General features: G+C 42.7%; 3 protein-coding genes across 5 annotated transcripts; all 3 read right to left on the bottom strand.

Annotated features, from left to right (window-relative positions):
• Positions 1–727: 727 nt before the first annotated feature.
• ston1 (stonin 1) lies at positions 728–10570 on the bottom strand. Its single transcript, XM_080036599.1, has 4 exons — positions 10438–10570; positions 3123–5058; positions 2305–2507; positions 728–2190 (listed from the first exon to the last, which is right to left on the bottom strand). Exons 2-4 carry the CDS (start codon positions 4972–4974, stop codon positions 2125–2127), a joined length of 2121 nt encoding a protein of 706 aa, XP_079892725.1. The 5' UTR covers positions 4975–5058; positions 10438–10570; the 3' UTR covers positions 728–2124.
• A 954-nt stretch (positions 10571–11524) lies between these two features.
• ppp1r21 (protein phosphatase 1, regulatory subunit 21) lies at positions 11525–24590 on the bottom strand. Its single transcript, XM_080037082.1, has 22 exons — positions 23948–24590; positions 22768–22836; positions 22179–22325; positions 21677–21778; positions 21387–21551; positions 21207–21265; positions 20778–20872; positions 20576–20628; positions 19704–19853; positions 19442–19543; positions 19261–19349; positions 19011–19147; positions 17744–17836; positions 16946–17073; positions 16464–16613; positions 16039–16131; positions 15307–15564; positions 14835–14870; positions 14578–14694; positions 13838–13936; positions 13609–13737; positions 11525–13024 (listed from the first exon to the last, which is right to left on the bottom strand). Exons 1-22 carry the CDS (start codon positions 24005–24007, stop codon positions 12995–12997), a joined length of 2361 nt encoding a protein of 786 aa, XP_079893208.1. The 5' UTR covers positions 24008–24590; the 3' UTR covers positions 11525–12994.
• Positions 24591–29268: 4678 nt separating this feature from the next.
• On the bottom strand, positions 29269–47430 carry foxn2a (forkhead box N2a). Of its 3 annotated transcripts, XM_080036446.1 has the most exons (7): positions 47311–47430; positions 45825–45869; positions 35039–35616; positions 32122–32246; positions 31809–31858; positions 31098–31166; positions 29269–29961 (listed from the first exon to the last, which is right to left on the bottom strand). In XM_080036446.1, exons 2-7 carry the CDS (start codon positions 45844–45846, stop codon positions 29531–29533), a joined length of 1275 nt encoding a protein of 424 aa, XP_079892572.1. In that variant the 5' UTR covers positions 45847–45869; positions 47311–47430; the 3' UTR covers positions 29269–29530. The 3 variants fall into 3 exon arrangements, with proteins under 3 accessions (XP_079892572.1, XP_079892573.1, XP_079892574.1); XM_080036447.1 differs by lacking the exon at positions 45825–45869 and having other exon boundaries at positions 47311–47423; XM_080036448.1 differs by lacking the exons at positions 45825–45869; positions 47311–47430 and adding an exon at positions 38692–39182.
• Between the last annotated feature and the right edge of the window lie 16306 nt (positions 47431–63736).

A 63736-nucleotide genomic window follows, 5' to 3' on the forward strand; every position in this document is an offset into this window, starting at 1 on the left:
AAGCCAGTGCAGGTCATATGGTGTGCTGCTCTCTGCCCTTTTGTCGCCACCTTTAACAACTCGCACTTGTGTGCATGCGCAGTGGCGCAGGAAATACTAATATTAAATACTAAATAATCAGAAAATCGATTATTTTTCCCACCCCTAAGTGACAGCTGTAAAGTTGAAGGCTTACGGGGGTAGCTGCTAGCTGGACTAGAGAAACTGAAGAAGAGAGGCAGCACACTGGTGTAAACATCCCTCTACAGGCGTTCACATTTGCATTATTATTATCGATTATTAACTTTTATGAATCGATTCGGAAACGTTCAAGAGAGAATCGCGATAAATCGGAAAATCGATAATTTTTCCCACCCCTACTACACACCCGTCATTTTAAACTCCGTGTTCAATAGACTTGTAGCAGGGGGTGCAGGAGCAGTGACCCCTGCTTCATCTGAGCCTTCGGTTTGGCGATGCTGGCACTCTTTCTTTCAACACTGTTGGTTGACTCCTCTGATAGAAGAGGAGAGCAATGTGGCTGGACAGCAGTAGCATGGTAAAGCCCTGTGGACAAAAGTATGAATACCCTAAGGCTATCAATATACTTAGAAGACATACTATTTATAACAATCAACAAGATCTACAGAGCAGAGTTAGAAATTAATTTTATAAAAGGTATAACCTCAAAAGTGTTTTTCTCCTTTGAAAGATACCCCAAATATTTTAAAGAATCTGTGAAAAAGTACCTTAAGTCATCCAGGTTTATTTCCATTTTTACTTGATGTACATACTATCCAGCGTTAGCCAGGTACCACATACATAAAAGTCATCACAGAAGGCTTTTGTCGTTCACTATAAAGCTTCACCATTGTTCTCCCTCCAACCTATTCACAACCCAGAGGCAGAAAGATCACATAATAAAGATTTGATTTGTTTAAATAAAAAGTACAGTCCTCCAGAATACAACCTTGGTATAAAGTCAAAGGTCAGCTTGAGGTAAGCGACAACAGTAATGAGTTGCATTCCATGTGGAGAAGAAAAGAACCACTTTAATTCCTCACATTACATATAATGTGAGAGCCCTACGTTGCAAAGTAGATGTCAGACCTTGCCACTTTGTGTATAGCCACACACTGTAATTGGTAAAGGCAAGATCATTTACATGCTAAAATCTTTGCAGCTTTTTTGGGCCAATGCTTATTTGTCATTTTGGGGGAAATAGTTTAATTGTCTGGTTGTCTTATGTTGTGTTGATCCTTAGTTCAGCGTTTCATTGCTGAGAATGGCTGCTAATTGGCATTGCACAACAAAATTGTCATAAAAATGTGTAATTAAGTCACTTCAGACAAAATGCTGCTCTGTGGGACTCAGCATGGGACCCACCTTCCAACCCATGTTTTCATTCTGCTTATATCATTACTACATTGATTTGGAAAAAGTTGATTTGGCTGGCATTTACATATTAGTTCAAACCCTTACTGACACAAAGAGTTACCTAATATTTGAAATATTGAGATTTTTAGAGCATACAATTAAAAATAATCGTACTGCTGCCACTGAATTTAGTCAAACGTTGAAACATTTAGAAATGTGAAAAATTCATACCTAAATCAATCAATTGGGAAGTTTGTGAACAATAAGGAATGCTGGACAATAAAAGGACTTGACCCTATTTACATAGTGATAATGAGCTTTTCTCAACACAGTGAATTTTGCTCATTACCTCGGCTGTTCATCTCAAACAGACTGATCGGCGTTTCATTTAATAAGGCATTCATTAACGATAGCAATCATTCTGGAGGGCAGTGCAGATGATGCAAATGCAAGCTTATATACAGTACTCTTATAAACTGTAATCTTACAGATAATAACTTTATTAGGCTACATGTAAAGTGCTAGGCAAAAGGACCATGTTAAATTGCTTATTATGTCTAGAGACTAATTCAGTCGGGATACAAAAACGGTTAACCTCCATGAGAAAAGCTACTGTGCTATGTGTAATTAGATGAATTTGAAACCGGCTATAAGCAGAAAGTCCCTCATTTCCCCTCGTTTCAGTCATCCCTTTTCGTCAGTATATTGAGAGTTTGGCAAATGTTTTGGATCAAAGGGATAAAGTCTTCTTCAGAGCGTCTTGAACCATCACTGTGACATACAGCCAGATTGCTTCTGTGACTCTGTTTCAATCCATTTCTTCTCCACTTCCACCTAAAAAAACCAAAAACACAACATTGGGTGAGTTGCACTCATGAATAAAGATGTTTTATTAAAAGATGTGCATGCATCAAGCCACATGTTATTCAATGGTTGAAGCAATCTCACCTGACAGTGATAGCGAGTCCAACTGGTCACATGTTTCTGTGGCTGGATGTCATCTGTGGTGCCCAGTGACTTCACTCTGGTCTGTGACACGACTGCGCCCATAATTTCACATTCCATCGTGACAAAGGGGTACCAGTCGCTCGGGATCTCCTGGTCAGATCCCAGCTCTAGCTTGCAGGAAAAGGAATGGGGATGGTCCACTGCTGCAAAAAAGAAAACAAGTAGTTAGAGCATCTGGTAACCTGCTCTAATATAAAACAAATCAAAATATGATGTTAAAGTTGGGTGAAAATAAGTGTACATAAATATTATAAAACTAAGATAACATTGTTTTTTTACTGCCTAGACCGTTTCACAAGACTGTGTGGGCATGGCCCTCTCAAACGGTCTCCATGGCAACAGTCATCGTTTTTATAGTTAATATAATGTTTAGAACTGCCGTAATTTATAAGAAATACTTCTTGAGTCATAGAACCAGATCATAGCCCAACTATCTTTTGTGGATTTGGGTTTACAGGGGCTTTAAGAGTGTAACAGTGCTGCAAGCTAATGAGAAAATTATATATTTTGCTGTGTGCAGTGCTAGATTATTATTATTTTTTTTAAAGATATTTTTTGGGCATTTTTATGCTTTATTGATAGTGCAGAGAGACAGAGGTGAAATGGGGCAGAGAGGGGAGTGACATGCAAAGAACGACCGCGGGCGGGAATCGAACCCGGATCTGCTGCTGGGCCTGGCCCGGGGGGACGACGCCCTACCAACTGAGCTAAGGGCGCCCCCTGCAGTGCTAGATTTTAATCTCTGAGAATTTAGTTACCAGTATTTTTCGCAGGCAGCCTGTCGATCCTCCACACGATGGCTGAATATACATTCTCATACTTGACGGTACCGACTGTCACCTGCATGACTGGCTGAGAGTTTGCTGCGCTGATGGAGCCCAAGCAGGCGCTTCTGTTCCTTCGGGTCCTCAGTGACCTCTGTCGCAGTAAGGCCACCGTCTGTTTCACTTTGACCCAGTCGCCCGGCACTGGAACACGGATCACTACATTCTCACACAGTGGTTGTGTTTCAGAAGCCCCCATGGAGGAAAGGTAGCTCGCCGACATGTTAAGAAAGGCCTGGAGCTCCACGTAGGCACCTTGAACCGTGACCACAGCTTTGATCGAGAAGGGGATTTCCGTGCAACCCAAAAGCATCGTCTTGTATCGCATCAGCTCCACCCTGCAGGCGTCGGGAGGTGAGAACTTAATCAGTCGTGACCTCCGAAACTCCGTCTCGTTCACACATTTGTGAAAATGGCAGTCTGTCATCTCCATCCAGAGTTCGCCGCCCTCCTCGGAGCCGTAGCTGGAGTCGTGGCGCAGCAGGCCGAGATCGTTGAGGGCGAGAAAACAATCCCCTAGTCCGTTGAGAAAAGCCAGACAGTGAATCTGGGTGAAGGCCGTCCGCTCCGTGACTCCTCCACACTTGTCCAGTTGTACCCAGATGTGATCTGTGATCTGCAACGACAGCTCCTGTTCCTCGTAGTGCCGCCTCTGCTGGTGTTGCACGCCCAGTTTGAAGAGTTCCTCCTCCATAGAGACTACCAGGTCTTCCATGTCGTTGTGCACCGTGGAGCCAAACTTGAGCAGCTGCTCCACCTCTGCCTCATGACTGATCTCCAACTTGGGGTGGAAGCGCTTCTTTTCTGTGTACGTGAAATGTTCCACCTTCAGCGCGAGGACCTTGCGGGGCTCGCCGTAGCTCTCTAGTTTGAGATCCGAGAGCCTACACTGAGGGAGAAGCTGGAACTCCTTGTATGGCTTTTCCAGGCCCTTCTCATAGTACATCTGCAGCACGCCTCCCGGCAACAGTCGGAGATAGATCGGCCCCCACTGTCGCGAGGACATGCGGTTCTTTTTTTCGGGGATCCTGAGCATGACAGACCAGCCATCTCTCTTTTGGCTTCGAAACAGACCGCGGGGAGCAAACTGAACTGACGAACCCTCGGCCAACACCTCATCTTTGCAACTTAGCCGCCTCTCCCCATTGTTCTCCGACTCTGTGTCATGGTCTGTTACCGCGCGTAGGCCTTCCAGTTTGTGGCAAACGTAGGAGAAGGAGTTCTGCAGTTGCGGAGGCTCGCTGCCGTCTTTGGTCCGAATAAAGAAACGCGGTAGGCTTTTGTCGCATTCCGAGTCGGAGGAGGAGCTGCTGCTTTCCACATCCGCGCTGATCTTTCTGGATCCATCCCAGAAGGGATTATAGTGTCCTGAGTTCCCCTGGAAAGAAGGGAAAGGGCTTGGTCCATCCGAGGTCTGATTCAGGGTCTCTGGTGCAGGAGAGGAAACAGGCGGGCTGGAGAAACTCCGGAAGAAGTCGTTCCTCTCCCATGAATTGGAGTGAAATGGAGACACACTGTTAGGAACCCCACTCACAGGAGTGCAAAAGGGCGTGTTACATGGTACACAGGAACTTCCACCAAGACTAGAGTTACTTTGAGGGGATTCCAGCGAACTACTGAAGCTCCAGGAAGTATCTCTGATCGGAGGAAGCACTAATTTCAGACCATTGGGACGCGGCACCGATGCTTTGATAGTCCCCTGTGACTGTATGGGCTTTTGAGGGGATGACAGGGGCGTGTTGTCATCTTCAAATGTGACCCAGTTTGAGTGATTTGTGGAACACATGGCTGAAGAGGACTGATGGGTGGTTCAAAACAAGAATTCCTTCCTTGTTGGGTCGAGGGTCCCCCACTTCAGAGGCCTTCTCTTCTGCAAAGAAAAAGAAAAAAGAATAAGGATACAATGGAAAACACTTCTTTTAAGGGAATATCTCAAGAGGTAAAACAAACGCTCTTGAAAAGAGTCAATTTTTACAGTCCATTTATCTTGTGGGAAAAAAGTGAGAATGAGCTCCAGGAGATATAAATAAAAAATGTATGTGAGGTACTCTATTAAAACTTAATGAGAGACTGACCTTGAAAACCTGGAATTGTTTATAATATGTTAACACTACATTTAACTGAGGCTCATTTAAGCCTCAACCATCACTCAAGTACACTACCAGAATAGAATTATCGAACGTTTTGCATCCATCATGTGTAATGATGAATAGATTTTCCTCTTTTTCTTTAATTGGATAATTTTTGTATTAGAAACCAAAAAGAAATACAGCACTGCAGCATTTATTACCCTTGAATTAACTTCACGAAATAGCAATTTGTATTTTGTACTTTCAGAAAGTTGTCTTGATACCATTTATACACTGGCAAGGCCATGACATATGTACTGTGATTCTACGCCTGCTGTAATATAATAATACATCCAGATTTTGTACAACAAATCCCTGCTGTTTTTGAATATATTTTGGTTCCATTCATTATTAACAAACTGATGTTGGGGTTATTCAAAATATTTTCATGTATTGGGATATTGCCGTGACGATCACCTCTTCCGTCCAGAATTAAAAAACTCCACTTGTTAAATGTTTTAATTGACAGACATTCATGCTCCTCTATCACCTGGTCAGATTTTGAATCTATTTAATTATGACCATGATGATACCATGCTAAACACGTGTTGAACATTCTCAACATTATACCTCCTAAACATCAGCATGTTAATACTGTCATACTCTACATAATAGCATGCTGATGTTAGCATTTAGTTTGTACAGTAGGCATGAAGCAAAAAGTAACACTCTTGGTATCTCAATCTATGGGTGTAAGCCAATAATACAGTGACTGAGATTTGTATTGTAATTCTAAACAAGATATTAAGATATGCGTCTCAAAATCTACTCTCCCATTCAAACTTTTTAAAAACAAAGATTAATCTAAAGGACAGTAAGCTAAAATATTTGTATCCTTAATTTCTGACAAATTGAAAATCTGATTCTCAAAAGGAGCATAAGGGGTATTACAAAACATTTTTTTTTTTGTTTTCTAACTCAGTTATCCTTGAAATATTTGGAGATTCATATTTTTTTATATCAAATTTATAAGGTAAAATGTTGTATTTTGCTTTGAAATTAGCATAGTCTAAATCAGGGGTGTCCAAACTTTTTTCACTGAGGGCCACATACAGAAAAATCTACGAAGGGCCGGGCCACTTTGCAAAAATTATACATTTATCAGGACATAGCTGCTCTGATGTTTAGTTTCATAGTGTCTTCGTAAATTGTAATCCTTCTTCACGGCAACACGGATTTTTTAACGTTTTTAAAGTTAAATGCATGAATCTGGTGCACTTTGAGAGGGAAATTAAGAGGCTAAAGCTGAAGAATTTTGTATGAAAAAAAATGGAGACACTGTCAAATGAATTAGAAGCTATTGGAGAAGGAAACATGGATTTTCCATAATAATATTAATTTAAAATAAAATATTATGCAGGGTCCTCTGGGATGGGCTTGGTGCTCTTTTTCTTTTATGGGACATATTTCTCTGTAATATAATGAGTGCATTTAAATTATTTAAAAATTAAAAGGGCCATAATACATTACATTTTCAAAATGTGCCACGGGCCAACCAATCAGTTGACACCCCTGCACTATTGGGTTAACTAAGAAATGCAAAAAAAAAAAAATTCAAAAGGGCCATATTATATTTTTTAAATCGGCCGCGGGCCAATAAAAAGCGGGCCGCAGTTGGCCCGCGGGCCGTAGTTTGGACACCCCTGGTCTAAATGTTTCATTTCAGGCCTGTTCCAAATATCCTGACTCATTAACCAGCATGAAGTCAACTGTGAGAACATGATAACATTTGGCACAGCAGCTGGTGCTGAATTATCTCTGGAATATGAATGTTTGATCCTCTCTGGTATTAAATCTGCAGAACATCCTTAAATATAGGTTAGCAAGCGTTGAAAGTGTGTAGCTTAACAACACTGGTATTCAGGCTCATTAGCCAATGGGTAGAGTATTACTGTTGTTATCTCTATACAAACTTGCATATCATTTTCCTGTCAGTCAATCACAATTTTGGGTGTTTGATCTGCTGGCAGCTTTGCTCTCGCCAGCATCCACATTTCAAAATTATGCATCTTCGTCTCATCTTGTAAAGATCTTGAAAGCAATAATTGAAAGCAGAAAGCCTCAATTACAGCCTTCCTCCTCCCTCCAAGATCACAGCCACAACTTGCATGAAGAAGACATCCAGTGGCAAGTTCCACAGCTATAAATAAAACGGGCAAGTGGGGGCTCTGATTCGGGGTATAGTCAGTGGATTGACATGTCTGTCTTCAGTCAAACAACAGTGCAGAACATCTTTCTAATGAGATGGATGTTTGCGATGGCACGCGGGCATTTACAGCGAGTTCATGCCTCCTCTGCGACTTAACGGATCTTTCAGCTTTGCTTCATAGAGACGGGCGTGGTGGAGAAGGAGGATGAGTTCTCTGCGGAGGCCACTGACAGTCTCTCAGACTCATTTCCAGACTGCTGTCTCTTCCTGGGCGCTCTCTCAGGCAATACAGAAATGAGACACACTGCTAAATCTACAGAGGACAAAAGAATACATTCCACACATTCTTCAGGGACAAGCGGCTTTGCACACAGGAAATACCAGCCTGCTATATTCGTGTGATCTGACAAAAAATATTAGCTTCATGTCATTGTTGATCACATTTAAAAAATGCACCAGATTTGCAGCGTATAAAGTCTGTTTTCTTTATCACTGTCAAACTTAAGAGAACCATGATAAAGAGGGCACCTGGTGATTTAGACTGGCCTATTGCAGCAATTACCAAATGTAGGAACCTATAAAAGACTGTGGGAGTCTGGGGAATACATTTTTCTTATATCTCATTGTTATCATCATTCCAAGACCAGGGATGTGAAGGCATCTCCCATGGTCAAACAGCCACTGTATAAAGACATGCAACGTATTGTAATAACCTAACAAGTGAAGTCACGTAATCATAATAACTAGGTTCAAAGTGAGTCATAACATGTTGCAAAACAGATGTAATTTGTCAGATTTAAAAAGAGGTCAGTCAGCACTTTTATATGCAAGTAGAGAGAAGGAAAACATTCCAAGCAGATCCGAGGTAGGAGCAAAACGTGCCTGAGTGTTTCAACACGTAAATATTGTGTGCCCCAGACAGAATACCACGAGAATTTACAGCAAACAGAGAAATATATCAGTCCACAAAGAGGAACAGCAGTCACACGCTGATACTAACTAACCGGACATGTGTTGGTTAAGGTTGTGGGGGGTGCATTTGCGATTATAAGTGGACAATATGCCGATGCAATATATAATAAATAAATTGTTCATTTAAATGCTTGGTTTTTTGATGCAAGAAACAGTGAGAGAACAAATGATGACCCCTTCTCTGCATTCAACCACGGGAGCCATTTTTATTGCAGTTATTTTAATGATCGTTTAGTTCAAGATTAAAGTCCTTTTTTATGAGGAGATATTGTTATTTTTCCTGCTCTAAATCTATTGTAAGAACATGATTGACTACTGTGAAAAATGACCTTAATGACAGGAAGCCTTTATATAACAGTCGCCTGACAAATGATGACTGAGAGGAAACTGTGGTTAAAAAACAGCTGAATTAAAAGAACACGCATTTGAACTTTAAACTTTTCAGACAGATGCTTCCTGATTGAATGAGAAAAGTTCCTGTTGGATGCTCTGGATAATTCCTGTGTACAACTACTCACACTGTAGAGCAGATTGTTTTACTTACTAGACTACATGAACAAACAAAGTTAGACACAACCCCAATTTCATTTGACAGGCAGTCAATTATTGTTGTGACCACAGTGACTATAGGCCTATGTAATCCAGCGCAGAGAAATTAAAATGTGATGACAAATTTCCAGCGGCAACATGCAAAGTGAACTCTGCTCTTTCATCAAACAAAGCAGAAGAGAAAAAGTTGAGGCGTCTTTTCTCACCGCTGTGCCTTGAAACAAAAAGAACAAAATAACTGTTATGTTAGTAGGATATGTTGATTCCAGGGGGGTTCCTGTATTTATTGTAGAGATTTGTTCCAGTTCCAAAAAGCATGAGTGGAAAACACAAATAACCAGGAATGAATGGCAGTTGTGTCAGCTGCGTCCCTTTAAACAAAAACAGTCTCACTATATCTACTCAAATAGTATTGACAGTGAGTCAATTTGACACATTTTGATAAACTCATGGAAAACATAGGCTATATTTCATACGTAGTTTAGAGTGTCATTAAAGCAAGACTATGACGTTTAAAAGGTAAGTAAAAAGTTGAATTAGGCCTACACTCAAGTGTTTCTATTGCTGCTCCAGCCTTCTTGTCTGGTAGCTTGTGGTTAGCAAACGCTAGCAAACATTAGCTAGATATAGCCTAGCCCTTTACACTTGCTTGCCTCCTCTCAATGATTTTGCACCAAAAGTGTCAATATCATTTCTGACTTTAGCGTAATGTTCACTTGTGGTATGATGCATTGTCACTTTTCTTCCACAAAACTTACATGGACGGATTTTAAATAACTGACAGCACATAAAAGTGCCCGCAGACAATGCTTTTTAATAAATTGTGTCCATCTTGTGTTGGTTATAACACATTTTGAAACATTGTTGCACACATGCAGAGTCAGGAAATACCAGGCGCGCGCACACGCACACACACACACACAAACACGAGTCACCGGTAAGTAACTTTTTCTCTCTCTCTCTCTCTCTCTCTCTCTCTCTCTCTCTCTCTCTCTCTCTCTCTCTCTCTCTCTCTCTCTCTCTCTCTCTCTCTCTCTCTCTCTCTCTCTCTCTCTCTCTCTCTCTCTCTCTCTCTCTCTCTCTCTCACTATCTCGACCATAGTAAGTGAGACTAGAGGAAGAAAACAGTACGAGCATGCTGTCATCCACAACAGAGCCAGGCCCATGTCCCGGGACAGAGAGGCCCACTTCTGGGATCATTTCCGCGCCTTTGTTTTGATGCAGAGTCTGAGTGAAGAGAGTTGTCGCTGTGTTTGCCATACTCTGCTTTTGGACACGGTATATCATTTCACCCATAACCCGTCCCGAGCTACAACTGACTGACACCAGACTGAGGCAACATCTATAAAGAGTGCACCAAAAGCGGTCTAGCTTTAGAAGTATTGTTGAACTATCAAAGCTCTATCTCAAAAACGGACCCGAGTGCGTCCAGAAGCAAGAAAATACTTACTAATTCATGGCTTGTGCTTCGTGGACGCTGATGTCGGCCGGTTTCTCCTCAAAATGGCAGAGTGTAAATCCTGGGAGTTTTCACAGCGCGTCGCTTCCCCTCCCGAGTTCAAGCGGACTGTCCTCCACACGGGACACTGCAGGAATGAGCAGATCACCGTGCTGCATTCACGAGCGTGGGGAATGTCGCTGTCAGGAGATGGGCGCGCACACCATGACGAGTTAAGAGAGTCGATACTAATAAGGCTATAGGCCAACTGGTTAGATTCTTATGAATATGCCTACATAGGCCTACATATACATAATCGATATGGATATGCTTTGGAAATGTATTAAAGTTAATGTGAGGTTTTAAAGGATAGGCTTATCAGAAATTGGGTCCTTAACACAATTTACAACCTGCATTTCCAAACATTTAGTTTAGAGTTATCGAGTTATTTCGGATTGCTAAACCACAGTGGGCACAGCTGGAGCGACATGTGAAAAACTCTAACAACACTATACACAGCAGCAGTTCATTTGGATAACACACTAGCTGATTTTGCATTGTTTAAAAACAATTTTCAAAACTCTACACACTTAGGCCTATCTCATGGCTTATATCACAACATGCACAACACTGTGGATTTCCAGCACTTTGTTCAAATGCCATTTCAAGCAGGTTATTTTGGCTGGCCACTTTTCAATCTTCATCCATTTTTTTTGTATAGGGCTATGTTCTTACTTCAATTGTGTAGCCAACGTTTCCCTGTATAAGAACATCACCACATATGTCCTATAGGCTATGTCCATAATGTTCATTTGTCAGTAGCCTTGTATAGGTCTACTGGACACGTTTTTCCTTCCCCCAAAAAGTGACAGCATTAAACAGAAATCTTTGAGTTCAATTGTGCGCTGCCTCATTTCCCAGTGGTGAGGGTGTGTTAACTTACAGACTGTTATTTATTTATTTTCAAATCATAAGCTGTTTTAAAATCCCACTCTGCTCTTAACTTCTAGAAATGCAGCACAAAAAGTTAGGCCAGACAAGGATCATCAATGACCATGTGAATCTGAAGTCACCAAGCGTTCAAAATGTCCAACAAGCTTTTTATTTGTATCACATATTACTATGTGCTTTTGAACGGGTTACATTGTGATAATACAAAGTACTGTTTGCATTTTTCTCTCCAATTAGGTCAGGGCGCATTGGCAAGTCTTTGCGAACAAATGTTTGCTGGCAGGAGGATTGACTGAACTGCTCATAACCGCTGCTGGGCTCTGCTTTCATTTCCCTCTTGTCACTACAAGCCAAAGAGGTTGTATTTTACTGTAAACTTGAACTGCACTCTATGACTCAGGTCGTCTAAGTACCAGTTATAGAATGATACTTCCCAGTAATCTGGCCTAATAGGACACACATTTTTTCCAACTTTGTGGAAAATAAGGATTTGTAACCTCTGGATAAATGCTTTTTTTTAATATATCTTTACATTTCTTTTTGAAATTATAGTACAATTATATCATGATTTCAAATGAGTGTATATTCATACATTAACCCTTTTTTGTCCATACATTATTACAACATGACATCAGTGCACTTCCACATTTACTTTGGTGATAAAAACAACTATTGTTACAGAGTAACTTCACAGAGACAGACTGACACCATTTTACAAGCTCCAACTTGTCCATTCTACCCCTTTTCCTGCTAAGTAAACAGTCAATCAGTGCTTCAAGGCAGGCATTTTCTTTCTTCATTTGAACCACTCCTAGAGGACTGAAGCCTTTTACAAAATGTGGAAAGAATTCAAGTGCGTCTTCTTTCAGGTTTTAAAGCCCTTCTTTACAGAAGCTTTTGACAAATGCGTGTGTTATGAGGGGTATTATGCTGTATGTAGACATACTGGACCTTGGAACCATAAATTATCTCAAATTTGTTCTAAAATAAAAATCCTAAATGTAAAACAATACTCACATGTTGTAAAGTCTGGTGCTAAAGTCACACAATGAGAAAACACTCTGCGCACACACACATAGCCAAGCCAACATTTACCATCTCTCCAGCTACCACAGATAAGCAGTATCACTGCACAGTTGAATTTGCTCTCGCGCGTAAGTTAAGCAAAAAGAAATACACACGCTGATCAACAGGGTTTGGTCTTCAAGTCTTGACTTCAGTGAGCATTACCAGCATCAACTGTCTCAGCTGTTTTTCTTCCTCTGTCCCTTTCAGGGAAAATACTTTTTCTCTCCCACCCTGCTGTGGCCAAAGGTCAAGCAGCCGCTTCCGGCGCTGTTTCTGTTTTTTATTTAATTTTTTTTAATATAAAACCATTTTGTGTTATAACTGGTGCCGTGTCAAGGAAAATGGGGGAAAAACAGAAGCTTCTTCAGTCAAACATGTTCCTCCATATTGCCGGTGACTGACAGCAGAGGATTCTGAGGCTCTTGTAGCTGTCCTGTGTTTTGGTGACAGTGTTAGTGTGGGCACCAGGAGGCTGCTGGTACCACGGATCAGATCTTCTCTCAAGGTGCCCTTTGTGAAGCCCAATGGAGCCATCGTTTCAAGGGCAGCACTAGCGTCCTTTGTTCTTTTTGGCATTTCCCTAAAAGGGAGACAGAAAACGTACAAGCTCAGTTCTGCAGAACTTGTTATCAAGTCACAGCCAGTAATAGTACAAACAGTTCTGTGTTGCGTTTAAGTGCAGTGAGTAGAGATAGCTCAGATTTGTTTTGCATTCTGAGTCAAAATCTAAAAACATGCCGAGGCTGGTCTTTGGCCTTCTGGAGAAAATCACCACCTTCGGCTCACAAACGTGTTTCGGCCTGCAGCTTCCTAACATGCAGCAGACACATGGGAACATGCACTCTTAAAAAAAAAAAAACAGGCCTATCCATTTCTACTCCCTTTAACTCAACGACTTTTTCAGATGTCTCCAGCAGGTGCTTTTCCCATCAGACCCGGCGGCAATCACAACGCCACCCACTGACCTCATAACTGACAAAAACTTTACGGCATCCCATTTCACTGCCAAACCTGAAATGATCGTTCACACGCTACCTGAAGGCCACCTTTAGCTCTCCTGTTTAGTGACACAGCTTTTAGAATGAGAGTATGAGACGGCTAAAAAAAAACTAAAACAAAAGAGAGTTGAGAGCAGATGCAACATAACTGTGTACAACTGGGTACCTTGCTGCCCAGTTTGAGCGTGTCGATTTCCTCTCTCTGCTTGCTCAAAGTCTCGTTCATACTGCACAGGTGGTCGCTCATCATGCTGAGCTGGTCTTCGTAGCTCCTCTTCGTCGTGGTCAGCTCATCCTGAGTGAGAGATGCCATTTACAACATGAATGTCGTTGAGTTGTGAAAAGAAAATGGGGCTGATGCCTTTACTTACACACACAGCGCTTTGCTAATTTACCTGCAAGCGTGTGATGTTCTGATTAGCCAGTTTCACCTCCTCGCTCAGAGTCTCCCGGGATTTTTCTGCAATGGCTAATCGCTTGGCCAAAGCTCGACACTGGAATGGGAAAAAAAGAAACTGCTGCAGTCCCCTTACAGGTTCAATGCATGTCTACCAGGCTTTACCGATCATGTTCAAAAATCTGCAATAAAAGGGAGATATTTCTGCATACAGTTTGAAAAAGTGACAAGTCTAGTACCCATGACACTGACTCATGATCAGGTGAATTCCTGTTGCTAGGATACAAACTGTGAATGACTGACATGCCAGTTAGTCACAATGTGACAGGATGTCACTTAGACAAGTGCCTCCATTCAAGTCTAGCCGTGTTGATATACTAAAAATATATGTTTCAGTTTCTCAGAAAGAAAGGCAACACTTGGTAATAATGGGATTGAATATCCATTTTCAAAAGGACAAAGAGGAAAGAACAGAGGAACGAGGTTAACTTTTGGTTCAGTTTCCACGCCTGCTGTTCTCAAGCAAATTAAAGAAGCAGACAGAAATAGTTGTGGAAAGGTAATAGGAAGGAGGACATGAGAGAACAGCGGAAGTGAGTGTTCTGCGCCAAAATCGCCTTTTAGTTTCCATATCTCGTCCCAGACGACATGCAATGTCATATGCTGCATGCGGCCAAAAGGTCAGTTCTTTGCTATAAGAAGCAGTTACTGAGATAAACATTGAAGTGTGGGCTTCACCTCAGAATGGAAGTGCACAGCTTTGCTGTCTGAGATCTGGAGCTGGGTGGTGAGCTCTCCCACTCTGACCATGTAGTGAGTCTTTATCAGCTGCTCCCTGGACTGCTCGTCTCCCACCTGCAAACACAGACACAACATTAAGCTACGTACCATTATGCTTCCTTCTGGAAAGTGTTATGATATCAAACTCTTTTTAAAATATTATCAAGGAACACTTTATTCAAATATGTGAAATGGTTAGGTGCATGACAACTCACATGCTCAATAGTCGGTGTTGTGCACAGCATGCCAACCTGGTGACAAAATATAGAAACATGTCAGGAACTCAATCACAGAGATGCTATGAAATCCATTTTTAACGCAGGCAGACTTCCAACAATACTAGGACAAACTATCCCTGCAACAGATAACAACCATAAAAGCTAATACACAAGAAGAGCAGAGACTAGTGATAGAAACTGCTCTGGACGGTGACCACACTGTCATTTCTGCCACTTGCATTAACAACAGTATTCCTCTTTTCAGCAACGTCAGCACATCGGATGTTGGAGGGTTTTTTTTAAAGCAAAAACTTGCTTAGCGGGGGAGTAACTAGAAAGGAAAGATAATACTCCCTTTGTTGAGGGTAAATCAAACAGCAGTGCCACAGGGCAGGAATTTTCCTCTGCGAAGCGAAAAAAACTAACAAGTGCAGCAGCAGCAGCAGCAGCCTATATTGAGTGACTGTACCAGGCTGGTGCACAGCGTGGACGACTCTTTCCCAGCAGCCTCCAGCTCCTTGTCAGCTTCCTCATGGCAGTGTACGAGCGTGCTGGCTGCGGCTGTTTGAGAGTTCAGGCTTCCCCCCAGAGCGGCCTTGAGCTGCACTTCCAGGTCCCCAATGCGCTGGTTCTCCTTTTCCAAGCGCACCTTCCCCAGCTGGGCCTCAAGGAGCCAGTGCTCCTTCTCCTGCTCCAGCCGAGCGATCTTCTCCTGGCTCTGCTGCACCTATAGCAGGGGGAGGAGGAGAGGACAGTGAGCTTGTGGGAAGTGAAAAAAGGCCAGCGGATTGTAGAAGGAAATGGGGACACTTTTTATCACACACTAAACTTTAAACCTCCGTCACCCAAATCCTCCACACTGCGATTCATAAATGTTTTATAACGTGTGTATGATCGTCCATTAAACGGCCCGCCACCTGTCTGTACTGTGTGCGCACTGAACAAAAAATCCAGTGATAAAATCGAGCCCAGGCTCTGTAGACAGATATGTTGATAGCTACGGTGGGCCTCCTTTGTTTACATATCAGAGCGTGTGTATAAACACTGGATTTGTTTTTCTGAATGGACAGGTAGCAGATTGTGAGGGGATAATCACTGATTTTGAACAAGCATTCTCCAGAATCACTGCCTCGCTGAAGTCTTTAGATGGGCAACATCCATTTAAATGAATCAATCCTAAAACATCAATCATACATCATACCTGCTGAGTGAGACCTTCTCTGCTCTCAGTGGAGCTGGTGAGAATACGACGGTTTGACAGGGCTTCTCTGTATGGAACAGACTGTGGCCTGGGCTGAATGAAGAAACAAAAACAGGAAGTATGGTGGGAGAGCGATCATTTGTTCATAATAATGAAAGAAAACTATTCTTAACAAAGTACTTTCAGTGTGAACAGAGAATGAAGGGAAGCAAAGTAAAAACAAGAAATACCAAACAAAAAAACCCGGCAATAACCCACTTACAAAATGGCAAAGGTGGAAACGTGAAACCAGAAGAAACATTTCAAATACTTACAAAGGTTTCTTCAATCAAAAACAATTCTTTTGAGGACATGAAGACTGTGCAGGATAGGCCACCCATGAATCTAGACCTGCACATAAACAGCAGAGTTAGGCATCTACTAACCTTTTTGATAGCATGGATATAGGCAGCTGCTTTCTTTTTGTTGGCCAGCATACTCTCTGCTTGCAAGGGGTTGAGGGCTACTGTGCTGCCTCTTGGACTGTAGCCTGGCGATGTGAAGAAGTCCAAGTTGTTGCTAAAGAAAGTGGCAATCTGCAACGAAAGCAACGTGGCATTTTAGCACATAGTATACATCACACAAAAACATATCTTTTCAGCCTCCATACCCAACAGTTAGACTTGAATCACAAATAGAAGTCATTCATCCCTTTTCCTCTGACAGGGGAGCAGCTGTACAAACCGGGATTTGGACAGTCTGTTGCAACGTTTTAAGCTGTGCCCACCTGAGTCTTGCGGCTCTGTGTTATCACATGAGTGGCAATTACCAATGTGATCCAATTGTAGGGAAAACTCATTGCTACACGCAGGTATAGACGTTATAGGAAATATAAACCTGGCTGCTGCCTGTCCCCTGTTGGCCTTACCTTGCCGGTGCTGTTGGTCAGCGAGCCCAGAGATCCCAGCAGGCACTCTGTGGTGGTACAGAGCTTCTGAGTGATGGTGGGGAGCTCCTGCTCTAAGCTCGCCTTCTGGATGTAGTGCTTCGACAGCTCTGGACACACAGAGAGGAGACAGAGGCATTTTTAAGTCCTGTCTGCAGCAATCACCAGCTAGAAATGACCGGTGTGTGTAAATGATGTGTTACGGTAATTTTCATATGGTGAAACTGCAGGTGTTTCAGTGTATATTTGACCACAATCACTGTCCTCACAAGAAAACCAACACAAACAGACAAAAGGTACTCGTTACTCATCAACACATTTACAAATGAGCCAGCTGCACAAAGGCCACTCCCTCTCCGCCAGAGTTAAGTCAATGTTTATTTATGTAGCACATTGAAAACAACTTCAGTAGGCCAAAGTGCTGTACAGGCTAAAAAAAAAACAATATAAAATACCAAATATGAATCTGAAAAATAAAAACACAATAAATATGAGTATAATAAATTGTCAAAATGTCAAGCTCAACTTGGCAGGAGATAGGCCCATACCTAAAGGGCACTAAATGATACTTCCACTTGGCGCCACATGGTGTAGTAGATTCAAAACTGTGTTTAAGCTTCAAAGACTGGGGAGGTGGGTATTGTTGTGGGAAACAGAAAGAGTCAAGTCTTCCATGTATGACAACAAGAGCTTGGGTGGCTGCGTGAGTGGAAACGTTGTGCAACATCAAGACGGCAGTGACTAGCTGTGGGGTCAAACATGGCAAATGCCACTGCTCACCTTTAATTGCATCGTGAAGACTGTGCAGGCACGCAGCCAGCTGGGTGAAGACAGCTGAGGTGCTGCTCTGTGGCAAGGCATCCTGCTGAACACCTGAGACACAGCACACACATTTGTAAAACATGCATCAATGTAAAATAAGGTAATTTTTCTAATCTAATATTCCTGAACTTTAAAAGTTGCACTATGCAGTTTCAGGGGAGGTTTATTGTTTTACATTTGCAGAGCCTGTAGTTAGTTAACAAAACACATTTTCTCTATATGGAATTCTTAGTATTGAATAACTCTATAATCATAAATCAAAACAAAAATTAAATTGAGGAACCTGGAATCAAATGTAACACTAGAATATGTGTGTAGACAAAAACTGTGGGCCCTGCTCCTGTAAACAATGACAGTGAAACAGTAAAGGCCGAATTCCACCGGCTGCGTCTCCGGTCCTTCTCCGCTCCAGCACGGCAGAAACAAAAATAGAATTAAGAGCAGTCAGTGGGTGAGTTTCTACCACGGCCGCTGCGCCGTCTCTCTGCTCCGCTGCTGCTCCAGCTCTCCGGTGAAATACGCAGTGCTTCTATTTCTGCCGGATGCCTGAGCTCACCGCATCAATTTAGCACAGAACACATCGAGATAGACAGGAACACAAGCGCCGACAAAACAATAAAACCTCCGGTTAATTTTCAAAATAAGACACTCGGTGTTCACTGCAGGTGACATTCTCAAAACAGAGACACATACAAGCATGTCCACTGTTCTTTTACTCGTTCGGATGGGAATAATAACCTTCCGTGCGTTCGTTGTTGTGTAAATACCATATAGGAGAATCATATTATCAAGAGCGATCGCCCGTCACTTTTATTACCGCGGGAACTCCTCGTTCTCGCGACTCCAGCTGTTCAGCGGAGCTGGCCGTGCCTGCTTTGAAAACGGAGCCGGTGGGTATTGACGGACGTGGGCGCACGGAGCAAAACCGTTGGACACCGCACGCGCAGCCAGTGGAATTCCGGGGTAACTTTTCAGCTAGCTTTCTAACTTGAAACAGTGTTCCAGGGATCCAATTATCCTGTGAAGAAAGTTTGTTTATTCAGTAACATGAATATACCCTACAAAATGTTCACTTCTCTGACACACGCAAAGTTACATAGTGCACCTTTAGGCCAAGACTAAAGGAGGAAAACAAAATGCACTCGCTAAACTTTTAACAGCTTCACCAGCTATATCCGTGAGGTATATATAGATGGTGTTTTTTCCCCCGCAAATGTTAACCTACTGGGTAAGGCCAAAAGGTTAATGTAGTTCTGCAGTTTCTCAAACACAGAAGTCACTCTCTTCATGTCACTCTGCAACTCCTGGTTTTTCGCAGCAAGTGTGGCAGTACAAAGGGATGCCCTGCACTCTTCTTCCAGGCTGAAAGGAGAAGAGATGATAGCCATCAATACAGCGTCCTCCACTCAATTTCTCTATATCTCTCGCTCTCTCTCTCTCTCTCTCACACACACACACACACACACAGCTCTGACCTTTTCAGCTGGTATGGAAGAATCTTTTGCAGAAAGTGGGTGTATGAGGAGAAATGATCTGCAAAGCTCTTCAGCTTGACCACGGTCTCCTTTAGATCAAGAAAATAAAAGAAGGAAAAAATACGATAAGTGCTGGATTATAAGCAAGCCCACACATTATCCCTGTCCAAACACCACTCACCAGCACTGTGACTGTGTCCTCTGTGATGCTTTGGTGTAACTGCAAGAAGCTGTCCTCTAGGGGGCGCACATAGGCTGCATTATCATGTAGATACTGAGAGAACTATGCACAGAGAAAAAAAAATATTCCTTTAAATTTGTAAACTGAATGTATATTATTGTTATATGTAAAACCACTGCTGCTGTCTTCGATAGTTCACGTTATTGGACATCTGAAAATAAAACAGGCATTTGTGTGTATTTCTTGTGTACTGTTGCCTCACCTTCTGGTTAAGAGGGGAGATGGGCTCAATGGACGAGTCAAGGGGATAGATGTGCACTCTCTGTTCGGTGTAGGAGTGGAAGTTCAACAGAGCAGCCACCAGGTCCTGAATAAAGCTCAGGGCCTGAGCCGCCACGTCTCGTGCTTTAAGCTGAAACCACCGGAAGAACACACGCCACAAACTCCTTGTATAAGTGTGAAGGAAAACCCTGCCGTATGAACTCATCTGTGACGTATCCTATGTATTCTGACCCACAATAAAAAGGTGATTTATTGATCAGTCAATTAAAATGATCTTCCTAAGTGATAAATTGTCTTGCATTCATCGTAAAGCATAAATAACAAAATCTCCCAATTTACAGCTTTTCAATTTGTTATTACTCTTCTTAACTAATGTAATTTTGTAAAAGGTATATATATATTTAAGGGTTCAAAAAAGTAAATTGTTTCAATATATATTTTGGGGAATTATCATTTTTTTTTTTTTTTATCGGCCGATTTAATCGTAATCATAATTTCTCTGAAAATAATCGGCATCGGCATTCCAAAATCAATATCGGTCGGGCCCTAAACTGAACTTGTTAAATAGTTTTTTCTTTCAGTAGAAAAACACTGAGATTAGCTAAGTATTCTTGTAAAAGTCCTTAGTTACTGGTTAATAAACATTAAATTTAAATGTTTCATAAAATGTTTAAAATGTGGGTTAGAGAAATTGCATTGCACTGTGCGCTATAAAAAACGAAATATAGTTTAATATGGGGCTACAAGGAATCTAATATGAATAATCCTATCATTGCTAGGGAAATATGTAAACTGTAAGGATTAAAAAAGCATGTGAACTATTAAAAAAAATGGGTTTGTTTTCTCACTCACCTGGTGCCTTCGATTGTGTGGTGGAACATTGAGGCTGTTGTAATCACTCATTTCTGCAGGGGGTGACAGAAAGGCAGATCAAACCAGAGCTGAACCACTGCACCACAGTTTGGTGCAGCGTTACACTATTTACACCGAGGCAGAATGTTGTTACAGTATCGGTGACAAAGACTGATCTCAGGTAAGACGTCTGCTCACTCACTGGTGTCATTGAAGGGCACTTTCTCCTGGATTACACTGCTGCTCTGTTTCACCTGTCTGTTCAGCTCCGACTGGCACCGCCTCAACTGCTGCTGACTGCAGAGACAGAGCAAAATAAATAAATTGTTGATCAATTCAAATAAAAGAGTTAAATGATTTAATAGAGCTTAATAGTACGGCTGTCAAACTGGACACAAAAGTTACTTTGACGGGAGATTAACACGCACACGTAAGATTATGACCCTCTGCCTGCACCTACATTTTGGAAATCCGAAAGCGATGGAGCAGATTAGCGATTACTTTGCGATTTAATCGCAATAACTATGGACAATCATGTGAGTACTCGAATAAAAGCCCTACTAAAGACTTTGTTTTTCCACATGAATGGATTAAATGATCCTTCAACTGTAAATAAAAAAGGAGGACGTACCACTCTTCTGTTCGCATTCTGCACTCTTTTGCTTCCCTCTCCAGGGTCTGTGATTTCACCTATAAGAAAAGAAAGCAGAAATGCATTGCACATTCTTTTTTATACACTTTATTAAAAATCACAGTGACTGTCTGTGTCATACTCCTTTCTCCCCCTCCTGCTGCTGCTGATTATTCTCACCTCTATACGTGCTTTGTCACTCTGCAGCCGCTCGATGGTCTCCATGTACTTTGTGGTGAGCCCGCCCACGACGGCCTGGTGCTGCTCAGAGTCTTTCTCCAGCTCCTGTAGCCGTGTTTTGAGCTCAGCCTCCTGCCTCTTGTGTTGCTCGTCCGCCTCATAGAACTAACGAGAATACAGCACAGAGCAGAGACATCACATCCAAGGCCCCATTGGTTTGTGGACTTTAACACTGTGTGTGTACAGAACCATGACAAGCCAATTATAAACACGACACCACTGCCGCTTACTTGGATGTGAAGACGCTCGTTTTCTTCGATCTTTTTCTGCAGGTCCTCGTCAAATACGTTTTGGGTCTGCAGGCCGTGCTGTGAGGGAGAGTCTCCTTTACCCTGGACGAGGAAGAGGTAAAACAGAAGCTGTTAATCACAATCATTTGGCTCTAAAAACAATAGAGTTTAGGGTGGGGTCAGCAATTTTGGGATATCGCTTGTTCTCAAACACAGCCTATGTGTGTATTCATCCTGGATTTTTTTTACCCCGAGCACACACATTACGTACAGGTAGCGGATCGGGAGGAGATATTGACAGAAAGCGTTTTTTTTTTACTCTCCAGAATTGCTGACTCCACCATTAAATCATAGTCATTATTGAGTTTGAAAGTGTTTAGAATCAATATGGAATCACTGTGTGTTTTTGGCTGTCAAATTAATTGTGTAACCATAGAAAAATACACTCCCGCAATTCCAACTGTGTACTAGCCACCCACTTTCATTTCCCCCTCATGATCACCTTCCCCTTTTTGCCCTTGGCTTCACTGACAGCGAGCTCCTCCTGCAGCAGCTCCACCCTCTTGGCCAGCTGCTGGTTCCTGAAGCTGAGGCTGTCCATCTCCTGCTCCTGCTTCCTCAGACTCTGGTCCCTCTGCTTCAGCTGCTCCTAAAGGACCATAACGGCAAACGCATTGCCGGGGCCATAAAAGTGCTGCACGTGTCAACTCAATAAGACAATCACTTCCTCTCAAATCATGAGGAAAATATGGCAGAGCTGTGATTGTGCCAAGTCCAGCATAAACTAATAGCAACATTTCCAACAATTACCTGTCAGATCAGGTGACAATCTGGATTTGCTTAACAAATGCAAAATATCTGGTTGTTTACTCTTCTCCGTTTGGCATTAACATTGGCTTGGCAACCTGATGATGTACTTATTTATAGAAATGTATACAGTTACAGTTCATGATATAATATGCATTCCCCTAAACATAGGGAATTAGTTAGTCAGTTAGCAACAAGTTATGGCGTATAGATATATAGCATAGTATGTCAGGAGTAAATCAGGTGTATATTACAGCTGTGGTTCTGATCTTGATTATCATTACCTTTAGTGAGACAGAGTTGGCCTGTTCATCAACAACTCCCTTCTTCAGCACCTGGTTCTGGGCACGGAGCTGTGAAAACATACAGAGGAAAATGTTGAGACGTGAGAAACAGGAATTCAACATACAACATTATCACATTATCAGTGGTCAGGATTGAGGAGATTCAAAGGGCAGTTTTAGAATGAAGAAAATTGTGCATTCTATGTTTGCTGCCGTTTTCTTGTCCTCATCTGCACAATATGATGAGTGAACCAAAATATGTACCAGTCAGTACATACTTTAGTGTATAAGCTCAGGCCATTAAACACTTAAAATACTGAAGCCCAGTTGCAACATGTATGACAGATACACATAGTCAGCACTTCCTGAGCAGGATATGGGACTTGGCTAAGGGGGGAGATCAGAGTTAAACAGGAAACAGCACACACTCCCCCGTGCTGTCAGCTGACCTGAAAACAAAGGGCGCATACAGCTCACAAGACAGAACACAGAGTAACAGGCTTTACTGTCACTTGTTAACACATTAACCTTTCAAAATGCTGATGGAACTTGGATGCAGCCCGATTTTTCTTTTGGCACCTAATCATTCTCAGCTATGCCAGTCTATTGAGATGAAATGGCCTAGCAGTGAAACAACAATCAAGCTAAAACAAAGCTTACATCCACAATCTGCTGCTTTACAATATGAATACCATACCAGTGTACACTAGGTTATATGTATAGTAGGTCAATGTGTTTACTGGGCTAGCTTAATCTATCTTCTGCATTTAATTAAATCCTACAATGAGAGTTCAGATCGAGTTCAAACTGTTCAAAACACCTACATCTTTCCAAATGACCACTATATAAAGTCCATGCAGTTGAATCAACACCACCCCTAAAACAATATCACCTGCATTAAGGTAAGGTTCAGCTAAGTGTGATAACTTCGCAATTGAATGTGTCTCTCTGCGCTGACAGCTTTATTTATGAAATCCACTCCCGGGAATCAAAGTAAACATTACGTGAAATTATGTTTCAATAACATTTGTCTTTGATTACAATGCAAATAGATGCAGAATGCACGCGGCTAATGCTAATAGCACATAGGGAGCATCTGAGTCCCAGCTTTTATCAATAGCTGTGCATTTAACAAGTACTAAGTGAACGTTAAACGTGGGATCATGGCCAGAGTTGTTACCTTGGAGTACTCCTGTGCCAGCTTGCTGTATTTACTCTGCAGGTCTGTGACGTTAGCCATGGTCGCCGCGAACGTTACTTCGTCGCTGACTGTCGATGCTAGGAAACGTTATCTTAGCTACCCAGGCTAACTGACGGTTGTTGTCCAGTTAGCTCGCACGAAACGTTCTTCACACGCCGAAGGCTTCAAAAATGTTGACAGACGGTGAGCCTAAACCTGGCTAACTCAGGTTAGCTAGCTCACTGTTGTTGAACTACTTCAAGGCGGCTCGTCCCGTTACTTCTTGGTGCAAAGGACCTCGAGTACATTTTGACAGGGGCTCGGTAATGAGCTCCGGAGAAAGAACTTGTTGGTTGTCATCTGATTTACAATAATTTCCAAAACCGGGTGGGGTTCCGACTTGAAAGCTCCACTTAGTTTCAGTTGTTTAAGTTAGCACCAGCGGCGACAGAGCCTGCTAGCCAGAGCCAGCCAAAAGCTAAGTGGTTAGCTATGTAGCAAAACAAATCCCGACACCGAGCGACACATGTAGGTCACGTTATCTGACAGCAGCCGTGTGTGACCCGCCGCTTCCGCGAGGGAGTGCCACCGCTGCTAAACTAGCGGGGTGAAAAGCCTCGACGATCCATTCATCTGAAGGAATACTTTCATTCTCCAGAGCGAGACACAAGCGTACAGGTCAAAGTTCACAGATCAGAACAGTGGCGGCGAGGTGGAGTAGGGCGCCGTCTAGCGTTCGAAAAGCTCTCCAATGAGAGAGATAGGCTACCCTAGATACAGTTGTAGCACTCTTGACAGTATAAGTTACAAAGCTTTTTTTTCAGCTTCAGGAATAGGCTACAAAACAACAAATAAAAAAATATGATGCATTTTATTAGAATAAATTACCCAATACAGTAATAATTAGAGTAGGAAAATATTTTAACAGATGGAATGAAGGGCTTATTTTATAACAGGATATTACAAATGTGCGTGGACAATAGGCTACTAATAGGAAAGTCTGAATATGATAGACAGAAGATAGCCTGCTATTATCATAGAATTAGCCTAACAAGTCCTACAATGAAGGGCAGTGATGTCACACATCAATTATTTACTGCTGACTTCGAGGGTGGTATGGTTTGCAATAACAAAAACAAGGTCAGAAATCAAAAGCTGGGTGTAGCGCTGAAAAGGATAGTCTCAGTGATTTCCTTTAAACGCACATGACCTGGTTTACACTAGGAGTGAATTGAAATGTTGCTAATGCAGCCATCACTGCTCAAATCCTACACGATTAATTTAACCTAGCTTAATCCATAATAATCTCTTCATATTTTCCCCACATAGAATTAGTGTAGGCTATCTTTAAGTGAGTTCTTATTCTATCAGCTGTTAATTTTTAACTGGCAAAAAAGATTCACTAAAAGGGGTTTGCTTGAATGTTTTGTTACACAAAAAGGCATTTCCTCCGCTGCTGTTTTACCACTCCTGTTCTTAAATGCACACAGGCAAAATTACAAACTCTCTGACACGCACACAGCCAGTGGCTCCAGCATTGTCTGGTTGCCTAGCAACTGTTGGCGTGGCGTGGTTGCTAGGGCCGTGTGGGAGGGGGGGAGGTGATGCTGCTCTGATTTCCAGCTGAATTGAGGCAGTCAGTAGGGAGAAGCCCCCCTCTTCCAGTCCACACACAGGACTCTATTGAACAATAGAGCATGCCAATGGGCCTGAGGCTAGTCAGACAAGCCCTTGTTCAGGGTCACACAGTGTTCATCCTACAGTCCTCCATGACTAATTAACTTACATCGAAGAGTGTTGTTAGGACATCTGATGATGCATCTGTACCCGGCACAGCCCTAGAATTGAGGTGCATTTCAGGCAGCCAGCCATGTTGGTGCATTCATAGACATGCAGAAGAAAAGTGCAGTGTAGCCACACACACACACACACACTGCTGAGCACAGCTTATGCCGTCAAAACACTTCTGAACTGCTGGACTTGGTGGGAAATGTTTGCCAGCTGTAACAAGGTTATGTGAAAACTGTGAGCTGCCACACAGAGAGAGTAAGTTATTCTTAAGACTGGACTATTCTTAAGTGGGTGTTTTTGTGTTTCTTGTGGCCTTCACAGCAGGTGGCAATGTTGACCAAGAATTCTGCTTGTGTTGGCTACTAATGGAATTCTTGTGTTGTGGAGGATAGTTTGCAGGGCAAAAAATAAACAAAACATCAAATCTTATTTGCAGTGATTAAGAAATGCTTGGGCTTGAATAAAAAGATGCTCACAGATTTAACAAGAACAGGTTTTTATTAATATTTTGTAATACCATATATAATGCAATTGCATATCTTTGGCGAAAATAAATCTTATAAACATTTTATCAACAGAGGTTAGCATACAAAAACCAAAAGGTGTGTCGGTCCAACAGACATGGCAGACGGCTGACACAAACTGATACTGGGTTGGCAGCTTAGTCAAATGCAACAAAATGTTCATCATACCCATAGGAACTGCAACAGAGTTTTGAGACTCACATAATCAATATTCGACGACAGCTGTTGAGCAATGAAGCAACTGGGTTTTTCAGTTAGGCAAGTCGGGAGACGTTTAGGTTGCTCGTCCACGGATCCACCGGCTGACTCAGTGTCACTTTGAAACCAACATTACATTTCTTTTGCAAGTGCTACAGAAAGAATGAGTGAGATTTCCCCTCTACAAGTCTCTATATTTTCTCTGCAGTTGTCCCCTATATTTAAAAAAAAAAATGCAGGTCTAAAACTACACGGCAGCAGCCTGGGGGCGGGGGGACTGAGTTAGTCGGATCCAGTTTTCATCCCATAACAACATCTGGAAGCAAGAGTTATGAGTGGCAGTAATTCTTTTGAAAGACTCTAATCTGTGTTGAGAATGAGAGCTAATCTTCAAATGTGACTACTTGAGTCATAATATCTAAACATAAACATGAGACAAATGTAAAAAAGGACAAATAATTCAATCATCTTCAAAGAACAGTACATAGGGGATGTGTCCACCTTAACTTTTAGACCCCAGCTCTTCATCCATTTTGGCAACAAAAGGTTTCGGGATCAAGGTTAATTAACTGTTTTCTATGCAGCCTAAAATAAAGCAAACAAAACATCAAGAAAACCTGGCAGTCATGGTTAAATAAAAAAATAAAAATAAACACCCGCTCCAAAGACAATAGACATTGGCAAAATACTTAATCACTATAATATAGTGAAGGAAACAAAGAACGTGTATTGCTGTAAAATAAAATGAGGAGAAAAAACTAAATAATTATTAAGAAGGAGTTCACAGAGGGATAAAAGTAAAGGTGCCCGGTCATTTGTTTCAAATGACCAGTATTTGATAGAATATGCATTCAATAATCCCATAAATTAATGTCATAAATAAGTTGATGATTAATGAACAAATTTGTTCTTTTTTTCACAGCTAAACAAAACCAGTGTATGCAAGTACTTCTGAGAACTGCAGCTTACTCTGCTAAGAGCAGTTCCCACTCTAAAAGCGACAAAAATAAACCAAGAGATTGGTTAAGTCACTGCACTGACCAGAGTCCTCTCCCATTTCCTGTTTGGATGATTCGGAAAAGTAGGTCATTGTTACTCTAAATCACAACTACATTGGCAGCAGGGGGGTTAAAGTGACTATGGCCCCTTTGCAAATGTTACATCAGTGGCACAAGAAAATGTTTGGCACTGACCATGTATGCTATACTTACAGCCACTTTGACACAATGTGATCTGTCACTGAGGGGCGAAAGAGTCCTTTGCAGTTTGTCACCCTTGTTTGCATCCATGTATGTATGCAGCCTTTATTTTAAAAGTTCAATTGAGAATCGTGGCCTTTTACACAACTTCCTTTCAGTGAACTGCATGCAATAAACCGACAATAAACACTGCATTTCACAGCTTGAGAAGAGAGCGTGCACTTCCTTATTTTGTTTCTAGGAGGAAGAGCGAGGACCAAACACTAGTAGCCAGCCAGGACTGGGAGCACGACATGAGAACAGCACAGGTCTTAAACGTCTCGCCTGCGAGCGACTGCACATACGGAAACCAGTTCAGTGTGGCCGTGACTATATTGTCCCCTTCTCATTCTTTACCAGAACTTTTTATCTTAAGATGTGAATGGACTAGGCCTCAGGATCAGCCAACAGAACATGAGCTGTATGACTAAGTACTTTTCTAAACTACATGGTTCCAACAAAAGAAAGGAGGAGAACAGGCAGTGGTATAATCAAACTGCAAAAACCCAAATAAGCAAGAATCTGCGGTAATTCACTGTTCGCTTGTAGATCTGCATTCAAAAAGGGACCAGGAGCAAACGGAGTACCAGGCAGCCCCACAACACATGACGCAAGGAAGTCTGTCATAATAACACCAATCACATTTGTTGGAGCAGTGTGACTACTTTGTCAGTAGAAGAAAAAGGGTCGGACCATTTCAGACTCTTTTCTGTCATGACGGTCATCTCAGGCTTAGGCCGAAGTCAACATGCACTATATGATACACACGCAACAAAATAAAATAACATATATGGAGGATAACCTATGATCGCAAAGTGAACATTTGGCAACGCGTGGCAGATGTTCACTTTGCATAGGCTGTCACCACACAAGTGAATATATGTTCTGTGTCTGCACAGTAAATTTCAAAAACACACATGATGAATGAAGGGGGTTGACAGGATGAGCAAAAATTAAAACAGCTTTCGTCTGTATAGCAGTGTAATGGCCGCACAAAACTGAGCGAAGTTGTACAGCTAACTTTGCAACTAAATTTGGCAGTGGCAGAGTAATACTATTTCACATCTTGCTAATCCTGAAATAGAGCCAGCGCTCATGTGTCGTAAATTTATCTTATAACAAGATCATAGTACTACTCCATTCATTCTCTTAATTGTAAAGTTGAACTAGTATACTCGACTCGGTAAAAATGCCACCGTAAAATAATGTCAAAAAGGTTAAGGTTGTGGATTAATTATTGCATCTCTCATACAAGAGGATTCATGACAGTGGCAATTTTTTTTCTTCAGCACAAAAAGGAGAAACTGATAACACCAGGAGGTTAGATTTTGTCTGTTACAAACATGCACTCATTCGCTTCATAAATAGATTCACTTGGAAGAGGATACAGGATTGAGGAGGAAGCATGCAACGCTTTGAGTTATAAAACCTTCAGCTTTTCCCCTGTTTTTGAATCACATCATCTTCTAATCCAACTGAAGCAGGCAGGTCATTTTGGAAAAGATTTCTTGATGGTTTCTCCGTAGCCCCAAAAACACCCACCCACCCACAGCAGTCACCCCCACCCCGAGTTACAAAAGTCTCTATATGGCTTTGTTCTCCTGTGTGAACGATACTATTGCCATTTGTTTTGTTGGACAGGGATATTCCCAAACAAACAAAAAAAGTAAAAGGCTCAAAATGGCCAATGAACGATCAGATGAGGAGAAGGAGGCACACTGGGACACACGACCAGGGGTCAGAGAGGTAAGGGAGTGGTGGTTCACAGGGTCCGGAGTCTGATGGGTGACCAAAAAAAGAAAAGAAAAAGGAAAAAAGAAAAGAAATCATCTTCATTTCCTGTTATGTTTTGTGCTCTTGACAGTGCGTTTTGAGCCTTCTGTGCAGCTGCGTATACCGGCCAGGTGCAACAAGGAGCCAGCGGCCTCCTTCAGCTCCTCGTCAAGCTCGGGCTTGACTTCTCGACGCGGCCTCTTGCCGGACGGCCACTTGATGGCGGGCGGACGTCGCGTGGTCTGCTGCTGGACGGCCCCCCTCTCGTCCCAGAGGTCGGAGTCCTCGTCGCTGTGGAAGCCCTCGCTGCCGGCGCGGCGGGACTGTGTCCGCTCACAGGCCCCTTCGTCCAGGGAGGAGAGAGAGGAGGAGGAGGAGCGCGAGGAGCAGCGCTGCAAGGCCACGCTGCTGTAGTTGTGGTCCTGCTTGGGATCACTGTGAACCAGGACAGAGTCGGGCCGCGACAGGTCCAGAGGGCCATCCGAATTACCTAAAGAGAGAGAAAGAGATGGTTCAGAGTGTGATAAGTGGACATTTCAGCAGGACAAATGCTACCAATATATTGCATGTTTAGCTAATCAGACACAAGAGTCTAGCAGGGTAAGTGTCTCATTTGAGTTTAGAAACAATTGTGACAGATACTATTTAAAGCTAATCTAATTTACAGTAAACTGGCAAATATTAAAAATGTTGGTTTCTGAAGAGGAGAAAAAACAGAAATCCTACAGCGAACCACACACTGTGTCTCGTTGGCTTTGTGTACAAGTGTAAAGCAGAAGTAAGACTTGTCTCGGCTTAAGACGGAAGAAACCTGTTTAAAAATATCTTGTTGCCTGCAAGTTAAAGCAGAATTACCATTGATGTGGAAAGTACAAATTATAGTTAAAGAGTTAAGACCTCAGTCAGTCTAAAATTCAATCTGAATCAACTGAATAAAGTAGGATCCCTTCATCTAAACAGCCACTTAGTTTGAATATTTTTAAATTAACAAAACTGAAATGTATGATTTAACATGTAGAAAGATCCTGCACTATAAACACTCTCTGAAACTGACTTAAGCTGACATAATATTCTCCCAACTTTTTTTTAGATTCAATCATATGTGATTAAGTTTAACAACTATCTTCCTGGAGTCTCCAATGGTTGCCTGGCAACTGCTCTCAGTCAAATAAATAGTACAGCAGAACTTTCTCACACTTTGGGTTTTGTAAGAATTAAATAAATTATACACAGTGTGTTAGTAAGTGAGCGTTAGAAGTGCTGCTGGTAGGATTTTTTAAAATTTTTGGACTAAGCGAGGCTAGTTGCTTCCCCTTATTTCCACTCTTTGCGCTAAGCTAACGGGTTGCTATTTCCTAAATGACAGACTATTACTTTAATACGTCTAGAATTTCTACAGGAAACATCGATTCTATCAGGTCTAAGGAATGTTCTTTAATCATTCCCCTGTGCAATAAACATTTCCCTTATAAGTTATAACATGAGACCAGACACTCCACAAAGGAAACCACACTAAACAAAACAATATTGAAGCAATGACATGGTGGTATGAAGGGGGGGAGAGGGAGGAGACAAAGAGTTGGAAGATATAGATGAAAGTAAGGCTGCTTTGTGTATTTCTCTTACATGGGTCAACGTGGTGCCCGGGGGCAGAGTTTAAGAGCATCATGGCAGTGGCTGCGTCAATGTCAGACTCTGGAAGAGGAGAGAATATGCATGATGGTCAGTCCTGAGGCGTGAAGGCATGGTAGCATGGCATCTCTACTAGGACTGCAAGGACTTGGCTAAATCAATGGTTACTGAATGGATTAAATACGCAGGAGGCTCGCCAAAAACAAACCTAAGGATAAATCCAAGCCATTGATATTAAGAGTGCATCCGATCTTTTCAGACCTGACAAAGTGTCTAAAAGCCTCATAGCTCACTTCTGGGTCTCTAAATTATTAATGATTACAGTGAGACTGAGCACTCCACACTCTGCACCAGCAGAACATCTGCCTGTCGTCAAGGTTACAAATCCAAGAGGCAGAGGGGGGGAAAAGAGGAGGCTGAGACATTGACTGGTAGCTCTCCACATTATGGTCTACGTGAGGCATCAATGAAGGCAACAAATTAATCAAAGAGTTGAGGATAAAAAGCACAGTGATAGTGAATGTTCTGGGACTGAAATGCGCAAAAGGCAACATAATCAAAATACTGCACAAACACAAATAGAAAACAAAAACAAAAACTGCACGGCTTGAAATGTCTATACAGCAGCAGATATTTGCTGGGCGGGCAGCTTTTGTTGTACGCATCCAAACTCAAAACACCGAGATGAGTTGGGGTTGGTCTCACCTTTGAATGAGCAGCCTTGTAGAAAGAGATGACGTGGGGGTGAGGAGGCACTGCAGAAGGTAAAAATAAAGACATGAAGGGTCAAATTTTTAGTTTGCAAAGGAGATTTGAGGAAAAAGGAAAAACGTTCACTTATTAACAAGATTGAATCTCACGGACCAAACCCAGTTAAGATATGTTTGGCTTACATTGAGAGGTACAGTAAATAAATAAAATATGGTAATGCTGATTTGAAAGAGACGGAACAGATGTGCCACTTCTCATAATTTGAGCTCATCATTCCTAACATGCACAGTGACTCATGACAGTATACCTGGGTGGGGAGGCGGGTGGTGTGCAGAAGGCATGTGCGGCGGGGAAGTGCTGCTTCTTAAGAGCTTGGATCAGGTTGGGGCGGTACTCGGGGTCGACACACCAGAGAGAACCTTTCCCATTGGCCTGAAGGAAAGAGCAGGCATAGTCAAACTACTACATCCAGGTTACGACATAAGAAAGATATAAGAGAGGACATTTGCCTTTGATTATATATAAAGCTTTCTTCTGAATAAACACTGTGTATCCCTGAAGCCTACACAAACATGCTGAATTTCCTCCCTCATTATGAAGGCTTTTTTTGTATTGTTATGCCTCGTTTCCACCGAGTAGAGCGGGTCGGAGCGGAGCAGTTTGGTCCGGTTATTTTGGCTTTACATTTGCCAAAAGTTGGGTAGGGTACGGATATAAGCGAGCCTAACCACTCTCAGCCGCTCCCATTTTCGGTACTCCTCCGTTGGGGTACCAGACGCCTGAAAGGGTGCCGAAAAGGTGGCGCTACACACTGCTGTCCGTTGATTGGTCGAAATAATAATTTCCGCCGTGTGTAGTCACCTCGGCAAGAGTGAAGAGAGTCTTGTGTTTTGGCGAAAAATTTGAGCGCAGCACTGTTTATTGTGTGGTGTTTTTCCTTGTCATTAAATTAGTCAGTGGGCTACACTGTGTTCCACTGCTACGATGTCACATGGCTGCCGCAGCCATTGCTGTTCGCTCACTGTCTTTGTCGGCTTGCACTGAGCCGACTCTGTGCATTTACCGGCATAATACGCTCACAATACGGGGGGGAATAAATAAAGAAGCGGCTGGTTCCACAGCCCGATAGTTTGACACATATTATGGCGGCGGCTATCGCAGTCCAGCTTAAACCCCGCCCTACCAGTAAGGGTAGGGTCGGAGGTGGAAACACCACCGAGATTCTTAAAAGTGAGCTGGCCTGCTCTGAGCCGCTCCGACCCGACCCGCTCTACTCGGTGGAAACAAGGCACTATTTATCCGTTAAAACGTGACGTGTAACCCCCCTCACGGTCACTGTGACAAAGCAATCACTTTTTTTGACAATAACATATGGACCTTTTATACAAATTGCTTTATAACAAAAAAATTATCTAATTGACAACTATTTGTGGCAACATCCCATTATTCTAATCAAAAGTCAAAAAAGGCTTACATTCAGAAAACTCTCAGCAAAAAACAATCTGTGAGAAGAATAATGATGCATGAGTTTTCATACAACAATTTTTATTTTGGATAGATGTCAAAGGAGTGCTACATCATAAAGAGTACTCTTCACATTGGCAGACGCATAACTAAGAATTCCTTAACAGCCCTGACAAAGAAGGAGGAAGTGACGGTACTGTGTGAGGAATGACTTTGACTGTTGGTGATGTGTGCGGGAGTGTGTTAACTGTCATTTATCTGTTGGCGGCGTATTGCCCAGTCTGGGAGGAGAACAGAGGGAGGTAGGGAGGGGGGAGAATAACCTTGACTCAGATTACTAACCAGCCCTGATGCAGGAAGAAGGAAATGTCTCCATGGCAACGCAAACCACCAGCCAGTGTCATGTGAAACTGCTTGCTGGTCTCTGAGCAGACGAACGGCTCACGTGGTGCACCTGCATGCTGAGCGGCCTGCAACTCACCGTGTTGCTACTCGCTGAGTGCTAACCGCCATCGCCTCCCACGGTGGGAAAATATGAGGTGGAAGCCAGGCACAGTGCTGGCACCAAGGCCTCTACCGGTCACAGGCTTAACTCATACCGGAGCTCAACATGGCTGCCATCGTGCGTGTGTCACTCCCTGGATCAGCATTAGAGTGCCATGCAGGTTGGGTTGCGCTTATAAGACTGCAATCTTAAAAACCTTCCTGCCTTTCTCTAAAACTTAAGCAACTTACACTAAAGTATTAGTGTTTTTTCATGTTCAGAACTCAAGTACTAATAAAAAGCCTAGAAACCCAATGTTATATACTGTGTTTCCCAAACTGTACTAAAGCACAGTTTACTTTGCTTCATCCTCGTCATATTACCATTATTAATCTTACACAGTCGCATACAAATACATTACCTCATCGATGTGCAGCCTTGCTTCCTAATCAAATGCAAGCACTGTCAGCACGTGCCAGTACTGCTGTCGTAAAAACACTACCGCTTTTGTCCAAAGGTGCCACTAGAATCAACCAAAACTGAAAGTTCCTGGTAGCTACTTTAAGTTAGTAATGTGCCTTTTCAATTCTTCATACAATTTTCGACACAAAGGTTGGAAAGCTAAATGGAAATCCATTGGAAAAGTAAATGAACAATTTCCAAACAGTTTACTCATTTCCCATTCAGTTCACTGGAAAGTTTGCCAAGGATATGCAGGATGTGCTTATCCTTGTCACACACACACACACACACGTGCATATGAGAAGGTCAACTTCTCTATTTTCTTTTCTTCCTCTCTATTCAGGAACACAAACACAAATGAGCACGAGTGATATGTAACTTGCCAGGACCAGGCTGACAAAGATTGTTCTTACAAACTCTTCTCTACACTCTGGCTTGCTTCCTTCTCACAGCACGTCGCTGACCTTTCTATGTGTGTGATGCTTCTCTCCCCGTTTATAACGGTTGTACCACCTTGCAGTGTTTGGGGAGATAAAGTCCCATCTTAGTATGCTGTGTTTGCATTTCCTCTGAAGGAGTAGCTGTGACCTTGACTGGATTCCAACCTTATCGCAGCAAAGTCAGAGGTCCCTGCGGCTGTGTTGCAGTCCCGGACACTGTCTCGGGAGCCACATTGCAGCTGTCCCGTTTTGCTAAACCAACAGACGCTCACTGTGATGCCATGACAGTTTCAATAAGCATAATTTAAACAGTGCAGTTTTTCTAAATCTGTGCGAGTCGTATAAAAGGTTAGGAAACAGTTCTGCTGACGTACCTTTCCCAGACTCCTTTCGACCTTGCGGAAGCATTTGTTCAGGGACAGGTTGTGACGAACCGAGTTCTTCCAGCCGGTGGGAGCGTTGGAGAAATAAGGGAAGTGCTCGAGGATCCAGCCGTAGATCTCTTTGACGGGCAGAGACTTGCTGGGAGACTGCTCGATGGCCATGTAGATGAGGAGGGAGAAGGAGAAAGGCGGCTTGGACTTCAACGAGTCCCGCTCCCTGCCTCTGCCGTGTGACGAAGATGAGGAGGAAGAGGAGGAGCCCTGGTTTGAACCCACGTCTCCCTCGATGTCAAAGAGAGGGCTGGCGCTGGGCTGAGCCTCGGGCCCTCCCAGGGTGAAGTTCTGCAGCAGGTTCTCGTGCAGCCAGTTGAGGTTGGTGAGCTCCTCATCCTCGGCTCCTCCGGTCCGGTCCACGCTGGTCGCCAGAGGACTGGACGCGCACTCCGCCTCGGGCAGCGTCCCTACGCCGCACACCCCCCGGAGCCCCATCAGCTCCTCCTGCACGCCCGGAATCTCCGTTTTCTTATCTGGTGACATCCCAATGATTGGACCCATTAAACCAAAGAGGTCTGGAGATAAAGAGGAGATAAGAAGTTTGTTAGAACAGGGGATGCATACGGACAGAAATCACTGTTGAAAAGTTGGGACATGTGTTCGTGTTGGCGTTTTCCCTCCCTCAAATATGACTGGGGACAAATTATGTCTTTTCACATACATGCAGACAACCTATAACCCTAAACTACTAAACAGCCATCTTTAGTATACCTCCCCAAAACTGCAAGGTTACATCTCATCACCAAGCAAATGCAGTAGCAACTTTTAATTGGAAATCAAATAAAGTACCGTCATTCATACAGTGGTTGAAGGAGGTTCTATCCTTCCTTCCCCCTAAATTATAATAATCTGTAAAGCTATTTACATATTTCCTCTTGTATAACTGTCTTTGTATTTTTTGCGTTTCACATAACTTGCAAAATACAAAATACATTTTGAGAAAAATTCAAATTCAAATTCAAAACCAGGTTGGAAGTATGAAATAACTGGATGCGACATGATGGAATGATGTGCTCTCTCAAGCGTTGGCCTTGTTGTCTTTAGTTTTCCCTGGGGCCATCTCTCTCTCCCCCCCTCCCTGTAGCTGTGCTTGTCTGTCTGTCTGTACTGGCCCTCTCATTGCTGCTCCTCTCCTCCACGCCTGGTGAGGGCCGAGAGGCTCTCAGCTCTCGACTCTCTTGACTGGAGCCGTGGAGGACCATCGAGGAGTTCCTCTCAAGAAACTGAACTGACTTAAGGCTCCACTCCACGACGCCCACCTCCTTCCAGACCCCGCCCGGCTGCTGGTTAATGCCTAAATGAGCGTATAACCATCCGGCCAATGCAGGAACGAGTGGAAGGCCTCCATCTTAACAGAGTGGATGGCTCTTAAAGACTGATCTGCATTCAGCCACCATCAAGTCTCAATTTGTCACATGCCGGATTAAGTACTGTAAAGAGGCTCCAGACCCGGGAGTTGTCAGTCATTCAACAGCACTAGGAAATTCAATATTGCTAGGAGACCTGTATCATTAACCAATTCCAACCAAGTACCCATTATTAAGACAATGATATACGTTTGCGATGGATGAATCTTGTGAAACAACAGTGACACTGTTAAAGTTTTGAGTTGAACCTAATGCAGTGTTTCCCCTATTTATTTTACAGGGGGGCAGTCCTGTTACTGAATTGTTGCTCAAGTGCGCTTTGGACTCCTATATTAACACAAATGAACACACCTTAAAAACTCCCAGGGGAAACACTGGCATGTATTGATTTGATTTTAATTACAGCCAGGTGCAAAATATATTGACTCAGAGTCAGCGCACTAAAATAAAACACGTACTACAAAATATATTTTGTCCAAAAACAAGCGATGGTCTACTGGTTGATGAGGCCAAGAGCACAAAGAGTGTTGTCCCTTGAATTGAGATCAGAATATTCAACAAATAAGAACTACATATATAATAAGAAAAATGTGAGCTGTTCTGGCCGGTTTCTCTGCTGCAGACGACCAATGAGCAGCCACCGTGTAACGAAATGCTCCCGCTGCACCCATAGGTGGACCCCAGGTGTCCTGGCTCCGTGCTGTGAGGTCTGGGATGTTCTGGATCCCGAACCAGATGAGAGTTTATAGTACAGTTGGAAGGTGCAAAAGGTAAAGGCCAACAGAGAATTTCTGTGATGAGAAAAGCTATCCCCTGGAATTGGGTCAAACTTAAGTGTGTTTGCACTGTGGGTGAGACAGAAGAGGGAGTGTGCACACATACAGTTTGTCAAAGCTAGTCAACAAGAACAGGAGCGGAAGAAGGAGGTATTTGAGCATTTAAAAATTGACCACTCAGCTCTCAGTGAGGGGATACACTTAGGGCAGAAATATCTGCCCTAAACATGGACCACGTTTACGATACATGCCTAGCAATATTCCGATGTTAACCCGGTTAAGATCATATTCCCATCCCATCCATGGCAAACAAACATTCCTTAAGTCGTTATCGTTGTCTTGCATTGTTTAGTCTGCCAAAAAATGAAACTTAATCTTTAGACCAAGGTTTACACATGCTAGTTTAACAGCCGTAAACGAGCACAGCAAACTGGGGCAAATACCCCAAAAAGGCTGCAAAACCTCCAGTCGGAGTAGTGCGATTGAGGTATGCATGTCTCAATAACGCGACGAGGATTGGAATACTCCACGTCTTAATGTGATTATTGCATTCTCCGAATATGTCATATAATTCTGATTAAGTTGAGCAAAAACTTTTGTTTACATGGCAATGTCACATTCGGAATACGATCTTTACCAAGCTAATATCAGAATATGACTGTGCACGTCAACAAGGTCATTGAATCAGCTTGAAGAACATACTGTCGTCTGTGACATAACAGTACACTCTGTCTGCTCTATGGGTGCAGTGATTAGCCTCATTTTGTCCTGCATACAGCATTTCGGATCCACTGTTGTCCATTTTTAATTTGTCAGCACTATAGGAATTTACTTACATGTACCTAGTATACGTCTGTGATTACCTAACAAAGAGGAAGTGAGTCAAAGAGCTTTCCAGGCCAAAGGCAATGGGGACAGACAGAGTGAAGATAGGAAGGGACGTAACAGAGAAATATTTTTATGGAAGGAAGGAGAGCGAGCTAGACAGAAAAGAGTGAAATAGAGACAGAGCTAGCTGAGAATCAGTGGTAGTGAGGTGGGCTATGTTAAGTTATCCTCAGTCAAGGCTGAATCACAGCTCTCAGCAAAGTAGAGCAATCAGATATGTCAGGCAGCGAGAGAACTGCCCATTTGTGTTAGAGTTATATCTCTGCCCAAGACACCAAAACACAGAACGATATACCCTAGACATGACAGGCTACTACTCGAATGAATTTACAATTACTATGTAAGACTATGCAGGCACAGGAGCCTGAAGATTTGGAGGACAATATCATGTGTACTTCTTGGAATCATTTAAAAGCTAAGCTACTGTATGTGCTCAAGAAAAAATACGAATAGCTTTTTTAAATGTCTCTTGGCAGATTTTTTACAAGCATGTAGTATTTTTGATGGCAGAGATAAGTGATGGGTGAGGAAGATCCCAGGTTGTTCAATGAAGACCTACCTTATTTTAGCCTGTTGTGAGTTCAAGTCTAGAACCATGACAGTGTTAGCCAATACATGTGGATGACAAACATTGATGTCACTGTGAGTCACAACAAGCCAACACGGGTATGGCAAAAAAAAAAAGAAAAAAGAAAAAGGGTCTTGACTACATATAGTCTTTGTTTGATTAAAAGATGTGACCAAAGTGATTTCTTCACCCAGGGTCAGCTGTAAACACTCCACATGGTTGTTCTTTCCTCTTCAACAGGCCGTGAATGACCCAACAGGGGGTAACGTGTCAGACCACCAGATTAACCCTGAGGTGCAAGAGAGCTCCACCTCTGTCTAGCTCCACAGCCCTCTCCTCTCTGCTAGGCCTTTGGGTGCCAGGGAACGCTTAAATCCTCTTTTCAGGAATTCCTCCAGAAGACCGCCATTCCAGTATCAACAGACGAAGAGTGGAGGACCGAGACGGGGAGTGTTACAGTGACTGCAGCTGGTCAATTACCACTGCTGGTGCAATGATGGCCGTTCTCATTGCCCTTATGAAAAGGCATCAAAGAGAGAGGCGGCAGGGAATCCAGTGAATAATGGCCCACTAGTGTGTAAAGAGTGGAGAGTGGAGAGGGGAGAGGGAGCTAATAAGCTGCACTGGCTTGTTGACTGCAGCTTATCCTTGAAAATACACCAAAGCTGCAATGGTGCTGACCCGGTGGCTCATCTGCAAGTTAAAATAGAGTTGCACACTGTCAGCCTCATCATATTCATGTGCAAACAGTCAGGCACTAACAGCAGGTGCCAAGGAGCATCCCTCCTCCCGCCCCCCTTTTCAAATTGCTCTTTTATCCTGTTAAGCACTTAGCCTATTCAAAAATACACAAAGACTTATGGAGATAGCTGTAAGTGGCATATCAAGCTGTGGATGTGTCGAAATATGTACGGGGGAATGTAAAGGAGACAAGAGCGGCGTCGACATTAAGAGGTACTGGGTTTGGAAATGTTCTCTGGGAGCGAATCCCACGATCGGTGGGACTCGGTTGCCACGGCAGCCAATGTTGTAAGGGAAGCAATTGTGCTCATGTCTGTGCATGAAGAGAGAGCTAATGTGGGGAGATCAATACAGGCGGAAAAATGCTGAGGCCAGCAGTCTGCTGCCGTTCTCCACAAACCTGTCTGACAAAGAGCAGCAGGAAAGGCCACAGTCAACCTGGATGCCATCAAACAACTGACTGAGTGCCGTCAAAGGCATACTTCACAACAGCTTTGTATGCCCAAGAATACAAATACCACAAAATAACATCACATACAACTATGTAAACAACAAAACAGGATTTCAGAATTGAATTTTTTTTTTATGTAACTGCCTTACTTTTGTGCACAGTCATACTCATGCCACACCCTCTTCACAAGAAATAAACCAGTTGACACAAACCAGTTACACCTCTGTAATAGACACACAAAAGGTGTGTCGCAAAGCCCCATGGCGAGGGCTGTTATTTGAAACCCTAACTGATTTTTAGGTGACTACCCAGTCAGGCTGGAGCTCTGAAAATGTGAATGAGACAAAGGGGGGCTGAGGCAGGAGAGTCTGGGGGGGAGAGGGAGAGAGAGAGAGGGAGAGAGGGAGAGGGAGAGAGAGAGTGAGAGAGTGAGAGAGTGAGTGAGTGAGTGAGTGAGTGAGTGAGTGAGTGAGTGAGTGAGTGAGTGAGTGAGTGAGTGAGTGAGTGAGTGAGTGAGTGAGTGAGTGAGTGAGTGAGTGAGTGAGTGAGTGAGTGAGTGAGTGAGTGAGTGAGTGAGTGAGTGAGTGAGTGAGTGAGTGAGTGAGGCAGGGGCTGTTCCCGAATGAGGTAGCCAAGTGTTTTGTTTTTATGGGATGCTCAAATGGTGTCCTCACAAATAAAGTGTCCATCAATGAATCCAATTGGGCTCCTGTCTAAATGATACATTTTAAAATCAAACTACTCATTATTTAAGCGATCTGCTCAGTGGCCGAGGTCAAAGCCAATGAAAAAGCTTGCGCAAAAGCATTACAATTGGCCCCAAGCTCGACACATACAAAGGAGCAGTTGTTGTTTTGCTCTAGTCATGTTTCAGAAGTGCTCAGTATTCACCTCACAGTTTCAAAACAGAGGACCGGGAGGGAAGGAAACACCTCCTGCCTGTTGAGGAAGTTAATTTTTTAGAAAACAAATTCACAGACTTCACACAGGAACAGCTAGGCCCGCTCTAAACCAAAAACAGTGGACTGGAGTGGTAGCATTTAACGAAAGTGCAAGTATTTGCTTTGGCAATCTCTGAATTCCACCAGCATGTTGTAGCTTATCGACTGCTGACAAACACCCAAGCCCCCAAAAACTAAACTAATGAACTGAGAACTGACTGCTGTGATCACTCAACAGTTAGGGGGGGGTACACGAGCACAGAAAACAATGGATCAGGATTGTGATTTTTTTTCAGAGATATTAATCTAACTTCACACAGGGGATTCAGAATCAAGCACACTGGACTGCACTTTGACTGTCAATAGAGGTGAAGCCCTCTAAAGAACATGCCAGCCCCCAGCCGACACTGACACCTTATCTCTTGGGTCATGTGGCTGTAAGTCCGGTGTACAAACACTCCACACACCAATCAACATTCGCAACCCACTCCCTATACTTTCACAGAACCAAAACAGCACAAGACCACTTGATTTGCGCCTGTGTACACTAGAGTCCAATGCATGTGCCTTTAACCGTTCAGTTGGAAGTTTTAAACATAAGCCCTTACAGGAATGTGCCCCGTATGAGATTACTTTCCATGTAAATACTACAAGTGTTATGCTAAATAAGTGTACACGTAGCACACACACACACACACACCACCTGTAAGGCCATGCAGAACAATCATAAGCCCTCATTCCTGAATCACAGCTAACTCTGTATGGAAACTGGAGGACATAGAACTAAAAAGAATAGCATTAAGAGCTATAATGGCTAAAATAATATAATAGTACCTCATGAACGTGGGCGAGGTCGTCATACAAAGGGACAGAAAGCCGACTCCGGAGCCAAGTAGCAAAGCAGAAATTACGAGCAGTTGTTGTACTATTAACTGAACCTGTCGTGTACAGTATGTTTAAAGTAACATCCCCAACAACCAACACATCTGGGTGAGCTTAGAGAATATATGGACATTTCATTAAGTTTTTTCGGATCTGTGATGCAAATCAAATGAAAGAGAGCCAGAGAAGGCGAGTCAAAATACACTAGAAAAGTCCCGAAGAGTTTGGGAGAATAAACAAGCAAGAAGCCGGTAGTTTAAGTATAAGTAATAAGACAAAAAGATAAGCTCGGTGTTCTTCTCCTGGCAGCACTGAAGGGTAGCATGTTAAATGACAGCCTGTTTGTTTTGGTTTTTGTATAATGTCAAAACATGAAGACCTACATGAACAGTATTTGTTGGCCCCAACTCTATCCAAGTGTGAGAAAAGCCTAAATATGCAGCAGTGCTGTATACCTTATTTTCTCTCATTTGATAGCACCTAATCCTAGCTGTCTCCATACAACAATCAACAAAGGATAGAGCAAATTAGTGGCGATGGTCATAGGCCAACTGTGCAATACAGGGTACCAAATCAACAAGTTTCTATCTTGCATAATATAGGGAATGCACATCTTAGGTGCATTACCCTCTGTTACATATTCTGGTCTAATAAAGTTCACTTTCCATTTTTTTTTCAAAACTTTTTTGTTGCAATAAAAAATTGCAAAGCTCTAGACATTTTCTAGTCAAACAAGCATGATACTTATTCCTGGAATCAGCTGTTTAAATACACAGACCAGAAGAAAACTCTCATCCCAATAACAGTGTGTAATGCACCAGTTTTAGGTTTACATTTCACTTAAACCAGACCTAAGACCAGACCTGACCAGCCCCTTTAATGACGCCTTTGTTCTACAGCTCAACACCAAATTGTTCAAGTTCCCTGGCACTTCGGTGGGCCCTGGTTCCAAAGTGTGGGTAAACTGATAAGCCCATTCAGCTCCACAGATCCTTTAGAAAAAAATCATGATCATTTGCACACAAGATGGTCACTCAGTCTGCGTCAGTGTCGGTCATACTGCCATCAATTTTAATAAATCCCGTTAATTCAGCCAGGGGGTGACAAGACAAAGACCCATTGTGCCACAGGACACAGCCGTACTTCCCTCTTCCTTTCTCTCAATCAAGGAAACAGACACATCAGTGGTGCTTTCGAGGAGGCGGGCCCCAACGGGCGGCGTCTTGATTCCACCCAACCAGGAAAAACAAGGAAAGATAGGGGGGGGGGGGGTTAGAGAGGGGCAAGGAGGAGAAGGAGGGGGCTGCTCACTTTAGAGTCTGTACATGACTGTGTGACCAATCAAGAGATGTAAAACAATAGCTGCTGGACTAGACAGAGGGGTGCCACACAACAGGAATACACACACAGATGCAACTTCTGTAAATACACAGAAGCAGGATGGAGGAAAACCTGACGTAGGAAGTCAAAGCATTTACATTTAAACTACGTACTTTGCAGAACAAAATCTTAACCAGTTCTGTCTTTTTGTAACGAAAATTGACTACAATAGTGACAGTAGGGGTGGGAATCTCTTGGCACCTCACGATTCGATTCCGAGGTCAACGATTCGATTCAAAATCGATTCTCAATGCATCTTGATGCAATTTTCTTTTTTTACGTACATACCCTTGTGTGATTTTCAAAAATATATTTATATACACCTCTGAGTTTGCTACTCAGAGTTTGCTAATCACTTCCTACTTTTGTAATGATCATTAAATACAATCAACAGATGAATTACCTTCTCTAATATTGTATTAGAGAAAAAGCTTTTCTTGTCACAAATATGACTTTCTATGACCAGTGCAATAATAAATGCAGCTTTCAACACAATATGGAAGTATGTCAAAACTAAACCAATTCAGTTTAATTTTCTTTCTACTCTTGTGAATCATGTTTCTATAGGATTTCTATTCTATTATTTTCTATGTTATTTCAACACATTGTGCAAAAAGTATGGCTTGGAATTCAGCTCTCATACAAAAACTTGAACAGACACAAAGCCAGTGCAGGTCTTATGGGTTTGCTGCTCTCTGCCCTTTTGTCGCCACTTTTAACAAATCGCACTTGTGTGGTGTGCATGCGCAGTGGCGCAGGAAATACTAATATTAAATACTAAATAATCAGAAAATCGATTATTTTTCCCACCCCTAAGTGACAGCTGTAAAGTTGAAGGCTTACGGGGGTAGCTGCTAGCTGGACTAGAGAAACTGAAGAAGAGAGGCAGCACACTGGTGTAAACATCCCTCTACAGGCGTTCACATTTGCATCTCAGGGTTAAGAGCCTACACCTATGTTTGATGAGCAGAATGTCACAGACCAGCAGCGACAGCAGACTACATACTCCCGGGGATGTCCCTCCCACAAAAACATACACGGGGGGGGGGGGATAAAACGTGCACAGCTTCAAATCATTCAGGCCAACCACCACAAAACTGCAAGAAGCTGTCAACTCCGCAAGCCAGATAGGCCAACGTCAGCAGTTAGAGCTGGAGCGGACTGATTAGTGGCTGATCTTGGCTACAACCTACAACCCTAATAATGGGAGGTAGAAGGAGATCAACACATTCTATTGAGAACAACTAAACTAATTGAATTACTTTATATAATTTCCCACTTTGAATGTGTAAAAACACTGTGACATGCACTACAACAACATAATTATGCGAATACAGACATTTCAAGAGCACAAAGACCGCTGGCTTCCTTATTCTGCCAATCATAGAATTATTCAATATTTTCCATAACAACGAGAATAAAATCAGAGCCATAAAACGACTTGGTAATTACAGGGTTTCCTGTGAACTGCAGGTTATAAAGCTTTGAGCTTTTCTGTTCCGTCAATGCCTGAGAAACCAGGTTTAGACTGTGTTAAGCAATCCCAAAAGTTTCTGCCACACGGGACTGCTTTCGTGATGAAATTAAAAACCACATTCCCTTAATGTGGCTACAAAGAACCTGGGTGGAATTTAGAGGACGCAACCTTTTCATGGACTCTGGGTCAGAGTACACAATTCTGTGATAAGACTGATTACATGGCAACACCACCATTTTGAAGAGCAGATTGTGTGCCACTCTTGCCTAGATAAGAGTTAACAGCTACAAGCTACAATCCAGCACCACGCCATTGCCTTATTAAGATGTTTTATTATATTCAATATGATGTGTCGACTGGATGCAACACAAGAGCTCCATCTAGATTTCAAATATACTTTATACGCCAGAAATGTACTCGATAAAAACGTTGCGCTTTGCTGGTCTCTTTCGTCACATTGCTTTCTTTTTTATCATTCAAGGAACATCTTCCTGTTCCGTCATCGGTGCAGTACAATGGGGAAACTTCTCAGAAAAGTAACACCTATGTGTTTACCGAGTTGTACAAATGAAGTATGGCATTCTTGAGAGTTCCAGAGTGGCGTGAGATGTATTAGATACCACAGTGTTTACCACTGCATTGGAATAGTTACAGCCTGAACACAGACATGACAGTGAGAGCATTACTAATTTGAGAAAAAAAAATAGAACAAAAAGTTCTTTGATCTTACCCAATGAATTGAATTGGACTAGCAGGGTTCAATCACTGTCAGGATTATGTGACTACAACCACACATGATACTATGACTCAAACAAATCAATCAATCATCACTCCTACTAGTTAATGTCATCATCAGAAAAAAAAAACTTTTGACTTCCAAGTATGCTAGTTACATTTTTAAACACTGTTGGCTGTGAGTAGGCCCATTAAAAAAACAGACCAGAATAATCACTTAGATGGGACAGTCTGCCTCCTAATTCACCTGTAGGTAAAAGACAGCCTCAAACAGTGAGGTAATGCTATATGGTAACTATAATGTCTTAGAGACCTATTTCAGCAATTCAAATAACTGCATGATTGTCCACTAAAGATAATTCAACTCCACTGACAATATTTAAGATCCCAGGGGTTATTAAAGCCATTTCACGTCTGCAATAACCGCATCACTGGGTTACGGCAAGTCTTATTTATAGTAATGAATGTCAGTAAAGTTAGCGGACCCTCATCTATTCTGGGAGGCAAAAGTACTTACCCTTCGGAAGGCTCCTGTACATACGAGTGGATACATGCGCTGGAGCTACGAACAACAGCAAAGACAACAGATGGTTTGACCTACAGTATGACCATGGAGATTCTGGCAATGGAAAAATAAATGGCAGATTGACAACATCTGTGTCTTTTTTGTATGTCCCTTAAGCTCCCGTTGCCTTTGTCTTCTAGTTATTATCACCAAGGCTTTAACAACTGTCAAGCAGGAAGAACGGAATGTCATTCTATAATACTGTCAAAACTTTGCAAAGGAAACTAAAATATCCCATCACTTTTCACCAAATATACACATAAATCTCAGAGCACACCATGACTTTCAGATGAGGTTTGTCCAGTGTTGTTAGATTAATACAACACTGACAGGTAGCAAGTAGAGAGAGACCATAAGGGCATATGGACAACAACAGGCACGTGGAATAACATTAAGTATGTGAAGACCTATTCAGAAACAGCACGCAAAGCACACCCCAACTGGATGAAGCAGATATACCCCCCCACCCCCTACACTCTGACATTGTTTGCAGAGCACTCTATATCTGGGACAATCTTGTGATAATCCATTACATCATGTGCTCAGCTAGCCAGTGTTGCCTCCCAACCTCTGGTACGGACGGTCGAATATACGATTAAATATTTTTCAACTATTTGTAAATATACACGGGGAATATGTGTCTTAAATTAAGACCAATAAAAACATGTATTTATTATAAGAGTCTACTACTAGGCCTATTACAAAGTGAGAAACTACCAGACATTTAATGAAAACATCGAATCCAAGCCAGTGGGGGGAACAAACAAGGATTAAAGGGGAAGAAAAATACTGTACTTTGTAGCTAATGCTACGTATACTGAGGTATTCAAATCACCACGGGCTCGAGACTGCTCTCACGAGCCACCACAAGCAGTAACACAATGAGGAATACAAAGTTACACGTAATGACGTGGACTATTGCACAACACTTCCCCGACACACGGGACTCGTTACGAAGTAACTTACCACCGGTAAAACCATTAGCCTACTTACATCTTTGTTTAGTCTTTATAAGAATAAGTTCACCGGACAGTAACGTTACCAGCGTTAGCTCACCCGTGAGGCAGAGTAGCGTTAGCAGTCGCTCGGTGGGTGAGTGTCAGTGAAGGTAAATCCAAAGCTAGCGTTAGCACAACATTTTAACTATCTAGTCTAATGGTGTAATGCTGTATCGAAACACCAAACGATAACCGGGGCTTTGGGGGTATAACTACTCCTCTCTACTATTCAAGCTTCGAGCTCGGAGAACAAGGAGAAGTAAGGTTACAATTAGCTAGCTGGCCACATGCTGTCGCTTGTTCTGCCATGCTGGCTGCTTCAGGCAAAGTCACTTGACCACATTTTACTTTTAGCATGTTCGGAGCTCAAACCCTACCCTGCCAAAAGCCTTTTAAAATATAAAATAATAATATTTGAATAAAAAATAACAAATACTCACAATCATGCACGGCGTGCCTCGGTCCGGTACGTTTAAAGACACGACTGTGTGCAGTTTATTCAGATGTCTGTCTCGCACAATGTCAGAGATCAGATCAGCAGCTGCTTCCTCCATACACGCAGCGCGCGGATCACACAGCGCACGGCAACGCTACCAAACCCCTAGCCGTCGTCATGGCAACAGCCCCACTTCAGCCAATCACAACCCCTCCCCTCCTATCTCCCCTGGCAACTGCCGCAGCGCAGGAGCTCCGCGAACGCGCACGCCATCCTATTTTGCATCGTGCAGTGTGTTTTCACTTTTATCGCCAGCTGCTTATAGCGTAACGTGGAGGAGGTAAATGGCTTTGTACAGTGTTTCAAACTGATTTGTATTGTATCACGAGGTATGTCTGACAAAAGGAAGTAGAAATGGGATTAATTGTGAATGAATAAAGTGTGTGAGTGATCAGAAACACTCCCGCGTTATTTAGGCTACACAAACACTTTGGGGCGGAGAGAGAGGATGTGTCACCACACCCAGCCTCGTGACGATAGCGGACCCTCAGCAGGGCCCCTCCTAGAGTAAATGATGATTCAAGGGGCTTACATGACCTGTATATACACAACAGACACACGCTGGGTGATGCCTGAGCATTAAAGACAAAGAAAAGAAAAGGCACATGAACTTGCCTACTTTTCAGTTTATAGAACTCAGAATTCCCCCCATGTGAGAAACAAAATACAAAATTTCACACACCTGTAATTCAGATGGTGCATGTGCTTGTATTTCCACAGGAAAAAACAGCAAGTGTTTTTTGTGCCTTTTCCAGGCTCTCAGATGAGTGAAGCTTTATTGGCCAACTGACCTCACACCAAACTGTAACTTTCACATAATGGTGATACCTTGCTCATCTCAGCCACTCCATTTCTTAAGCGTATACAAGTAGCTCTCTGCGGACTGATCTAATAGCCTCTCTGTTTGCTTTTACTGCTTATAAACCCAAATACCTGCCACGCAGTTGTGCAGTAATTAGACCTACTGCTGCACCAGTGTTGATGCACACCCTTGTTTTTCCCCTTTCTTTTAACTGGACTAACAGGCTTTGCAATGGCTTGTCAAGAGTGAATAGCTGACTGATACTATGGAAAGTGGTGCATCATTAACATTTGTCTGTTTCAGTCTATTTCTTGCCAATCAGTTTTTTCAGGTATAGGCTACATTGTGAGAAGACACACTGCTGTGTATTGTATGCCCCACACATAGGGCAAAGAATGGCATAAATTATGTGGTAATATTAATTTATCCGACAGAGATCTGTGTCGTGTGAAGTGATTCATCAGCGTTGCCAGAACACTGGCATGAATTATATTCATTGATTCATTCATGTTTTTGTGCCTTTGCTCAGGTTGCTGTGGCGTTTTCTTCCCGAACACTGAGCTATTCTTAGGGCCAGCATGTAGCACAGACTCTGCCCCATTTCTCCCTCCAGTGTCACTCCTATAGGGATGATGAAGTTGCACGGCTAGCAAATCAGAGAGAGAGAGAGGAGAACGTGATGCATTAATCAAAGGGAAACAGCTGATGGAGGATGCCTTGAAAAGACAGAGCCATTAGTCGGTGTGCCTGCAATGGTGCTAATCTGATTGTTAAACTGTTAGGCTAAAACAACATGCCCCGCTGACCACCATCAGAGATGTTCATGATGGTATATTGGGAGCATTTCCTGCACTGTATATCACGCAGTCTGCCCAGTGAGTGACATTTTGTTTTGGGACATGACAGGATAACAAAAAAAAAGTCTTTGTGGGAATCTGGTGTTAAAACACAGCCTAGGCTCTGTAAACTGGTATGTAAACAAAGGGCAACATGCCCGTTTACAGAACCAAGGCCACTGGATCATTTCTCAGGGCTCACGCAGAAGATCATGATGATATATTCACTGACTTTGACAACAAGCATTCTCCAGAATTGCTGACTCCACCTTTAACAATGGACGAGAATTATTACGGTAAACATATCTCACTTTGTATCAGAGGGAGGGAGGTGAAGAATGGTAGAGGATTACAGACTAGGAGAGGAGTTCATGTAAGCGCAGTGAAAGCGGTGCTGATGAAGGGATGAACAATGAGGAGGCTCTAGCCTGTGATGGAGAGTAGTGAGCGAGCATGAATGAAGGTGCAGTATGTCTTAGCAGCCAGCCTATGGTGGCACAGCGGTCAGGGGGCCTGCTGCTTTAATGGTCCATAAATCTGTGTGGACTGGCTGGTCTGATGCCGCCCCAGTGAGACCCTCTCATGCGGAAAATGAATCAGACCATTTTTACGGAGTGCAAGTGTGGAAGCTCTCACACTCGCCTGCTGCCAGCGAGCCGATAAGAGCTGCCGCACACGCACGGCCACTCCATTTCAGCAGGTCTGGAGCTCATAAAACTCTCTATTAGTGACAACCCTTGTTTGTATGCTGCTGCTCATTCAATTCCTCCTCTTGCCTTTTGTTGTCCTCTCTCTGTTTCTCTCTCTCGCTCTCATTGCAACTAGCTCTGGTATCTGGAGTGGGAACACAGATGTTGACACTTTGGTACACAGCCAGTATGGGAGCTGAAAAACTGTAAAGATAAATAACATTCCAGAAGAAATTATTCCTCTCAGGATTGCCAAGTTATACTCTCTAGATCCAAATAATCACACAAACACACACTGAATAATATATTTTGCATATTTGTTAGAAGCATGCCAGGTACTATATCACTCTTTTTCTACAACTTGCCCCCCCCCCCCCCACACACACACACACTTAAAACAATAGATAGGTGTTGTGTAATGACAAGACACAATGCATTATGGGTTTCCAAATGAGGGATTATGATGTTACCCAAAATATTTACAGCATGCAAGAATTGACCGAACATGGTTTTCTCCAGTTATTTCCACTTTTATGTGAAATTTGAAGGATGTGAGAAAAACATAGAGAAAGTCATAGTGAGCCAATTTTAGATGACTAAACATTGGACAAACTGTGGAGCAGTTACCTGCAGTTTTAATGGGAGCGAGACCAACAGACGACCTGAGCCCTGAGCTAATTAGTTTGAACCTCCTTTGAAATGCGAAGTGGAGGAGCCATCCAGAGAATTGTGACGTAGATTAAAGAGTGCTAACACACACGCGCATGTGCACAGATGGGCATGCAGAAACACACACACAGACAGACAGACTCACGTGGACACACACTGCACTGAGGCTCTGTGACATTTCAATTCCCCTAGATAAGCACGGTCAGAGCGGTTACTGGTTAAGCAGGTAGTATTTGCATTCACCCCTGGATGAGTAGGCCACAGCAACTGTCTGTATAGGCTGCCCTGCTGTGCACAGACATATACAAGAAGTCCAGACGTAATTGCTCCCGGAAGAGCAGACCACTGTTGTCTAAAGAGAAAGCACAAAGCAAGCACTCCTGACAGCTTGTTTCGATCTTAAAGTATTCCTCCATAAACACTCAGACAAATTTGTGTCTCTGCAGTTTGAATAGTGTAGGCCTACATGTTACTTGTACGCACCATCTGACTGTCAGCAGAGCAGACAGGCGTGGACAACATGATTCAAATGCAACACTTTCTTTGTTCTCCAGGTATTTGTTTCCCCTGGAGGTTCTCCCTGCTTTCGCCCGCAGTTATCCTTCGCTGAAGAGTGTGTTTGCCCACAGAAGCCTTTGTTTGACAATCCTCTCTGCTAACCGGGTCTTATGAATTGTGTCAGCAGTGTGCTGATTGCCTGTTATCTGTCAGCTGATAAGTGCCTCCTTTAATGCACAAGCAATAAAATTCTCGACATGCGGGGAAGAGGAATGATCTTTTCAACAGTCAACAGACAAATATCCTGTCATTGTTTTATTGATTCAGTATATTTGTCCAGGTTAGATTGGGCAAATGCTTGTACAAACAGGCCCAACCGTCATTTTGCTCCAGTGGAGGATTGAACATGCCAGCATGAACTAAGGACACTAAGTTAAATTGTATTAGCGCTTAATGAAACAGAACTGTTTAATGAAACAGATCTGTGTAACTAACTGCATAGTATGAGTATTTTTGAGAAGTTTCTATTTTATATTAAATGCCTGTAAACAAAGAGGGAAACAAGTGTGTACTTGTAAGGAGGACAAGACTCTCATTCAGAGACATAACCAAAAAGACTGGTTTAACCCCCACCCCCCACCCAAATGTATGTGCAGTATTACTACAACACCCTCCCTACTTGTCTGAGAGGGTCTCCACCGCACCCTCAAAATTCGAAAAACATATATGGTCGCCCTAAACAGGTCACCACAGACAGCACACATCACCTTGCAACAGGCTAGAGTTTATGTAGACCAGTTGTCTGAGCCTTAGAGCATTCCGAGCTATTAAGAGTTTTGTTTTCTTTTTCTCAATGAGAGCCTTTAATGTGATGTTAAGTTAGCATGTTTGTGTAATTTTGAAAGAATCAATGTTATGGTTTAGTCAATTCAATCGAAAATGAACTGATATATTTCTCTTCATTTAGCTATCTGTCACTTGCATTGCTGTGTATAGTTTCTTTAGCAGCAAATTGTAAGTCAATGCACAGTGTGTACGATGAGAGCACTTTCCCAAACTTGACTTTAAAGCAAGTAAAGAAAAGACTGCAAACCAGTCGGTATTTATCTGACTACTTAGTTGTCACCAAACACACAGCACTGAACTTTGGTCTTTTTTTATTTCACGGCCTTCAGGACTCCCCCCTCTCCCCTTATTGACCAATGTCCACGCTATCTCTTTGCACTTTTAAGCCCACTAAAACTTCATGACTACCATATAAAGGCCCTCGAATTGCCCCGCTATACAATACACCACATGCGGAGGCAATTGAATTAACCCATTGATCACTGGCAGCTCTATTGCCAGGCTAAATTTTGTTATTCAGCCTTAATGACTGCTCCTTGCAGGCAAATGCACACTTGTAGTCAATTAACTGGGAGGCAGGAGGAGGATAAAGGAAAGGCAACCCACTCCGACATGTGCTTAGAGCTTCAAATGCATCATCATCATCATCATCGACGTGAAGACTTGACGTCTGTAGAAACATTCCACTGATAACTTCACTGAAAACAACAACACAACACCAAAGGCTTTGTTCTTCGACACTCCCTTATCTTTTCACAGCCTCTGCATCTCCCCGCTTTGCCTTGGTCACAAGCTCACTTTATCGTGTGGGACAATAGTGGTCTTGTGCCCAGCAGTGTTGTCTGGCACTACCAGCTCCGTATTGGGCTTTGATACGAGGGATTGCTAATGTTTCTCCAGCAGTGTGTATTTGTTTTGCATTCTGGAGTAGGCCTTTATAGTGAAATAAGGAGCCATGCTTGCTGCTTTGTAATATGAATTAGCACAAACGGGTGAACAATTACATGATTTTAATACACACAGTTTAAAATGACCAAAGCCAGATGATTAATATGCACTTAAAAAGTTATTGATAAATTATCGAAATAGCTAAAAAAAGGAGTCATGGATATATTTTTGAAATGTAGCTTCTGCTACGGTAGTAGAACGAATGCAAACATAACCAAACTGACTTAAACATGTATTTGAATGACTCATGAATGACTATTTCTATCATCTCAAAGGTTAGGGACCCCCTGCTAGTAGTATGATGCCAGTGCAAATCTGCCAACATGGCCCCTGCATTATGCATACATAAAGTATAAGTGACCCTGTGCCTGAGGTGGTCAGCGTATAACCTGCCTGGTTCTGAAGGTGCTGAGAGCGGGCACACGGCCTGGCTGTGGTGTGGAGAAAGTGGTGCAGTGCCTCTCTGTGCCTGGCTGAGCACCATGGGTAATGAAGCGTGGCAGAGCAGAGAGGAAAGAGTGTGTCTGCAGGGTAGTAGGCATGGCCCTCGTGTTCCTATGCAACCAGGGCGGCAGGCGAGGTGATGCAGCACCGCCTCCATTCTGCTTGCTCGTAATGCTGCTGCCACGCTTTCTTCCCCCTTGTTCTGGTGAGTTGCCCCCCGCCCCCTCCTCACCCCACCACACCACACCACACACACTCACACACCCCAAACACATGCATGTGATGCTGTCAAACATCCTTCCACAACTCGATAGGGACAAATATGCAAAGTGTCCCAAACCTAATCATCCAACAATAATTACGGCAAACGACAAGAGATAAATTAAACTATGACAAAACAACTGTTTCAAAATGACATGGAACTATTGATATCCAACAAATTGTCTCATGTTTTTTAAGTGAGACTCTCTTGTCCTCTCAATTGATTTCTCCTCCTTCCTGTTTGTGAGACAGTTGGCTGCTCTTGCCCTTTTAACCTAAGGTCTAGTGAGAGCAGATGTGCTATTGTTGTCAGAGGTGGTGTCTTCACCTAACCCCAGACTCCTCTTTTTTGGTGCACTTACTTTAAATATAATGGATACACTTGACAAACATGGGCGTCATGAAAAAAAAAAAGGGCAATGATTTGAGTGGGGATGGTCAGATTCGAAAAAACCCCAGAAGGATTCAAAATAGCAGAGGTGGAAAACGAAAACAGAGTCATGGTGGAATGTTATAGGTGTTTTCATGTGGTTCGTGTGTTAACAGGGAACTTCCGCTACACGAGGATTGACCTCCCCATTCCTATTAATTGTTTTAAAAAAAGCTAAAGAAAACAAAACGGCAATAGAGAAGCAAGAGACAATCTGTGATTAACCTCAGTCATTTATTTTACTACAAAGACCAGCTTTTAACACATTATCATCTTTTTGTATAAGCCACACATTTTCCTGTGCAGGCAACAAGTGTGGATCTATTCTTAGCCGATGGCCATGGGCTTCAGCACTTCTTTCTGCTCCCGCTCTTCTCATAGGTTGGACGGGCCGAGGTGTGACTCAGTCCTGCCAGGTCTGACTGTGTCACTGTAGGCCATGTCCAGCAGTAGAGACGCTGGGGCCCCGTAGACCATCTGTCCCCCCCCAACCAGCAGATACAAGGCTGGGTCCCTAGAGCAGGGGATCGAGGGGGGCGGGAAGGAGATGAGGTCGGATGGGGGAAATCAGCTTTGTGTTGCCATAAAGCTGTCTTTCCTCTCTCCTAGCAACGGCCTCCCGTTTCCTTGGTTTTGGGGCGGCGTGGTCCTGTTGGTCGGTGTGCACGGCCCCCTCACTCACTCTCTCTTTCTCTGTCCTATTTATGGTAATGAGCCATCTGCCCTCTCTGTAACAGCCGCCCAAATAGAGGAGAGGCTGGGAGGGAGTGTGTGTGTTTTTGTGTGTGTGTGAGTGAGTTTGTAGGGGGGGGGGGGGGTCTCTGACAGACAGGAGTCTGAGACAAAGACGCTTATCCTGTTGTGTCTGCCTCTGCCCCAGTGGATGCCTTCAGATATGGATAGGACTCAGTGGTGATGTTCAGGAGTGGAGACAATACTGCAACATGTTCCGTTGTTCAGTGATTTCATGAGGGAATATGATGTGAAGGAGGGAGGTTATAGTTAAACATAAACATTGTGTGTGTGTGTGTGTGTGTGTGTGTGTGTGTATGTGTGTGTGTGTGTGTGTGTGTGTGTGTGTGTGTGTGTGTGTACACCCATCTGATAGAGAGAGACAGAGAGGGAAAGTGACACAGACAAAGTGCTTCTACCTGCAGGTCAGTACATTAAGTTGTTCAACACAAAGAGTATTTGTTATAGCAGTGGTAGGGTGACCCCTCCCCAATCTCTCTCTCTCAGACACACACACACACGCACACGCACACGCACACACACACACACACACACACACACACACACACACACACACACACACACACACACACACACACACACACACACACACACACACACACACACACACACACACACACACACACACACACACACACACACACACACACACACACACACACACACACACACAGTTTTGAGTCCTGAGCTGAAAATTACACAACCCTTCCATTATTCAGAGCTGCTGTACGTGGATGTGCCTCTGTGACTTGGTGACACAAGAGAGTGGTGGGCATGTGCACGCCATCCACTGCAGACCCACCCCAGCATTCAATAGACCTCTGTTGCCACTGGATACTAGATTGGTTACCAAGCCAACACATGTGCCTCGCTGTCATCTCCTTAACAGATTAGTGTCGAAAAACAACAGATATCTTGATGGTTAAGCTCTCCGTGTTCCAGGCTTAGGGAAAGTAATATGCTTCAGTGTGTTTTCCTAAGAGTGCCGGCGATTCAGTATGAAAATTGGAATTAAAAAGACAAACCGGAATGGAGATTATGTAAGACGGGGCAATAGATGCTTCTTCTGGCCAAACATCTTACCATCAGAGGCTAGTGTATCGTGAACACAGATACTTTTAGTCATTTAAAACACAACTGGGGAAGCCATTCAGAAAAAAAGTCACCAAGTTGATTACATCACTGACAAATAAACTGCAGAGTTTACAGTAAAGGACACAGAACAAACAATGAGTTCTTTGAGTTTGTGTCACAACAATTGCCAATGTAGGCAAAGGTTTTTTTTTATAGAATACCATGTCTGACACAAGACTCTCAGATGACTCTTTTCATGGGGTCAATCACCATTAACCTCATCAGACAGACAGACAGACAGACAGACAGACAGACAGACTGACTGACTGACTGATGAGTCAATGACCACACCGCGGGAAAAACACAGATGGTCCTGCTGATAGGCCTGGGGTTGATTGGAGTCATAAAACAAAACATTATGAAAGCAAACAGATGCATAAAACAGCAAATATAAAAATAGTGTTCATTTTAAAAAGAAAGGTAATAATTTGTGAGGATGCTGCCACCTAAAGGCAGTTTTTTGCAACCTCAGTGTGACTCATTTGCTGTATGTAGTTAATTAGTCAGTGGAACAGTAGACCAGCCAAAACATATGCTAATTAGTTACCATGTTGTCACAACAGGCATAAATTGATATCCTGCAAGCAAATATTTACATGATCGCGATTTGTTGGGCGTCTGAAAAAGGTTTCAGTCTATCAGAGGGAAGATCCTTTCTTCGTGCATTAGACCATTTGACACTATAAGTATGACAAACAACATGGTTGTCATGGCAGCATCCTGGGGCAAAGGGGTCTGGAAATACATTAGAGTTTACAGTTAAAGCTAGGAGTGACGTTCAGGATGTACGTGTGTGGGGTGGGGGGGGGGGTATCAGTGAGAAGGAAACCGGAGCAAGGTAAAGCATCACTTACACAATAGAGACAAGAAGAAACAAAGCTGAAATATCATGTGATGCTCATCTTACACACATCATCTTACACAGTGAATATCAGCGGTAGAGGTGGGGAGACATCTAGTGGACAACCAGGCTACTGTTCAAGAAAGTATGTGACAAAATATCAACTGTCTCTTAATTTTCAAACCAAAATAAAAGGATTAAAAAAAATACAAATAAACCCCTCATCATATTTTGGAATATATAGCCTAATGTATATATATTTTTTTCATCAATAATTCCACCAAATTTCTCATGTAATGTGTCCAGTGTTTGAGCTGAGACCTTATTCAATGTTTTAATTTCCTCAATAGCACCACCATCAGGCAAGATACCACATTGTCAAATTGTAATATGTCGAGCACCATTTCACCTGAGGTAAGGTTTTGCAAATTCCTTTGCAACACTATTTAAAACAAAGTGTGATAGCTCAAAGCTGGACTCCAGGTTTAAAATAATTGCTGAATAGCTTTGCTTATTGAGGTTAAATTACTTGTTATTATTTTCTGCCCGATCTGCTAAGAAAACATTCACTTTATTTTCAGGACCTAAAAAATGAAATAAAAAGGCTCTTTTGACATAAAATGTATCTATCATCGATTTTCTGGCTGGTCACCCAGGTCAGAGTTACAGTTGTTAAAGCACAAGCTGAGGTCCTGAGTATTCCCGGGGTTTTCTTCAGTCAGCCGGTCAGTTGTGCCAGGAGCACCATTCTGAACATGCGGCAGGTATTCTCAGCAGGTGCTCAAACCATTTCAACAGGCTCCGCCTAATCTCTTACCAGTGTAACTGTGCAATATTATATGAGCAGGAACTTTGTTTTGTAAAAAAGCTCACTCTTCAACACCTCATAAGCGAACAAAGGCTGAATAGTAAAAATCACACTTTATTGATCCCTGTGGAGAACTCATCCTCTTGCTTTCCTCTTCTTGAGGTCAAGCAATCTTCAGCAGCTTAGCGTGGTTTCCTACCAAAAGCCAGGTGGAGCTCAAATAAAGGTTGTGTGTAGCCTACATACAAGGAATGTTGACTCCGGTTTTAAGCTCTCTAGGTAGCCTACTTGCACACAGTTAAAAGAAAACTATTTACAGGGAGATAGAAATAGACAAGCTACAGCTAATAACAAGTAGCCTACAAGCTGAGGAAATTTAAAGATAAACAGATATATAACTAACACAACATCACTTAATTATTATTGCAGTATTACATTGATGTTATTGATATTGTTGTTGATGCAAATCTTCATATTACATATTTAATACACTCAACAAAATATAAACGCAACACTTTTGTTTTTGCTCCCATTTTTCATGAGATGGACTTAAAGATCTAAAATTCATTCCAGATACACAATATTACCATTTCTCTCAAACATTGTTCACAAATCTGTCTAAATGTGTGATAGTGAGCACTTCTGCTTTGCTGAGATAATCCATCCCACCTCACAGGTGTGCCACATCAAGATGCTGATCTGACATCATGATTAGTGCACAGGTGTGCCTTAGACTGTCCACAATAAAAGGCCACCCTGAAATGTGCAGTTTTGTCTCACAGCAAAATGCCACAGATGCCACAAGCATTGAGGGAGCGTGCAATTGGCATGCTGACAGCAGGAATGTCAACCAGATCTGTTGCTCGTGCATTGAATGTTCATTTCTCCACCATAAGCCGTCTCCAAAGGCGTTTCAGAGAATATGGCAGTACATTCAACCGGCCTCACAACCGCAGACCACGTGTAACCACACCAGCCCAGGACCTAACTTCCATCAGGTTCACCTCCAAGATCGTCTGAGACCAGCCACTGAGACAGCTGCTGAAACAATTGGTTTGCATAACCAAACAATTTATGCACAAACTGTCAGAAACCGTCTCAGGGAAGCTCAACTGCATGCTCGTCGTCCTCATCAGGGTCTTGACCTGACTCCAGCTCGTCGCCGTAACAGACTTGAGTGGGCAAATGCTCACATTCGATGGCGTCTGGCACGTTGGAGAGGTGTTCTCTTCACGGATGAATCTCGGTTTACATTGTTCAGGGCAGATGGCAGACAGTGTGTGTGGCGTCGTGTGGGTGAGCGCTTTGCTGATGTCAATGTTGTGGATCGAGTGGCCCATGGTGGTGGTGGGGTTATGGTATGGGCAGGCATCTGTTATGGACGAAGAACACAGGTGCATTTTATTGATGGCATTTTGAATGCACAGAGATACTGTGATGAGATCCTGAAGCCCATTGTTGTGCCATACATCCATGAACATCACCTCACGTTTCAGCAAGATAATGCACGGCCCCATGTCGCAAGGATCTGTACACAATTCTTGGAAGCTGAAAATGTCCCAGTTCTTGCATGGCCAGCATACTCACTGGACATGTCACCCATTGAGCATGTTTGGGATGTGCTTGACCGGCGTATACGACAGCGTGCACCACTTCCCACTAATATCCAGCAACTTCGCACAGCCATTGAAGAGGAGTGGACCAACATTCCACAGGCCACAATTGACAATCTGATAAACTCTATGCGAAGAAGATGTGTTGCACTGCATGAGGCAAATGGTGGTCACACCAGATACTGACTGGTTCTGAGTCCCCGGACCCCCAATAAAGCAAAAAAATGCACATTTCAGAGTGGCCTTTTATTGTGTACAGTCTAAGGCACACCTGTGCACTAATCATGATGTCAGATCAGCATCTTGATGTGGCACACCTGTGAGGTGGGATGGATTATCTCAGCAAAGCAGAAGTGCTCACTATCACACATTTAGACAGATTTGTGAACAATGTTTGAGAGAAATGGTAATATTGTGTATCTGGAATGAATTTTAGATCTTTAAGTCCATCTCGTGAAAAATGGGAGCAAAAACAAAAGTGTTGCGTTTATATTTTTGTTGAGTGTATATTCCTGTTGTTATTTATAGTTCTTACATTGTGTAGGCAAACTATTGTAGTATGATGTATATACTTCTTATTCTTGTATCTTTTTTTGTTAGGCTATATACTATTACTATAATAGTATATAATAGTATATATTATATATACTATACTATAACTATTAATTAGGCACATTTGTGTGTTTTTTTTATTTTTTGTTTTACATATATATAGGGGAGAACGAACGGGGGAATTTGAGGCATCGGGTAACACCTGTATCTAGGCATTTTTGGTCATGTGTGATATATGTTTTCAAGCCCCTCTCATTTCCACTCGGCCATGAAAGAGAGGACCTCATGGTGATGTTGTAAGCATGTTTTTTCCACAATAAAATCTTTTTTGCATGTAAAAGTACATTTTCTTGCTGTCAACTTAATCAATTGTTGTGCCAAAGCAAATTGATTTAGGTAGAAAAACTTCTATCATACATGTTAATGAACTACCAACATATGAAACCTTGTGATGATGATAACTGAAGATTAGCCTGAATTGCTGAGAGAGGTAGTTTTTTCTCAAATTGTGGCAGTGGGGTAAAGTGAGACAAATGCTGTGGGGTAAAGTGAGACAGTGTCTGTGCCCTCTTTTAATGAATCCATTATATTTGAGGTAGGAAGGAGGCTAGTTTGAATAAGACAAAAGACAATGTGGGCTGGAGGTGGGGGTTGATGGTTGAAGGGGTGTCAGCAAGGGCATCCCAATAAAACAAATGCAGAAAAATATTAATCAAAGACTGAAAAGATGGAAAATGACAGCTGGGTCTAGTCCTGTGTTCTGAGTCCCAGGCTGTTCTAGCTGGTTCTGATTGTTCTTTGCTCTGACCCCCAGACACTAGCTGGCTCTAAGGGTCCTGTTTTCTGACCCTGAGACTGTGTTTTAATCTTACTGGTTCTATCTGGCATTTGAATGTTAATTATTGAATATGAATTATATGTTGTATTTAATCAGAGTTACTTTCAAGTGTTTAGAAAAATGGTTTGCTTAATTGACCAACCCCCATGATTCTGTTACTAGTCCGACATTAGTTTTGGAATATTTGGTTTTCAAGCTAGATGTCAGGATTCTAACTGTTACAACATTTGTTGTTATGGTAGTTTCAGAGTGGAAAAAGTAAGTGGATCAGTTTACCCCCTTGTTTTCTCTGGTCTGTTTCAGTTTACCCCACAGCTGGGGTAAAGTGAGACACAAGACAACTTTTTTTTTAAACAATCATATTTTCACTGCCCTTTGTCTTGAATACATTCTGCTAATGCCCATTTCTAGGAAACATCCAGAATTAATGTGAAATGTGTAAATTTGACTGATGAATCATTTTAGCTCGCTTAGAGGGGAACACATGTAAAAAGTGTCTCACATTACCCCATTCATGCCGTTCTCCCCTATATAGGCCTATGCTACATCATATTTCTTTTTTATATTGCTGTTCTAAAATTGGAGCAAATGTAACAAAACGGAACTTCCCCTTGCCGATTAATAAAGAAGCTATTTCTGATTCTGATTTTGATTCTGACTTTGATCAGGCAATGTCTATAGGCCTATGTCAAACTTCTGTGAATGCCAAACAATAGGCCTACAAATAGTGCAAAAAGATAAATGTTGATTGGATATAACATCCTAAATCACAACGTATTCATTGTACTTTCATGAAGGCTACAGTAGGCCTTACTTTTATATATTATGGGCCGCCTTACATATGTAGCAATGTAGAAGCATTTCTAATCAGTATTGAACCTAGTGCTCTTGAACACAGCCTGCAAATGGCCCAGTCCCCTAATCAAGCCCTGTATATAAAGCAGGTGTGTTGTGCCAGTATGGTGTTGTCTCTGCTGTGGCTGGTGACCATGTGAGTATCTGTTTTTAGAAGATGTACTGAACGTAATTTTAAACAAGCATCCATTCATTTGGTATTGTTTCTTTTAGCTTTAGGATAGCCCCCCTGTGACCGAGTGAATTTCATGCTTACCCCCAAACCCGTGGTGGTGAGTAGTTTGTAGGCCACACTAATTGATTCAAGTATGCAGCATAGTGAGCCAAAGTTAACTTTATTTTCCTCCATGTTGTAGGTTCACTTGCTGCTGTTTTGCCTTAGTTTAGTATTTAGTTGTTTGTCTTTCTTTTTAAGTGTTTATTGAACCAACTGGGGGTTAATTGTTGTTTTTGATTGATGTTTTAATAGTTATTTTGCTTTAGGCTGGAGCTGGGTGCCAAACTGTAAGGAGGCTAGGCACCCCTGGTGAGGTCCCGTCACTTGCATGCGAGTTAAAGCACAGGGATATAACACGTTTTTCACCAGTTTTAGTGTGTAGTGACTATTGACGTGAGGCACTTGTGGTGAGTGGTAGCACCCCTAGGCACTCCTCGGCGTAGTTTGCCTCTCAACAGTCGGCCTCAGCTTTAGTCTGTTTTGTTTTGTTTAAGTTTGGAACTGCTACTTTAGATATTGTGACTTTTAGACGTTCTATATAAATGAGTTTTAGTAATTTTGTAATAAAGAATATTTTCTCTTTAGTTATCTTGTTTGTTCATTTTTACACACTAATCCCTTTTTTTTATCCTTAGTAGTTCCAGTTCCTGCACATTTTATCTGTTTTCCATCAAAATAAAGATTTGGTTTATTTTGAATTCCCGTCTCTGTCTGTCAGTTTAACGAATCTGTTTGCCTTATCAGCATTGTTCATATTATTCAACACAAGTACATCCCTTATCTTTACTTTATTTCCAGGGGTGTAATTCCCCTGGTGGCGTTGTCGGTACTCTCCCATTCCCCCCCCCCAATTCTTCCCCCTTTATTGCCCCACTCGCTACAATCTGGCGTTGTCGGCAGGATGCTGTAAAGACAGAGACGTGTAGTTTAAAATTTTATTTTTTGGTACCCCAGTTGGCTCATTTATTTGATTGTAGAAGCTTTGTTGTGTGGGCAAAACAGCAGCAGGTCCTCGAAGGATCCGTGAATTGTACCCTGATAACCTCTTCTCTCTTCCATCATGGAGGAGGAACTCTCCCAGCTAAAAGACTTGATAATGCAGCTTCAAGCTGAGAATCGACAGATGCGTGAGGAACGAGAAGGCAACCAGCCGGGGCCCAGTGCGGCATCGAGTGCCTCTGCCCCAAGGAACCCAGTAAACGAGAGACTGATTTTTGTACCCAGAGACAGAAAGTGCCCCATGTTTAGGGGTAGAACAGGCCTCAATATTGTTGAGTGGGTTGAAGAGCTTCAGGCTTGTACACGTTCTAGGCGTTTGTCATCAGTTGAGAAAGCAATTTTCATTTATGATCACCTGGAAGGAGAAGCAAGAGAAGAAATTAAGTACAGATCTCAGACAGAAAAGGAAGATCCAGACAAGGTCCTAGCTATACTTCAGGAACAGTATGGGTGCACTAGATCATATGTGTCTCTGCAGGAAGATTTCTTTTCTAGGAAGCAACAAGAGGGAGAAACTCTGCAAGAATTTTCACATGCACTAATGAGTCTGATAGAGAAGGTTGTAAAGAAAGCCCCTAATGGTCTACCAAACAAAGATGTATTACTCAGAGATCAATTTGTGGAATATGTGTCTGATTGTACTCTTCGCAGAGAGCTTAAACAATTTGTTCGGGGCCACCCTGCTACCACCCTGATAGATGTCCGCAGTGAGGCCATTAGGTGGGAACAGGAGGGAATGCCAGGGGGTGGGAGAGGTAGAAGTCACTCTGTCCCCTCTGCTTTTGGGTTTCAGCACACTGTCCAGGGAGTCAATCCAAGCCACAGCAGGATGGGTAACCCATCAGGTAGCTCCGAGCTAGGTGAGTTAAAAGAAATCCTTAAGTCTCAGCAAGAGCAGTTAAACCAGCTTACCAGAAGTCTTGCAGCCATCACTTATGCCCCTAGACCCCAGTATGATAAGAAGAATCTTATCTGTAGGAGGTGCCAACAGCCTGGTCATTTTGCTAGGGAGTGTAATGGTGGCCATGTAGCTGCGCCATCCAAGCTAGCTACCACAGCAGTACAATCCAGCTCTAGGGATGAGCGCTGTCCACCAAACCAGGGAAACTTTCACCCCCTGAACTGTTGAGCCAAGGTTCAGGTGGGGGCTCTACGTGCTCCAAGTCTCAAGTTCATGATCCGGGAAATTTGGTTTCAGCTTGCCCTAATATTATCATAAATATGGGTGGGGTGGAGGGTCCATGCCTGGTTGATACAGGGTCAATGGTGTCAACCATAACCAAGAGTTTCTTTGAAAAGCATTTTGAACCCTGGGGCTCAGAAAAACTCCATTCCTG

The sequence above is a fragment of the Ammodytes marinus genome, assembly GCF_949987685.1.
Source record: "Ammodytes marinus genome assembly, chromosome: 11".
Lineage (NCBI taxonomy): Eukaryota > Metazoa > Chordata > Actinopteri > Uranoscopiformes > Ammodytidae > Ammodytes > Ammodytes marinus.

Bases quoted from the DNA above. Each gene is read 5' to 3' on its own strand.
- ston1 (XM_080036599.1), bottom strand. From the start codon at position 4,974: ATGTGTTCCACAAATCACTCAAACTGGGTCACATTTGAAGATGACAAC. The intron at 2,508-3,122 runs GTAACTAAATTC...TCTTTTTTGCAG, and splicing joins GCTGCCTGCGAAAAATACTG to CAGTGGACCATCCCCATTCC. The intron at 2,191-2,304 runs GTGAGATTGCTT...TGGTTTTTTTAG, and splicing joins GGACTCGCTATCACTGTCAG to GTGGAAGTGGAGAAGAAATG.
- ppp1r21 (XM_080037082.1), bottom strand. From the start codon at position 24,007: ATGGCTAACGTCACAGACCTGCAGAGTAAATACAGCAAGCTGGCACAG. The intron at 20,873-21,206 runs GTACGTCCTCCT...CTGTCTCTGCAG, and splicing joins AGAATGCGAACAGAAGAGTG to TCAGCAGCAGTTGAGGCGGT. The intron at 13,025-13,608 runs GTACCCAGTTGT...TCTCCCTTTTAG, and splicing joins CGCTCAAACTGGGCAGCAAG to GGAAATGCCAAAAAGAACAA.
- foxn2a (XM_080036446.1), bottom strand. From the start codon at position 45,846: ATGTACAGGAGCCTTCCGAAGG. The intron at 31,859-32,121 runs GTATACTGTCAT...TACCTTCTGCAG, and splicing joins CCACCCGCCTCCCCACCCAG to TGCCTCCTCACCCCCACGTC. The intron at 29,962-31,097 runs GTAAGAGAAATA...CTCTCTCTTTAG, and splicing joins CGGGCACCACGTTGACCCAT to GTAATTCGGATGGCCCTCTG.